Source organism: Aptenodytes patagonicus, chromosome 1 (genome assembly GCF_965638725.1).
Source record: "Aptenodytes patagonicus chromosome 1, bAptPat1.pri.cur, whole genome shotgun sequence".
Classification (NCBI taxonomy): domain Eukaryota; kingdom Metazoa; phylum Chordata; class Aves; order Sphenisciformes; family Spheniscidae; genus Aptenodytes; species Aptenodytes patagonicus.
Genome location: NC_134949.1, coordinates 221535864 through 221607952, shown reverse-complemented (window position 1 = coordinate 221607952; position 72089 = coordinate 221535864).

Sequence of the window (72089 nt, the reverse complement as noted above, 5' to 3'; positions counted from 1 at the left end):
TTGATAATGTAAATTAAAAACCTGATAGAGTGTCTGGAATCAGTTTTCCCAGAGTGGCCATCTCTTGGAGTCCTAGAGACCAAAATGTGATGGAAGGCTTATTACAAAAGGCTGTTTAAAATGTAGCTATTTCTTATTGTTTCAATATACCGCTCCACCTCCATTTTCTCAATCTAGGTTGGTTTAGCATAAAATATAGCTTTTTAAGATGGAAAATTGTTATTGCCATGATGTGCTTAAGACCAGCTTCAGTTTCTTGTCTTCTCCCCAAGCTTTGAGGAGTAGTGAGCTCACCTCAGCTTGCTTCTTCAAGTCCCCTCTATTTTTTAGACTTCTTCCTGATATAATCTCCCGTAACCTCAAGCAAATCTAACTTTTTTTTAGGTTTTGAATTTGAGTGGGGTTTTTTTAAAATGTTACATGAACATTATAAAGGACCAATATCAGAGTGAGCTTAAACCTGCCTTTATTTCCTGCTTACCTATTCCTTCGTCTTTGCTGTGTGTCCACCACTGTCCATGTACAATTAGCACCCTTATGCTGTGCTAATATACTTGCATTGAGATCCCTACTTTGATGGCTATTGCATGAGCTATTTTAGTCATCTGTCTGCCTTTTCCTGTCTCAAATTCTTGATCCTTGGTATGCCAGATCACATCTTAACCCTCTTCTAGGACTTAAGCCAACTCCCTGTTAACCTTCTGGAAGCTTGACTAGTTCCATAATGACCACGTAAGAACCAGAAACATTATTTCATGTTAGCCAAATGCCCATTTCCATTCAGTACTATTTAGAAAAGAAAAAGAAAAAAAAAAAAAAAACATTTGGCAGAGTATTTCCCCGGTCTCTGAGCTCTTTTAACCGAATACATGGTGACTGCACTCACTGGACCAACAACACTGTACTAAAAGCCATAGAATTGTTATGAAGACGTTGAAAAATAATCCTAGAAGTATCTTTTCAAGTGACATGATTAAGAGTTTTCTTTCAGTCTCTGAGAACCAGGCATGGTCTTGTTGTGGTTTAACCTCAGTCGGCAACTGAGCACCACGCAGCCACTCGCTCACTCCCCCCGACCTGGTGGGATGGGGGAGAGAATCGGAAGAGCACAAGTGAGAAAAACTCATGGGTTGAGAGAAAAACAGTTTAATAATTGAAATAAAATAATAATAATGTAATAATAATAATAATAATAATAATAATAATGATAATACACAAAGCAAGTGATGCACAGCGCAATTGCTCACCACCCGCCGACCGATGCCCAGCCAGTCCCCGAGCAGCGGTCCCCCTGGCCAGCTTTCCCCAGTTTATGTACTGAGCATGACGTCCCATGGTATGGAATGTCCCTTTGGCCAGTTGGGGTCAGCTGTCCTGGCTGTGCCCCCTCCCAGCTTCTTGTGCACCCCCAGCCTTCTCAGTCGGCAGAGCATGGGAAGATGAAAAGTCCTTGACTAGTGTAAGCACTACCTACCAACAACTAAAACATCGGTGTGTTATCAACATTGTTCTCATCCTAAATCCAAAACACAGCACTGTACCAGCTACTAGGAAGGAAATTAACTCTATCCCTGCTGAAACCAGGACAGTCTGAAAACCAATAGGGGTTGTTTCCGACACATGGATGTTAGTCTTTTGTGTTTAATTACGATCAAATTGACATTTTGCCATTTTAAGCGTACATTTGATATTTCATGTCTATAATGTGTTAGGTACATTGCACCACAAAGAAACTGAACATTTATGAGAACAATCAGGCAGTCTTTATCTAAAATTTTTCTTTCATTGTTTCAAGCCAGTAAAAACAACAATTTAACCCATCTCAGTACAGAAATAGCTTTCCAGCGATCATCGATAAGGCAGCACTCAGAACATTCACTCTTAAAACATTTTTTTGCAACCACCAGGAAAAAAGAGCAGTCATTAAAACCACCAGTGTCACTTAGGTTCAACCCACTTGTTACAGAGCAGAAACATTTTTAAAAGGCAAAGCAGAAGTATCCTGAGTGAAATCCACCTTGATACGTTGTATGGAAACCTACCCTCTGTCATCTGTAGTGGATAACTCAGCTCAGTTATCCAGAGCTGAGAAGGTCAAATAAAATCAGGGACATGGGGAAGGAAACCCACACTTGCCAGTTCTGTGTTTTGTTTTGTTTTGTTTTTTCTTTCTTTGCATAGATGAAGATGTTACAAGCATATAGCTAGGTCTCTAATGACCACATCTACTAAGAATAAGCAAATACAAAAGGGCAAATTCAAGTTGCTTCTACTGTTCTGTGTTTCTTTGCTTTAGAAAATACCAGAAAGAGCCATAGAACACCTCAAAATTATGGAGGGAAACCCAAGCCTTATTTTAACATCCACTGGTCACCCCTAAGCTCAGTGGACACTGTTCACTTGCCATCTCCTTTAGAAACTATTCATGATGTGAAAATCCAGAGACGCAAACTCATGCACAAAGGATGCTTCAAGTGTATCAACAGCAGTAATGGCTGGAACAAAAAAGGTGGCTGATGGACAACGTGGAATTGACACAAGGACATGGATCTAAGACACCTTGGGAGGTCCTTTAACACCTTTCACAGAAAGGGCAGCTATCCCACAAAATGCTGCTATGAGGCTTCTGATACCAAAGGAACTCCACAACAGTACAGCCATCTTGTTCACCTTCCACTTGCCTATATTAATGGACCCGGGTGGCCAGAAGTACTGAGAGGTTCTTCGCAGCACAAACTGGATTTTTTTCCCAGTGCTTGGGAGATTTTGTTCTGAGCATAGTTTAAAAACCCTTCCAGTGGCTCCTTTGCCTAACTATGTATCTTTATTTTTGCATTTCTCTTTATTATACACATCAGAAGTTTTAGAAGATCATGTTGCTGGTGGTTGATTTAATTAGTACTTGGGGAATTGGGTCTGGCAGGTTACATGGCTTCTTGCAGGGTGGAAATTCTCAATTAGCAGTATGTTAATGAATGCACAGAAGCCATGTTTTCTCATTTTCACCTTTACCCTTTGCCCAATTTCAGGGGATAAAACAGGCCAGTTATAATTTTTGCCAGGACAGGATTAATAGCTTGAGTTCACACATCCAACATAGGGTTGCTTTTGTCATCTCACAGAACAGCAATAAGTACAAACCACTTAGATGCTCTCATTTCTAGCAGTTCATATGTTTTAAGTATCTGAAATGTTGGGGGTTTTTTAATGGATCATTACATTTCCACATTTTAGTAGATTAATTTTTGCTGTTTCACTCTATAAGAGTTATAATTCGTTACTAAGCCAATGGGTTCTCTTTGCAATCAAAATTTGTCTTCCAAATCTGCAAAACTAGCATATATTCCTGTGCTAGTCATCTTGCAAGTCATATTAGGAAATTAGGGGGTTTTTAGTCCTTTTCTATTTGTATTTCTTTCCTTTATAATATTTTTATAATGTCGATATAATGTTGGTAGGAAACCTAAAGCAAGTCACACAGCTGGCTTCAATGCTACCATTGATAAAACTCTGCTGGATTTAATGATGGCTGCATTAGGCATCAGGAATTGGTGTGTGTATCCTGTGTAAAATAATATATTCAGCAATAAATGGTTAGAAAACTGAGTAGCAGCCAGATTCTCAAGGTTTCTCTATAAAACAAAAATTCTGTTGGCGAAGCCAGACTGGTTTTGCTGTTTTGCCTTTTTTTAATCTGGTGTCTATTATTACACAGTCTTTTCCTATGATCTTGTTGCTAGTGTCATTCACAGTACAAACATTATTTCCACCTAAATGACACAAAGCTTACGAATATATTGGAAGGGAAGAGGGAAGATTCTTTTCTTTTCTCTATAGGTGCGGAAGCTTGATCAGCAACAGAAGTGATGAGACTACAACTGATTTATTTCTCTATTGTGGAGTTACCAAGACTATTTAAAAAAACCCATAAAATTGGATTGTGGTCAAATATTATTTTTATGTAGGTGGTATTTCAAGAAACCCCATTTCTGCCCATCTCAGTAAGTAATTGTTATCCGAGACTATTACTATAAAATTAATTAGAAAAAGAAAAAAAAAATCAGAAAAAAGATCATCCTTGCCTGAGTGACTAGAAAGCGATGACTTCCTTTTTTTAATACAAAAAATGTTTTTCTTTGATGAGCAATGAGAAACGAAGCTGATGAACAATGTTTCTCTTCTCTGATTCATTTTCCAAATAAGTTTCTCAAAGAAGCTTCCTGTTGTTTTAAAATAATGCAGAACATCATACTAAATAATTACTAATAAAGAGGTATTATCTGTTTCTGCGACTACAGCATAAGCAGGTTGTTTGATTATAAAGAAATATTATAAAGAAACCTGCATAAAAAATATGGAACACTTGGATTACTGAAAAGGTTCAAAGCAAACCAAATTTTTTGTAGTTACCTTCTGCGCATTCTTCTTTAGTGACTGTTTCATATGTCCATTAAAAGAGAGATATCTAAAAGTTAGGAACAATTAGGTAAAGACAAAAATAGAAAATTACGCTGATAGCTTTCTGCATATAATAATAATTACAAACTTTTCGTTCTTTTAGAATTTGGCATGAGTTTTTGATTCACCTTAAGACTTACTCAAGCATTCCCACCTTTCCATTTAAAAGGCATACATTATGCACATTTCAATTAAATTATATTTTTTTCAGGGGAAGAAAATAAAATATCTGCTCTTCACATCTGCGATTACATGCCACAGTCAGGATTCACCTGAGAGTCATAGCCAAAGAAGAAATACTGAAGTTAGAGATTTGTCTGCATCTGTCCATATACTAAATACCTCCTCAGAATGAAATAAATACTGTCAGAGGGTATAACCAAAATAGCAAATGGACCAGCCTGCAGGAAAAACAAAGAACAGACTCAAGTGTTTTCAAAATTGGATGTTTGAGGTTAAGTACCAAAGATCCCCATTTAGGTTATGGTAAATGAGTACTTCAGATAACAAATGACTGAGTGCTCATGGACCAGTGGCACAGCTATCAAGTAAGTAAGCTTTACAGATGCAGCGCCACCTGAGGCCAGAACACTCAAAAGCCCTCAGCCCTGAAGCTGGGCAAGGTTAAACACTGAATTAGGGGCATGTTTCATTCTTTGCAACACATTCCTGGCCTGTCACCCTGGGCCGTTCGTTCCAGATAAAGACAGTAACCTCTACATATTCTTTACACTTCTCAAATTTTACTGGAATATCTCTGCTGGAGTCCCTGCTTTGCTTGTCCCAACATTCAGTCATTAGTCAACAGCATTCTTGGAGTGTTGCTTTTCTTCTGCAAGCCAAAATGCAGCTGAATTGAAAGGTACCTGCTTTACCTTTCTCAAAAGAAATACTATTTCAGTCTCAGTAGTTAGCAAGTACTTTATATTTTGTTAATATTATCTAATCAGTATTGTGCTCATATTATCTGCAGTTGCTAGCCTCATTTCATCCTTGCAATGTATCAGCAGCTCAGGAAGGGTGCAGGGCTCAGGAATCAGAAGCACAGGTATAACTGGGATTCAGCAGTTTTGGCTGAGAGCCGCCTTCAATCCACTGGAACATGCTGTCTCTCATCACAAGAAATGGGGAGGGTTTGTGCCAGGAGTACTGACACATCTGCTAATGACTGTTTGCTCTGTGCTGAGCCATGTACCACTGGTTTGAACTCCCACCCACTGAAGCCAGTGGCAAAGCTCTGCTGGTTGCAGCAGGACCCGCATGAAGAAATAATGCAAAAGCAAGGATAGCATGGCCTATCTGCACACGCTCATCCTCCCCAGCACGGTACTACATCCTAGCCCAGCCTTTCAAAATACACCAACTACAGCTTGCATGCTGAATGCAGAAGGAAGAGAAAACAGGGCTGTATTCAGTGAAGATATTTTAACTGAACAAACCTTTTAAAGCTTTACATAACAGGGCTATTTTTACAACCTCCATATCTGGTGGCATTTGATTTTAATTTACGAGTGGATGGACTTGCATCAAGTTGTCCGAAGTCTGTTCTTCATATTTGGGTTTCATTTTCTGCCACTTCCTTCTAATGATCTTGGAATCTCATAAAATTTTACAGGAGTTACCATTTTCCTGACATAGCATAAAAACCTCAACAAGACATAGCAAGGAGACATCTTTGCATTTAGACTAAAATAAGTATTCAGAATCAGTATTTGTCTTCCTAACTGCTAATTACTGTGATTAGGTCTAGTGTGTGGTTTCGCTGTTCATTATAAATTTTGTTCTGTGTTTATAACATAGATATCTTCCTGATAGTTCTCTTTCAAAACTAAACTCTGAACATTTAGCACCCAACTGACAGCCCCTTGCTGCTTTCAGTGAGTAATTTTTCATCAATAATTTCATTGATCTGTGTGAATACTCGCTCACCAGAGGGAGTAAGAGGACTCTTACACACTAATGATTTTTCAAAGTGATTCATTGCTTAAGCAGCAGGGGACACATTCAGATATCCTGACACTGGTGGTACTGTCCTCAGTACCTCCACTGAGACTTAGCTCTGTGGTGACAGAATATTTAACCCAAGTATTGGTGTCAGAACATGGCCCTCGGCATGTTAAAGGGCTCCAAAACACAGCCATCCCTGCATTAATGTAAAAGAGATGTGTGAGTGGACAAAGCTCTCCAGCATAGAGAGGAACCCTTTCCTACCAGTTACTTACAGGACAGATTGCCCTGAGGACAAGAAGAAGCAAAGATGTTTTGAGCTTTCGACAGCCTTCAGAGTTTCTACAGGTCCAGAAGGAAAAATCACAAATGAAAGAGCAGTTCTCCAGGTCCGATGGAGTAGAAAGTCTGAGTGGACTCACAGCACATGTGATGTATCATCAAGATGTTCTGACAGGTCTGACTGTCTTGTACTGCACTTACTGTCTTTCCATGCAGAGCAACTGCTTTTCCAGACAGCTGGAATACCCTCCAGAAAAGCAGCTGAGAAATGCTCTGCCTGGTATGCTCTTCAAAACAGGCTGAGAATTTGACAACAGCTAGAGAAAAGCCCATACAGAGACTTTCTGAAATCTCTGTTCTTCACTGGTGGGTCAAAGCCTTATCAGCTGGCACCCAGGGCTCAGGACCCGTGGGGTCATGCCTTGAAAGAGAACTGCTCACAGACATGTGAGCCTCCATGAATAATTAGGTGGTAAATCACGTCCCCAGTGCATAGTCCAGATGTTTTGGGGGGAGGTGACTTGGGGGTATACTTGGAGTTTATGCTGGAACTGATGTGTTACAACCATCTGCAGCAAAAAGCAACAGCTATATTTCCACTTTCATCCATTTCAGTGACCAGCCCATAACTGGACAACCCAACCCATAACTTCACAGTATCTATCTGCTGATTTAATCTTCCTGCAACTTGATCTTCCCAGTGCTTTCTCTCTGTACTGAGGTATTGGCTCAGCACTGCGACATGACATTTTCCTTAGTCTGTTTAATGAGGTACAATGCATCCATCCTCTGCTGACTCCTGTAAGGACGAACAAAGGGAAATTCACTCATCAGCTCAGAGAGGTACCAGGCTCAAGTGGGAGCAGGCACAGGAAGTCAGTCTCAAAGCTTCCACAGATATGGAGAAAGATTAACAGCATCAGGCAGGCTAATGTATTTCAAGCACCACTTAATAGCAACCCATAACCATTACTGAACATACTGAATGAGAATTTTACAGGAAGCAATTCACCCGTTTCCTAGTTTTTGGTCTTTCTGAAGAACAGAAAAGGGGTTATGAAAGTCGCTATGTAGGAGTGAGCAGCTTCAGTATAAAATACCCACAAAACCTCCCTCCTCTTTCTATCAAATAACTCATATCAATGCAATTGCATTTTGCTGAAGTATCTTGTGAGATAGGCCTTTCAGAGAGAACATTTTAGACTGATAAAAAAATATAAAACAAAAACGTCTTGATGGAATGACGTGTTTGTCCATTTTAAATTGACCTCTTAGGAGACATACTAGACTTGTGGAAAGCACACCTGAAACTACAGCCAATGCACAAGGGCTAGCTGAAATTACACCAGAGGTCCATGTATCTAGGAGGAATTAAAGACTATTGAGGGACAATCTGACTACACAGAAGCAGATCAGGAGTACCTCACAACAATGAAATAAATCTGGTTTAAGAAAGAGATAATCAACCCTAGAATTTTAAAGGAAATTTCCCAGAAGTTCTTCTTTTCTTTTGTGCAAAAGAAGAGTTGAATCTGAACGGAGGAATTAATTTAAATGTTTTAGCATAACGAGGTACTTATATATCAGAATCATATTTGCAGAGTAGAACAGAAACAATACCAGTAGACTTGGAGACTTCTTATTAAAAAAAAATTAAAAAAAAAAAACCACAAAAAAATCTACAGGTCTGTTTACACATATTTTAATTGCTCAAACATTTAAGCTTTTTAAAAATTAAGATAACAGAACTAAGCTGCATAGCTGGGATGTGCACATCTCAGCAGAGCTTGTCTGGGGGGGCCACTTTCAAAAGGTAACATACAGATTGTGGAAGACAAAAGCTAGCACAAATAGAAAAGGTTAGGCATGCTTTACATTGAATAGATGTGGATTTTTACTTGCAGTATATTATATCTCTATGCTATTTCTATGCTGGATCTGGAATCTTCTCTGTTTCATTCTCTGGAGCTCTGGAGCAGGTCCAGAGTTCCAAATATTTTCCAAAAAGAAAAAGTTTCTGCTACTCACATGAATTTATAACCCAACAAACCCAACACTCAAGCTTTGCTGCAAATTTCGTCCATGCTACAGGCAGCAATGAAGCAGAGAAAATAATTACATATATCAAATTCTTGGCTGCATAATGTAACCTGTGTATCTACGGTACAGTATAAACCGCAAAGCAGATCCACCTGTTGTCTAATATCCTCATAGTGCAGAGCCCTTACATCTCCCTGATTTAAAATTAAATGTAAATTTAAGCATGTGCTTAATTGTTCCAAAGAAAATAACAAAATCGGCAGAAGAACTTGAAATAGAAATGAGTTATATATATATACTGAGTATAGCTATTTCATCTGACTTTATGCTTCTGTTTTCCTCAGATTGCAAAATCCCCTGTGAATGGTATGCATTTTTCTACCGCTAATAAATAAATAAATAAATAATCATCCTTTCTGTCTTAGATAACCATATACAGATGATCAGGAGTTAGCTCCCTGCAGCCACATTAGGGTCTTCCAATTGTCCAAGCCCTTTGCAAGTTTAGGAAACACAGACTAACATCATTGCCGACTTCACACCGGTGCCTGGGAAAGGAAGGTGCCATTGATCGTGAGCCAGCGGGAATTCCCACACTTGAACTGAGTGTCCCAAAATAGTACCATGCTTCTCATCTGCCTCGCTTCACTCTGTGCCCTCAAAGTCATGCAAAATGCAAAAATAATGAGTAGCAGTGTCTTTTTAAAACAAAAAAAAAGTGGTTGTGCCCAGCCTGTGTGAAGCCTTTCTAAGGAAGCAGTTGTCACAGCAGATGGTGTCCTTTCCATAATCCAGGTTGCAGAAATGGCAGTGAAGCAGCATGAATGCTGTGTAAAGGTTGTAAATGTCACAGCCTGTTACTGCCTGGGCACCTGTACAGAGCAGGTGTCAGTGCTATAAAAATTGTCCATCCTATGAGGCTACTCTTCTGAAGTGGGAAGGTACGCACTGGAATGAGTGCTGCTTCTTTTGGTTACCTGGCTTGAGCTCATATTGGGCAATGGAACAGTCAGGAAGGGTTAAACCGTTCATCAGATCCAATTGAATGACAAATAAATTTATCTTTAGCAAGAGACAGGAAAGAAATAAAATAACAAAGTGTGCTGCAGGTGAGTACAAACGATGCCTCCAGCTCAGCCAACTCTAGTGCTGACCACCCTGCAAATTGCGTTGCTCTCTGATGCAGAATTGAACCAGGAGTGTTTAGCGAAGGACTTTCTTAACTGCGGACAGAATGAGATGGGATATTACCATTATTCTTTACTTCTTCAAGACATATTCAAACCCTGCAGCAATGAAAGCTCTGTAAGTATCTTGATATACCATGCTATAAAACTCAAGGTGCTGAGCATCTAATTCTAAAGATCACAAACCGCTTGTAACTCAAACTTAGGCAACTAATCCCCTGCATGAGGAAAAATACGTTTCTAAGCCTCAAATTAATTTAATGTGATTTGCACTTCCAAATGATAGTTTATGTGCTTTTCCCAAATGTTTGTGCATTTGTATTATGACATCAGATATATCAGTGAAGATAGTTGAATACTGTAAGACTTGCTCTATTTCATGTATGGAAGAGACAAGAGGGCTAAACTCAGGGCTGATTTAAAATGGCACAGGTCTGTCAAAGTCAATAAAACCACAATGATATGCATGAAGGGAAAGCTATCACCTGAGTTTTCTTCAGTGTTCCTTTTGGGTTGTTTTCAGTAACAACACTGATGTTTAGTAGTGTTATTGCAATTTTAATTTTTCTAGTTAGTCTTTGTAGGTTTTTCAAATATTCATATTTGGGACAAAATTGCCCAAGATGTAGTTTCTTTTCAGGACAGGATGCATTTTTAGGAAGCTTGAAGGAAAATAATTAGTGAATGAGCCCTGGCTGCAAATCAGCCAGCATGCTGTTGACAAGGTAGAGGGCATTTTGGGTGCTGTGTAAAATAGGGATCAAAAGTTGATTAATTAAGGGCTGCATAGGACTGTGATCATGCATTTAAAGAAAATTCATGGCTCAGAGGATATGAACTGTACTAAACCAGTTATTTTTACCATATTTGCAGCCACTAGGTGCCACTCTGTGCTGTGGGAAGATCCCAGTAGCATCCCTGGTAAACAAAAGAGACAAAGTCTGGTTTCAAGCTATGTGGAAGTCTGTTCTTCTTTCCTACAGATACAGGTCTTCTGTATGCTCTCTGTTATACTTTGCTATATCATGATGTGTTCAGACAAGCACAATTAACTCTCCAAAGTTAAATTTGACTGGGTGCTTCTTGATTTTTGAACAGCTAGTTCTGCAGCCTTTGAGCCCTATTACTGTGGAGGAATAAAGTGGGCAGAGGCATAAAATATATAAATGTAGCTTGCTTGCTATGCATAGCATTGCTAAGTCAATACAAATATTTTCAGCTAAGCAGCTGAAAGGGATGTGTAGGAACACTAAAAGTTAAATCAACACCGCATTGATATATAAAAGTGCTGATGGTGCAAGGGGAATACAAACCAATCAACAGACTAATTGTTATCAAGAAAAATACTAATAGCTTCTCATTATCACAACTACAACGTACCTATTAGAGAGGAATGTATCTCTGTCTTCACCTGCTCATTAGAATGGTGCATCTCTTATTAACACTCAATTAGAAGAAATCCTATTCTGAGTTTACTTTTGTGTATAGTCTCCCAAGAGCTGATTGCTGTTTCCAAACAGAGAACTGACTTTATAATAACATCCTGTTCTTCCACTCTTGAAAAAGCAGAAGCAAAAAAACCCCAAAAAATCAACCCCAAAACCCTGTTTACAATCCATCCTCTACTTTGCATTCAGCTCAACTGCTCCTGAGTTCATTCATTGCTACAAGATGACCACCCTTACCTCTGGTCCAAGAATACCATCAAAACAAAGCACACTCAGTTTATTCTAACAGCCCCATTGAGGCTTGACAAGGTGTTTCAATTCCCCTTTCCCTTCGCAATCTGTGCCAGCTAGAATTAGATTACGGGCATATCTACAGAAACAGGGGCAGATAGGCCTTGAATCTCTTCCTCGTGGTCCTCGTTGTCTGGATGTAAAGGAGTTCTAAAGTACCTTAGATCAAATAGCACCGTATTCCTCAGAGTTTATTTCAAGTGTGAAAAATTACTCTCTAACTGACTATACAGTGTTTTGCAACTGGCCAGGATGATCCTTCCACAGCTGCCCAGACTCCAAAGCTCTTTCTGAAAACAACACAGGCTCCAAGGTTAACACTTGCAGCTAGACACTGAAAGGGAGAATTTGGTTAAACTACGACACTCTCTTATAACCAAATTGCTCCCTTTCAGTGTCTAGCTGCAAGTGTTAATGAGGATCCATGTCTGATAAACATTCTCACAACACCCTGACAGATATCACACTCAGGTATGTCTCACTCCAGTATACTTGACTTCACTGGTGTTTCTTGTTTGTGGGCATTTTTTGGCATATTAGAAGCCCTGGCAATCACCTTATGGAGGCAGAGTATCAAATATAAATCTTAATCTATCAGGAATTAAAATGTGGTTCATCCCTGGAAAAAAAAATGCATTAAGTTTACAGGTACCCAATGGTAATTTTCCCCGTCTCCTCCTTTTTCTCTAGTAGCCTTCCCTAGAAAGTAATGTAGCCTCTAAGAACTACCCTGATTCCTTTTCTCTCTACCTCACATTCAACAATAAAGCTCTGCAAGCCAAATGACATCCTTCCTGCTGCCTTCATTGTCGCTGGGAAAAGGGTTTGTATGGCTATAGCTGAATGGAAGTGAGCAACAGCTGTGAATCACCTTCATGCAGGAACCGCTACCAGGAACAAGACAGAAAAATTACTTAGTTGTCTTCACGGAAAAGAGACCTAAATTCCAGCCACCGTCTTCCAACTTTCACATCAGCTACTGGTTAAAAAGCCCCTTTTGAGATTGCAGACAGGGCTAAATATGTTGTTTTTCTCTCCACCACCCTTGCAAAACAACAGGATACCATGACAACCAAGAGAGCACATTTCAGAGACACTAGTGTCTGTACTGACTGATACTCGTCGCAGAGCTTAGCACTACCTGTTGGAACTAGTATAATTGATTTCATTACTTTCATACCGTTATGACTGCAGTACACTCACCGGTACTCCAGAAACCCATTATTCTAGCTCTGCCTGCTCCTCAGACTCAGTAAATGTACAAACCAGCCATAACTGGCTCTCTCATGAGATCTGGGTTGGACATTAGGTCCTCAAGTCAAAAATCTTCAGCTGCCCTATTCATTCCTCACCTAACACAGTTTAGTTTGAAGTAAATGGATATAAGAAACTAGGTTACAGGCATCTAACATCTGTCCACTGCACAAGACCACAGCTTGCATCTAAACAAGACGCATGCAAAGTAAAGCTATAGGACATAGATGTAAGAAGAGCTGCTATAAAATTTAGGACCTCAACAGTGATGAAGCAGTGAGTATAGTCTTCACCACTAATACCTCACCAGAAGAAGCAAGTTCTGAATTATTTTCTTCCATCCACCTGCAGCGTGCTAGCTTGTCACACAGTAAGAAAACTCTTCAGACATACGGTGGATAAGTATCCCACGTAAGAACATTTTGTTCAATTTCAGATAGTTCAAATATTAAAACTAGCACTGATACTTTCCCTATTTACAGATTGCTTATGATTAATGACACATAAAAGAGGCCGCTGGCGTCATTTTCATCATGGTGATGACGTACTCTTATCTAGTTAGCCTGAGAAGTTTTAATGTATAGTTCAGGAAGGCTACAGACATTCAAATTACCTAAACACATTTGCTTGCATACAACTGTCATATGTTGCTTGTGGCCCAGCCTTCACAGCTGGCCAGCCTCATCTTTAGTTTAGATGCCACACATGAGGACATCATAAAATACTCACTGTCTTGAACACCAGCAAGGCACCTTCCAGTTTCTGGGAGAGAAATTATTCTGATTTAGTGGAAATGGATTCCAACAATGTGTGAAAAGATAATACTGTTCTCACTACAGGACAATAAATCGTTATCTTTGCATAACGCTGATTCTCAAACAAGCCCCTTCTTCTCATCAAATATTTTTCTGAAGTCCTTTGCTTAAGGAACAGCAACGTTAGCCACAGTACATGAAATCAGATGAAATGTAATACGTTCTTTAAAGCTGCAATGGTAAGGCTCTGTTACTGGCCTACAACCTTCCTGTCAGCCTCTGCTGAAGCTGCCAAATGAGTCTCCAAGGAGCTATCTAGGGTGTTAAACTGCTTCATCAATCCTGAGTGCCTACAATCCTCTGCAGAACGCAGTAGAGCTCCTGCAGTGAATTATGATCCTTAACGCAAAAAAGCGTGAGCATTTGGAAAGCCTTTCCGCGCAACATGACTTTGCTTATGGACGTTGCCATTAGCCCACAACACATCTCCATTCCCAGGCTTCGGTACAGCCAGGAACCTTGAACACCCAAAATGACTGGTAAAATGAACTCTACCCCAATGTTTCACAGTTAACAAGAGAGCTATGAACAATTAACGCTACCCTCAACTGAAACAGGTAAGGCAGGATTTGAAGACAAAAACACCTTAAAACTTAATAGAATCCAAGAAATTTAGGACATCCAACCTTGATATATTTATTCATAGCCATAGACAATTTACATTCACTTCCAAGCTTGATATAATTTGGATTCAGTCTAGGACCAGGAACTGAAGCCACAGATGGAAGATTTTATAATTTCTATACATAAATGCATTTCCCTTGGCACCTCTGGAACCTTCGATACTTCAGACTTGCCTGAAAAAGGTGATAGGCAGAAAACTGCTAAAAATTCTAAAAATATTCATAATCTTCCTGTCATTTCTGATCAGGGCTTTTCCTGCAAGAACTGAGTCCTCCATCAGTGGAGTTACAAAAAGTCCAGTTTTCTTTTTTATATTTTTTAACATGCACATGGAAGCACCAAATTAATCACTGAGGAAATCTGAGCTCAAGTGACAGTCGTGTATAGATGAAGCTGTGAAGTACTGGGGCTATGTATATAAACATGTTTATATACAGGTATATATTGATCCTCTGTAAGGCCTTTGACACGGTCCCCCCACAACATCCTTCTCTCTCAACTGGAGAGGTATGGATTTGATAGGTGGACTGTCCAGTGGGTGAGGAATTGGTTAGATGGTCGCATCCAGAGGGTAGTGGTCAACAGCTCAATGTCCAGATGGAGGTTGGTGATGAGTGGTGTCCCGCAGGGGTCTGTATTGGGACCGGTACTGTTTAATATCTTCATCAATGACATAGGCAGTGGGATCGAGTGCACCCCCAGCAAGTTTGCAGATGACAGCAACCTGAGTTGTGTGGTCGACACACCAGAGGGACGGGATGCCATCCAGAGGGACCTGGACAAGCTGGAGAAGTGGGCCTGTGTGAACCTCATGAGGTTTAACAAGGCCAAGGGCAAGGTCCTGCACCTGGGTCGGGGCAACCCCCAGTATCAATACAGGCTGGGGGATGAAGGGATGGAGAGCAGCCCTGCCGAGAAGGACTTGGGGGTACTGGTAGATGAAAAGCTGGACATGAGCCAGCAATGTGCGCTCGCAGCCCAGAAGGCCAAGCGTATCCTGGGCTGCATCCAAAGCAGCGTGGCCAGCAGGTTGAGGGAGGGGATTCTGCCCCTCTCCTCTGCTCAGGTGAGACCCCCCCTGGAGTACTGCGTCCAGCTCTGGAGCCCTCAACACAAGAAAGACACGGACCTGTTGGAGCGGGTCCAGAGGAGGATCACGAAGGTGATGAGAGGGCTGGAACACCTCTGCTCTGAAGAAAGGCTGAGAGAGTTGGGGTTGTTCAGCCTGGAGAAGAGAAGGCTTTGGGGAGACCTTATTGCAGCCTATCAGTACTTAAAGGGGTCTGATAAAAAAGATGGGGACAGACTTTTTAGCAGGGCCTGTTGCAACAGGACAAGGGGGAATGGCTTTAAACTAAAGGGGGGTAGATTTAGACTAGATAGAAGGAAGAAATTTTTTACGCTGAGGGTGGTGAAACCTTGGCACAGGTTGCCCAGAGAGGTGGTGGATGCCCCATCCCTGGAAACATTCCAGGTCGGGTTGGACGGGGCTCTGAGCAACCTGATCGAGTTGAAGATGTCCCTGCCCACAGCAGGGGGGTTGGACTAGATGACCTTTAGAGGTCCCTTCCAACCCAAACTGTTCTATGATTCTCTGATTCTATATGTATAGAAACATAACTCCTGTACTTCACAGCTGCAGGTGGTATGACCGTTCCTGAAAAAGGCCACCAGTTAGATGAGCTCAGCTAATGGGAATGCACATTTGGCTGAAGCCAAATGCCGGCAAGAGGTTTGATTACAAGTGAGCATCTATGGCCATAACACAGCCTGTAATACTGAAAACACATGCCTGAAAATCATCAGATTTGTTGATAGGCTCATATCACTTCCCGATTCCTGGATGATATTATTGGTTCTATAAGGCTGCATGTATATATTTGTATCAGATTTGTTTACCTAGGAGATTCGGGCTGATCCTGCAGTATCATGAGACAATCATTATTCATGCCCTAATGGTTTCTTGGTGGTACCACACTGATGTGATATAACTGAAACTTTCAGCATTTCTAGGACTCCAGATAGCATTTCAACTTCCCATTAGTAAAAGTCTGGTCAAAGTAGTTAGTGCATCATTTAGGTTAGAAACCGTCCTTTCCTTTCTTCCATAATAATCTTATCTGCATCATGGATATAGTCATTACAACTAGTCAATTCCATATCAGACCCAGTTTAATCTGGATTCATACTCAGAAAATGATCGGATAGATGATCACCACCTCTATCAATAGATCAACCTTATCTTTGCTTTTCCGTAAAATTTAGATCAAATTTAAGGTCTCAAATTTTATTTTTTAAATACCCTCCAGGATTGAGACCACAGAGACCCAAAGGAGCTAAGAGCTTTACAGTGACCACCAAGTTCACAATAGTACTTTGTTGACTCAGCTGAGTTCTCCAAAGAGGAAGATGACATTTTCTGAGGCCTGTATTGAAGCATCCAGAACTAAGACCATCACAGACATTGCAATCATCTGCTCCAGGAACAAGAAACACATCTTCAAGCTTATCTATATTTCATCTAGAAAAATACACAAATCTTAAAAAGAAAAGTATCACAGCACTTCTCATACTTCTGCCAGTGGAGAAGGACTGACAGACAAACACTGTGACAGAAGGCATAGTCACATTTTTGATGGACACTGATTGGAAGACACTCCAAAACTGCAAAAGTAGGATGACTATACAAGATGGTGTCTTACGTGACCATCTGTATAAGGCCTGCAGAGCTCAGAGGTACAGACAAGAAGTAAAACTTTAAAGTAGTCATTTCATTAACAGATGCAGCTCTGCAAACACAATGAACAAACTTACCAAGACAATGAGACTGCCACACAGCAGTCCTCATGTGTAAGGTCACTGAAGTTGGCACCACTTTTGGCAGCAAGGGTAGCGATATCCAACTTAGATATTCAAATAAGTACATCTATTAATGAAGTACATATGTTAACCGTTGTTAGTGTGTCCACTTTAGAAAGTTTCATTATTTCTCATACTAAATTCAGTTAAGTGTGTTTAAGAAGTAGAAATTAACTCCTGGACATCAAGCTAAACAGGGAACGAAAAAATAAGATACTAGTGTCAGTAAGCTTTGTAAACTCTAGTAGTAGGGTATAACTGAACTTTAATCTTTATTCCCTGTTTTGATTTCTGTAGTTCTTTCATTAACCCAGTACTCTGGATCCTCATGTAAGATCTGCCAGCTCATCAATACACGTGTAGACACATTTCTAATTAATTTACTTTATTGATTTAAAGTTTACCAAAAAAGTAAATTTCTTGGAATCTAGGTAATATATGCATGTTTTATTACCATTGTTTCAATTTTCTTCTATTCCAGGCAAATTTTACCATAAACAAAATCTCGTAAGCCTTGATTCAAAAGGTATAACCACCATATAATATTGTAAAAGCAGCAAAATATGAGGCTGTGCAGCAGCCCTCACTTTAGTTAAAAGTATTTTTAATGACTTCATCCTTCATGGTTGCCCAAAGCACCCTGTGAAATAAACCTTTAACTCTTACATCGCTTCTGTCTTAAGAGTAATGAGCCATATGTGAAGACATCTGCAATGCCTGAAAAGAATGATCATTAATTAGAGAGAAGACAGGACACTTTCTGATTGCTGATGGGGGGGGGGGGGGGAAGCCTTTCAAAAAGTCACTGGAATTAAGAAAGAAAATTTGTCCTTTAGTTTGCAAGATGTGAATACTGTAGGTATGATTTTTATTTCTTGCATGTGCTGGGGAGTAAAATTACTACACTGTGAGAGCGAGACACCAGAGAGGAGACAGAGAGCCAAGAGAAGGGAATTCTGTGAAAGAGGCTAAGACAACAGCATATGTTGTTTGTATAGAAACCTCTTTCTGACTTATCTGGAAAGTCTGAAGGAAGACCCAAAAGCAGGGCACAGATTGTAGGTTTAACCTCTTCTTTTCCCTGCTCTAATTGCCCTTAGTTTACAAATTACAAGGTCAGACACTCTAATCTTGCAGCTTTCTCTGGAACTAGGTGAAGCCTTGGCATCTCTTCCTGACTGAACATCCATTTTGAGTCACCTTCATTTACACCTTTATGTGGCACCATCTGGTGTCAGGCACACCATCCTGCAGGGACGGCCCTATCTGCCTTCTCAATGAAGCATGTGAAGCTATACCTGCAGTAGAGTGGGGTTTTTGTATAAATTTGTGATTTTTTCATTGGTAGCAATCCCTGGCTTTTTCCCGGGAGAAAAACAGCTGGAAGTGTTTTGCAATTGAAAGAACAGAAAACATGCATAGGACAGAGAAAATAATTCACATGGCGAAGTGGAAAGAATGATTCATGCCAGACAGAGATAAGAGGAATGAATCATCACCTTGCTGATCTCTCCCCATTGATCATAAAGGGAAATGAGACAGCTAGTTCAGAACAGATGCCTGACTTTTAGACTCCTGAAGTCAGACGACCGTAATCCCTGTCAAGCTTGAGAGATGAGTGGTTTAGGGCCCCAAGTTTTACGTGTTCTCGGAGGTAGCTCCAGGCCAGAATTGTGTCTTACGCCCAGGTTTAGTGCTGGTTGGACTCTGTCTTGTTTTTTATCAAAAAGACCTACTTGGCTCTTATATTCTCTGAGGAGGGGTATATTTGCCAGGAAACTTGCACTTTTTATAGACTTGCAAGTACAGTCTTCCATCCTTTATAACAGCTACATATAAATAGCACTGACTTTTACAGGATTTCTGCTCTACTGCTCTGTCTGTATAGATCCATGGTATATATTTCCTAACTGATACGAAAATAAACAAAATAATGTTATGCATATAGCATTTACATATTTGGTGTGCTAATTGATCAGTAAATACCATACTCCCTCTTAATGTGAGAAATCTCCCTATACATGGTATGGACTATCTAATGCACGCACAACAGACTTGATACCCAGGGTACAGGAGTAAAAAGGCACAAACTGAACATAAATCATCTTGGATTAGCATGGATCTGAGTCTGAATTAATAAACTCTATTGTTATATCACGTCTAAACGAGAGCTACTTCATGTCACATCACTTTGTAACATGGAGCACAAGTATTCTCGTCATTCACTTCCAGCTAGACAGACAACTGAAGCATATCTTTTCTCAGCAGTAACAAACCCTCAAGACTGTCATTTCTTCCTATTTTGTTGCCATTATACTGTTATTATGTACAGTTTCTTATGGTTTCCTTTCAGTGACCCAACAAATTATAATTCAGTGATTTCCCTGTGCTATTGAAGACTTCACAGGGAAGGAATGAATAGAAATTTAAGAAAACTTCCTTCATGTTTTATATAAAAGAAGCATCTGTTGATAGGGAGTTTCAGTGCATCAATGCTACAGATTTTCAGGAAATACAACTTGTCCTTAATTCTCAGGTTTTAGATACCTATTTAAATGGAAGCTCTGGGCTTCATAAACAAGTACTCTGATTTTTCTCAGTCTGCTCAGCTGAGGAATTTGGCCCCGTGCACTTAGCCTGTTCCCCAGGTAAGCCTACCCCTGGAAGCATGACAATCACTAAATGAGGATTTAGATGCATTCTGGGAGTTTCTGGAGTGTAAGCCTTTGGCAGATGGAGACAGCATCTGAACAATTCTGCCAGATTCGAGCCAGCATTATGATTAATGTATATACATGACCTGTGGAAGTTAGAAAGAATATTTGAAACAAAACGAAATAAGAAGCGCCAACAGAAATCTCCAAGAGGATCAGTCTCCTCCTGATGCTGCTGTTAGCTCCAACTAACTAGATGGTTTCTACTAGATTCTTCAGAAACAGAGTGGTCTGCTGAATAATCACTACATTTTTTCCAACAGAGGAGGATAATGGCAACTCCAGAGATTATCAGGTACAAGAAGTTCACTGTCTAGGACATTGGATCTACAGACTGCTTCTTTCTTGAAAGTAACAGACACAGTAGCACCATGCATAACATAGCAGCTCCTCAAAGGAGTTCCTCATGGAGTAAGGGGGCTGCAAGTCTGTACTGCTAGATCTTAAGTCAGCAGTCATTCAAAGCAGTAAATAAACTCTTTGTAGCATATTAAAAAAAATTACCGTGTGCTTAGACAATGCTAACACTTATACTCTAGGAAAGAAAATTAATATGATCATACTACTCAGTATTGACATCCTAGTGACTAACATGGAGGAAATCACAGCTTTCAGACAAAGAGATAGACCTCAGGTGACACTTGGAATTAAGAAAAACACACAGAAAATAAATGCCTCTCTTGAACCATTAGGAGAAGATTGCTTTAAATGCGGGGGTTTGCTCCAAACAACAGCTTGGCAATTTCTGATTTTTAGAAGGAAAATCTGTTTACTTTTACTTGAAACACTTATGGATCATAGCCCAGCCCTCAGTGACAGATGTTGATAACACAAAAACTACAGCTGACAGAAATTCTCATCATAAAAAAAAAATTATGACTAAGATATCCATCCTGCCAATGCTTATTTGTAGCCTTAACTTGTAACAGACAAACATTTCGATGTTTGTAGCATCAGGGCCCAAGTTTAACTGGATTTTTTTTTCTTTTTTTTATTTTCTTTCAGTAGCACAGCCTGTTTGGCATTTCTCTGCATGTGTTACTAGGGACAGCAGAAGCTGAGTTATTAGTTGCAGGGACAAGAGATAAGCAGTCAGTGATTTTCAGGCTTGAGGTTGCAAGCCTGGAAACATCAATAGAAGCTGGACTGTAATCCTGAAAACAGTCAAAAGCAGAAAAAAAATGGGAGGTTACTAAAATAAGCCTTGAATTCTGGTTCAAAAGGGATGTGATAAAACTCCCTCGGTATTTATACCTTCCAAACACCTTTGTAAAGGAAGTTAACATATTTATTATTGCATATATCTGGGGAAATAGGCTCCTGAAGGAAAACAGACCTGACTGATCCTATTCAGAATTGCACTCTTGGATTTCGAACAGAGCTATTCCTGATATACCCCGCTGGGAGAGCAGGGCTGATCTCAACGGCGAGATTGACCTCACCTATCCAAGCAGGGAGACACGTCCTCTTTCGTTCCCTTTCAGCTCAGTGAAGGGAAACAGGGAGTCATAAGACACAATACATCTGACCTCTTTTAGGTGGTGCTTCAGACCCTGGAGAGCTGGAGGGTGTCCTTTGAAATTTCAGGCCTATAAGAGGAACTGAGGGTCACCATGGCAGGCTGAACACAACGACCTGAAGTGAGATGCCTTCCACCTCAAATCACTGGGTTGAGGAAACATACATAATTTGGTGTCCTAAAAGGATTTGGAAGTCAGGACTTCTCTGACACAATCTGGTGTAGCCAGAGATAAGGTGATCCAGTTTTGGCACCTGTAACAGCTAGATTTGGACCTTGGGACTCCTGATGCTGGAGATCACACACACAGACAGCTATACATGCACGTTAAGTACCTTCCAGCCAAGCAGCAGCACTTTATCCTCATGCAAGCATCTGCTGTTCTTGCCCTCCACAGAAGCATCCGTCCTCCTCCTCCTCTTCCTCACACATAAGCTACCACTTCCCCACCTGTGTCTCACAGCCACCCTTCCTTCTCCCTTAACATGATCCACCATGCTCAGTCTTTTCTGTACAGCTAAGAGAGCATTTATTGATGGAAATTTTAAGAAGTTCATTTTAGTAGACTTGGTTTATTTAAAAAATGTTGAAAAAGTACATCTCTTCAATTTGAAACGGATACCTGCCCTCCTGACACTGGGGTATCAAAGACAGACAAACATGAGGCTAACAGCACCCTACCCTTTCTGTGCATTGCTGGTGTGTCTTCACAGTTCTTGCCCTGTGGATGCCCTAGGGTTTTCGCAGAACTTTCATAGAAGTTTTTTAAAAGACCTCTGGGAATGTGGGGGGAAAAGCTCCACTTTCCTTTTCCTAAAATATTGGGAATTTCTTATTCATCCCTTGTTGCCCTAAGGATGATAATGTATGTGCTTCCCGTGATATTTTTCTTCTCAGAGTCTCATCAGCAGGAGCAATGTGGTCCAATTTCCTCCCCATCCCCAGCAACTGAACCATAAATTGGCAAGCTCACCAAGTGAGGGAACATAAGTGTAATTGTACTTAATTGACAGGGCATCACACACAGCAAACTACAAGTTCAAGGGCGGAAACATTAATGACAGCAGTGTGTATATATAGCGACAGTCATTTTTGATCAGGAATAGGATGCGGAGATGTTTTAATTGCCATACTTAATGTTATACACGCCGTGCTACATTTAACCTATTTGAAAGCTGGTATGCAGGTTGCACAGTGTTAGAACATTAATAAATTGCTGCTGCATGTGGTTCCAATTGAAGAGAGAATATGATTCTCAGCTCAGGCTGCACTTTACAAATACTTATCATTTACTTAATCAAGGAAACAATGCTTCCCTTATTAACTTTTCTTATGCTTCAGCAAAGGTTATATAATTTTTTTTTTCATGGTGAGTCACCTCAAACCCCAGTAATGTTTTCATGTTTTCTGTTAATTGCAGAGAAACCAGAGCAGGCAGCAGTTTGCATAACCTTCAGGACACAGTAATGTCTATCTAGAACATGTCTTCCTCACGGCTCAGAGATCACACGTTCTGTTGGTTCATCTCTAATGGGTGGCTGTCACTGACTGTACCTTTAATGTTCTTATCCTAATGGAAAGCAATTAAGGGCAACATTTTTTAAGAGGACCAGCCAAAGGGCTGGATTGTAACTTAAAGGAGCACTTATTTTCAGCCAGTGCTTCCAAAATGCTTAAAATTGGCAGGGAAAAAAAATTTTATAAAACCCAGAAATGAACAACGTGATTTGAGAAATCCTGCCCACAAAAAATAACTGCAGAATTTGATGGGCTTTGATGTAACAAACATCTGTATAACCACTGTTCAGTATAGGTACATTTCAAACAAACACCTAAGCTTTATGTTCATGTTCTGATTCTAAATCTCTTATTGCCATGAGACAAAATGCACAGTCTGTGCTTATAAGTGGGTTCTGCCCATCAGAAGATCACAATATTGTTAATATTCAGGGGCAGAAGAGTGTCCACAGAGTTATGTGTTTATTCACTATGCCATTTTCTGAAGGCATAAAATCTTTGGTCCCACTCCTTATATAGCTGGTTCCACTTGCATGCACATACCACCTAATCTGAGGAGTCATTTAGTACAGGAATGTTCAAGTCACAGTTTCAAATTTTACTCTCTTACCTTTATGCTTGCTGTTATCAACCGTGCCTTTATACAAATTAACAGGGGCCAATTAGCAGAAGCTTCAGATAAGCCTTTGTGTGTTTGATTGTATAGCAAAGAAATTAAATGACTGATGTTTTTATCTTAAAGTTACAAAACCAAATTAGCTAACTGATGTAATACAAGCACAGACCTATCCTCACAGGACTGACACATTCAGAATATCATTGTAATTAATGTTTAAAACGGTGGAAGTTAAGGCAAAGAATTTACATAGCAGTAGGCTTGTTCTGCAGAAGTCTGATAGATACATTATGAATACAAAACAATAGTTGCACATAAATGAAGAAATAATATTATAGAAACCGTTACAAGATTTTTCCCTTGTTTGCTTGATTTTCCACACATTAGCTTGGAAATGGTACATTATTTAAGATCTACATTTGTTTAACTCTTTCAACAGTGGTAAAGACAAGACAGCCACAGAAGCAGACTAAAATCAGAAGACTGTGCAGAACCTTCTTCACCATGTATAAATTTACTGTTAAAGTTATACCTGCAGCTTGTTTTCTTCTGTATTCAGTTGTGCTGATTTGTCTTACTACTTTCTATTCTTGATTCAAAGACCCATACATGTAATGGAATATGCATTATGCAAGTGGCAACACTTGTAGCTGCCTTTCAGGACTGGTGCAAGAGGACAATTCAAATCATTTGATTTTTCCACTCACCCACTGTTGTGCATCTCAGAGTTTACAGGGGAGGTCTCTGGCCTCCTGAAAACCACATTAGTTTTGCCATTGATTTCCTGATCTCAGTTATACAGAAAAGGAAGAAGGCAGGGTGTTATAGAAACATCCATCTCCATAATTCATGTTACAGGGAGCTATGTCACATTTTATCTTTGTGGACATTTTCATGAAGGTGGATGACAAAGGTTCAACAAATTTTCAAGCAGACATGACTGACATTACAGTGGGCAACACAGAACAACAACAAAAGTCAATCAATCAAAAGAAACAAAAGCATATTAAATGGAGAAAGATCAAGAAGAGCGATGGGAATGACCAGAGGTCTAGAATAGCCTATGAGGAAAGACAGTAAGTATTAGGGCTGCGATGAGAAGACAGAAAGCAACAGCTTTAAACTACCAGAGAGATACAGGGCCAGACCTGCAAAAAGCTTGTTGAAGGTAAGCTTCATGGAGTCTGGGAAAGACTTGTCTGGGGAGGCTGTGAAACCCCCATCACTGATAGTCTCAAAAACACACTAGACAAATATCTGTCAAGAAGAACAGATGTATTGCCAAGACTGCCTTCAAGGTCTTATGGGCTTTTTCCAGGCTGTTTTGAAAGATTTTTATACAGTATCTCATTTCTTAATGCAAACACACACATACTCATCTAAACAGCACAGAAAATAATAATAACAAGTTAGATGTACAAGAAGAACAAGCATGGCTTAAGAACAGATAAAAATTAATTTCATAGTAATTACTAGGTAAATGGAGGTACTAAAAATGTAAGCATGAATCTTAATAAATTAAATTATCTTTAGAAATTTATAAATCTACCAAGTAATTATCTGTTCTGATGAAAATACCTCTTTTAAAAAAAAAATACAGATAATTAAAAATAATAACTTGGAGAACACTGCACTGGAAAAAAAATTATGAACGGAAAGAGCTATATCTATACTAATAAATCAAATGTGCCTGGTGCTGAAATCCACTGGCACACAATGGTCCGTGTCCATCTTCTTACCCTACAAAACTGTACATCTGTGTGCAGACTCCCTTTTGGAAATGGTCTTTGGCAAGCAGGTTTTTTCCAAACAATGCCCCTAACCGTGAGTAAGTGCAGGCCAAAAATGTGCTGAGGACTATCCTAGTGTTTTAACAGTGGGGACACTGAAGTTCCAGTGCCCAGGAATGTTTTCTGTCAAAGTTTAATTTACTGGTATAAACATAACTAATGATAGCAGTGCCATAGCAGAGTAATACCCAAGCTGCTCTGGATTTACAGTACTGCACAAGAATAAACTCCTGGTGCCAGGGCCTGGAAGGCACTACCATGGTGGCTGTTTGGGGTCATAGTGGTAAGATTACAGCCCTTGAAGAGCATGCAGCACAATGGGAAATGCAGTTTGGATCTTGCCTTTGCAACCTGAGATTAAAGAGAATTACATGAATTCTGTCTCCTGAACTACGAAAGGGAGAAAAGGGGTTATATGCAGTTTCTGAATGAATCCAAGACTTCAAGACTTAAGGATAAAAAAGACCAGGAGAACAAAAATAGCATGTAGGCTCATGTCATTGATGTTAACGGGCTTTTCCCACTTTTTTCTGTTGGCTAGCCTCAGCCCATCTAAGAAAATTAAGACTATGGAAAGTAATTAATATATGAACATGACTGAACTTTAGTTTGTATGGATTTGGGTTAGTATGTTTTGGGTCTAGACTACTACATTATGGCCAATATCGCCAAGCACTAGCCATCGGTCTAGAAACCAGAAGTACTGTTTAGTGTCTAATCCCGCATCCCAGGGATTGTCCTTAACAACAGTAGTCTTTAATTTTACTAATAGGTGAGTGAATTGGATTGAAAGCTGAGGTTTTGGTCTCCTCTCCTGATTGAAATGCATCTTCAGCACATAGCATCCATAAGAGTTTCCTTTATTCAAAATCAGGGTAGAGAAGCCAGCGGACATAAAGGCAAAGGAACAAGCCCTCTTAGCTTCCAGCTCCTTGGTCCTGCCCTTCAGGATTGAAGCTCTTGGGCTTCCCTTTTCAGCAGCATTAGTCTCACTGTCTTTCTGAAGCAGGAGAAAGTATCCCGCTTTACATTCAAGCAGTCAGAAGTTCAAATTCTGGCAAAACTGTCATGCAGTTCTTGTATATTTTCTTCCTATACCTTGCAGGAGCATTAAACTCAGAAAGAAAATTACAAGGGAAAAACTTCATAGTAAGTGAAGCCATGCTGTAATATCTAACGAGAACACAGCCTTTATTCTGATAAAAGTTCTTTGTGTTACTCTTTTATTGAGAGGGACCATGCCAATTTCTCTGTACACATGGCAGATCAGAAGGGGCTTTTATAATGCAAAGCCTTAGAGTACCTTCTGAATGTACCTGGCATTGCTCTGAATTTGCACTACCTACTGTTCCTCTTCATCTCAATCAAAGAGAATAGCTCTGAACAAAGATTAATGAAAATCATTATTAAGGTGATTATTCGCAAAGATTATTTTTGCTGTTAGTGTCTGAGGCATTCATAATACTGTGTTTACGGGTGAGAGCCATTTTCATTAAAGCTCACAGACACACACACTTTTTCTGTTTTAAGATTAGGAACCAGCGTTAAATTAAAGGGACAAATGCTGGCATCCTGGGTACAACTGTTGTTCCATTCCCTCTGCTCAAAGGAAAAAGATAAAATCAACTAAAATTATTTCCTAATTCCAGGCAGAAATGAGGCACAGATCATTACAGATCTCTCTGCAGTGTTTATTTAATCATATTTATTGAACTCAAAAGTATTCACATCTCACTTTATGGTGAAGGGCCTCAGAGGCCCTTAAACCAATCTCCTTCAATCTCAAATTTGAGAGGGTTACACACCAGATGATATAATTTACACCCAGAGAAAGCTTTGCCATTTATGGCCCATTTAATTGCACACTTGCCAGTTATCTGGTGCAAAAAAGATTTGAAAGACCTTTCTTTTTGCTGTGATCAGCAATTTTTGTTCCCAAATAATACAACAAGCACATAACTACCACTCATCGCTAATTTAATGTCCACAACCATCACTGGTGTAATTATGGATGAGACACATCTTGCTTGATTTTAGGTATTATCCTGTATATCTGCGCTAGTCACCCTAGGTTCCATTTCAAAAAGACCAAGAGAGTGTCAATCGTCTAGTATACTTCAGATATCTATTTTAGGATAAAACATGCCCAGAAGTTCCTCTTTAATTCCTCTGAGCCACTGCAGACATCTAAAATTTGGAAAGATGAATCATGCCCTGTGTGTGTTAGTATTGCCTTTGAGACACATGGCCAGAGCCTTTCTGGCTTTCTGGATGATCACTGAGCAAGAGGTCAAAGGCTGGAAGACCTTGGTGCAGAAGATGCATCACAAAACTTCCTAAGACACAACATACACCATTTCCAATAAGAATACTTATGTGAGCTAATTTAAGTGGCCTTGCTGCCTTCTCTTAAGCCCTCATTCCTCCCCTTGCTGGAATTCGGATGACTAACTCTTCTAAATTGTCCAAATATTTCCAACAAAAACATGACCTGTAACAAAACCCACTCCAATTAGTGGAAAGTAGGTGCTACCTTCTAACAGGTGTATTATTAACCTTTCATAAAACCTGACAAGCCTCATTTGAATGGAGTCAGAAAATAAAGATCAGGATTATGGCAGCGTGCAGGCTATCATAATAATAAAATGTGGCTGCAACAGAAGTGAAGTCCTAATCCTGTTCCAGTAGAAAACGTGTGTAGTGCAAGAAAATACTATAGACACAGGTCACATCCTTAAATGTTACCGTTACTGGTCTTCTAAGCATACATTGACTTAGAGACATTGCAAGGCTTCTTAGCAGCTTAATTTATTTCTTTATCAAGAATGAGTGGCTAGACAGGGCAAAAGCCCATGACAAGAATCAAGTTTGCTACTGCTGCTGCTGAGGGGTGAGCTTTTCAGGACAGCTATTGCTGCTGCAGGGGTGACCACACACCCATGTGCTCTGTAGCCACCCAATGCACCCTGACCTCTCTCTCAGCCTCTGTCACTGGCCTTTGACACAGCACAAAGCAGGCAGCAGGCAATTTGGCTGCCTTCAGCAGTTTGTTGCCCAAGGCAAGTGCTTTCTCCAGTGTAGAGCTAGCCCTGCGCCGAGTCTGCTCACAGAAGTTTTGCACAAAGGATTACACCAATGGTAATGGAAAATCCTATGTGGGATATAAACAAGGAAATACCAAGTACTTCAGTTTGGTGCTGTTAAGCAACAGAGGTTGGAAGGCAACTGATTTTTGCAACCAAAATATACTTTGAACTTAATGATTAAGAAATTGAAACAATGGCCTTTCACGTAGCTTGAGAGTAAGGTTTCCATTGACTGTAATGTGCTGCTGGTATCTGCTAATGAAGCTAACCTTGAACCTGTAAGCCCCTGTGCTGTGCCTGGGGATGGGCTCCAGAATCTGGCTCCACTTCCTGCTTACTTCTTGTACATGATATAGCAGTGGATCAATTGTAATAAGTAATGGGAGCATTTTGGAAATCGTGAGCATTCAGTGGAATTCATTGCAAATTGAATGTGTCATTGGATATACGCAGGACACTTCAAGTGCTAACAAAATCTCTCCAGGTCTGATCTCTGAAATGTTAGTCTTATGTAATTTTACAATGTTACTGTAAATTTCTTTAAGACAGCCAGATGATTGATATATTGTAAATTGCAATACCTATAAAAGATGGGGTGACTGAACAAGATTTGGGTTTATCTCTCCAGTGAAGCCATGAATTATCTGAGGGAATATGACAAGCAATTCATCAAAATATAAACCACACAGTCAAGCAAGAGTATATATTCCTTTAAAGCTTAAGCCAAAACCCATCAGAATTCAACAGCAGGCTTTCTATTGACTTCAGGAGGCTCTCAATGCAGACCTAAAGGAAAATTCATGGCTAAACTGGAAGGCTGGATATAAAGTCGTATAAAGTTGTAAGTTGGAATAATACACATGTTCATCCCTTATGAATAAAACACTTTCCTGTGTGCAACTTATATGTGTTACTATGTTATGTTGCAGATCAGTGCCTTAATCTTTTCTAGCCTGAACAGGAAAAGAAAGATTTTTCTTTTAAAATAGTGAAATATTGGCCACATTAAATACTGGTCACATAAATTTTGGAGTAGGAGATCCCTGTTCCTCATTGCAGCACATTTGCCTCATCATCCATGGATTTCTTTTTTGTATTACTGTGCCATTCTCATACGTAAAAATATAATTCTTTCTCCAAAGTGGGCATACATGGCTTTATTGTGGAAGAAGGACCTAAACATTCAAGAATCATGGCATTTCCAGTCGGGGTGGGGGAACCCAGTTATGTTTCTATACCAACACTGTCATCTGTTCTTTTATGTCACTCTATCATGCCTCCATACACATTTGCGAAAACCTTGATGACCGTCCCTGCTTCCTCAGCAAGAAGTGATCATCTGGAGATGCAGAAGTGGCCAAGAAATTTTTCCTACATCAGTAGCCAAGGTGGGGGGAAAAAAAATCTCCAGCCTGTCCCAGAGAAGAAAAATCAGAAGTGCCATCTGGTTGTCAGCCATGTTAAGTCTTTCAAGAAAATGAGTACTGCATTTTTTATAAGCAAAACCAGACTCCTGTACTCTGGAGCTTAGACATAACTTGACTTTAAATCCTGACTGATGCGTTGTGTTCTGCACTGCCTATTTATTTGGAACTCGCACAGTTTCAGACCACGTCTGCTGGTAAAACAAAAGATATTAATTCTCACTGCACTATGTGTTGCAGAGTTTTCTGAAGTGCTTTTAACCGAAAGCCTGGCAAACTGAAATCTCTGTTATACACAGAACAAACACAGCAGAGACACCTGTAGCATCAACTCGCCTGCCCTGCCTTAGCCCAAGAGATCCCAGCACTGTTTGCTTGGTCAGTCTTCCTTCCCTCTGCTGATCCCACATCCTGCATTAACGGTTGTCGGTAATAGCATGCTCTGAGATGGGGCTGCTTGTTCGGCACAGAGGATATTACTTGAATCATTTCATATCCCCCACTAAAAATGACTCATAAGAGCAGAGAACAAAACTAACGATGATTTCAAATTGATATCCTGTATGAGAGAGCACAGCCTTCCCCCAGGGTCCAGAGCCACCCAGTCTTCAAAGCTTTTCAGGAAAAGCCTTTTTATTTAAGTTTTGCCAGACTGCATAAACAAAGACAATCTCAGACAAACAATAGCAAACATCAGAAGAGGATTGTTCTGAGATATGCCAGAAAACCAATTGAAAGCATTGCGAATGTGTATGCACACGTATAAAGAAACTGTCTGAGTACTTGAAGGAAGAGTTTGCTGTACAAACATTTCTCTTGTTATTCATTCTAAAGAAACTTGACAAAAAGTATTCAGAAAGGGGTTTTGTCTAGTAAGAATCACAAAGAGGGTGATATATAGTAAGATAACATAAATTTATCCATCAAGCTGAGAGCACCAAAGCGTGGAGCCTTGCAGCGGCAGCAGCATGGAAGCCAAAACACTATACACACTACATCAACATGGTACCATGGTCAAGCTTAGCTGACGTGAGAAACTAATCCCAGCTTTGGGGCAAGCTCATTCAGCAATAGGACAACCATCTACATTTCACTGTGCTCCTAAATCCTTAGGCCCTAAATCCCACTTTTTAAGTGATTTGGATTTAGGTTATTTAAGTTTTCAGGAACTATTTAACCTTCACTACTAGAGATTTCCTTCATAGGGACAAATGGTTTTTTATACACTCAGTATTTATAGAAATGATTTCTAAGCTCTTGATATTTAAATAAATGCCATGGATGGTGGGGGAAATACAAACTCTCCTGCAGGGATATACAGAATTTGTTTTATAGGCTTCTTCTTGCACCCGTGGGGACAAAAGTCTCATCTTCTGAATGCTGCTGAGATGTTTGCCTGGAGGGCCTGATGAGGAGTCTTTCCACCTGGTTCAAGATGGCAAGAGGGTGCTTCTTACCTCGTCTCCCTGAAGCAAACTCCTCAGTATCTCCCTGACCCTCCAGGAGAATCCAGATTTGCCATTGGCAGTAGCAGAGGCAGGACTTTCTGGGCCAGGAAACCAATGCATTGCATTTAAGACAGACCGATGACGCACTGGCTCTTCCACTCTCACCTCCCGCAAAGGCAGAGTTGGCAGTCTGGGGCTCCCCAGCCACAGCAAGACGGTGAAGCAGCAGATGCTCCGTGGCCTGTGGCACCACGGTTGGGCAGAACACAGCTCCTCATTGGATTTGCAAAGTGGTATAAATTTGATATTACACTTCTATTACATACAGTAGTCTCTGTTGCTGTCAGTAAGGCAGGTTTATCCCTTTCTTTCAGTGGACCATTTGTAACTTGGTAGACATCTTCAATGACATTTTCAGTGTTGTGGCTTGGTATGACCTACCGTACCACACCTTCTTCCCTCTGCTGGGATCAGTTCCTCACTCACAGTCTGTGAAGCTCCCCAGTAAACAAGAGAAGCTATGGCCAGGACTGGAAGAAGCAGATGCCTTAGATGAGCTGTCTTAATCCTTTTTTGTCTTGTTAAAATGCTTGAGAAGCCAGTTGCCCTCACTGAGGGTTGTCAGAAACTTGGCATTTTTGACTAGCAGATTGTTTAGTTGTATGCCAAAATAGATATCTTTGAATGTCTTAAATTATTTAATTTTTGTTTGCACATTGTTATTTTGAATATGCAGGTGGATATATGTGTGATTTAAGTTTATTCTCAATTCTCAGTTTGAATACACATTTGGAGAATAAAAAGAGCAAAGGAAACAGATGTGAAGAAATTGATTAACATCAGCAGCAGCATACGGAGGAATTCTTGTATTTTGGGGCAGGGTTGAGTAAATATTTTTCTTTCCTATGATAATATTTTACAAAACTGTGAGGAGTATTTGAGTGAGCTCTGAAGGCTTTGACAGTTTTTGGAAATTAAAGTAATTGAGGAAAATATTTCATATGAAACAGAGCATACCTTCACTGCTTTCATTCTTTGCTAGTGCTGAAGGACATGTTAAACGATCATACAGAAACAGGTTCATAATATCAGAAATAAAATCAAATTGTAATTAAAGGACAAGAAATTGATCCCCATATGTGTGGCTTTAGATACATAATTCAATCTACATTCTGCACAAAATAAATAGCAAATTTAGCCTAGACATAAAGGCTTGTCATCACGCTCATAGAAAGACACCATCCTTCGGGTTTATTGCATGCTAATGTATTTCCACGTATCAACAGGTTACTACTGAATTATAGCATTCATTCTTGTTATTATCAAGCTGTTGCCTGATCAGTCAAGATCAGGATCCAACCATGTCAGGTACTGGGCAAAGACAAGACAGTGCACAGCCACCATCCTAAATGATCTCAACAGTCAGATGATGAATAGAGAATAAGATAGTTACCTAATCAGAGAGAGTAATGCGAAACCCAGCAAATAACACGCCAGTTCCAGGAAGGGTTTTGTTTCTTTTCAGGTAAGTACAAGAGACATAAATATAAGGAATAGACTAAATGGAAGGACTAGGGAGTGCAATGGATAAAATGGTTGAGAATAAACCATTAAGGAGGCATGGTAATAGAAACCTGGAGCATACAAAACCAGAAAGAGAATGGACAGCCAAAATTAAAGGAAATACCCTGGTAATGTTGGCCTCTGCTTTTACAACTGCCCTTGCTAGCTGCAGGTAGTAATAATAGCAAAAATAATGATAAAATTCTGATGGCATAAGAATTTTTATTTAGTTTTGACAGCTTCCCTTACAAAGACTAAATAGGTATAATAGGTTGGATTTTCTCTAGGTGTGGTACTTCCTTACAGAAGGCTTGTATTCATGATGCTAAACAAAGCCCTCATCTCAATTTTGGGGAGCAGTACATAACGAGGCATCCCAGGAAAGGCAGTGGTACTCTTTTCAGTTCTGCCAGTGGTCCCATCAAGCTCTGCATGGGAGACTGTTGCAGCTCACATCAGAGAGTAATTTATTTACCTATGACCCAGACAGGCAAGGTGAAAATTCAACCCATTTCTCATGCTGTCCCTTCCAAGATCCTTAAATGTTAGAAAGACAGTGCTTGCAATGCTGACTTGTCTCAGAGGTTTAAGAAATTATTCCTCTTGTTCTGCTGAATGTCAACAATAATCTGGTTAAGACTTGACACCAGAAGACACGTTTCCTAAATAGACAGCTACAACATCAATCCTCAGACAAGCTTTTGCAACTTACTGGAGAAGCATCCACAAAATTGATGTAAACCCACTGGTGCTGTGTTGGGACTCTAGGCTCTGTGAGGATGGACCAGTCTGTTCCCTTTGATGTGTCTATTCTCAGAAGAATGGGACACCTTCAATCTCTTCCATCTGTCAGAATTACTCTGTAAACTAGACCACCCATTAAAAGGAAAGCAAAATTTATTTTATTAAGGTGAAAAACTTTAGAAATTAATAACTGTATTTGAAAATGGATACATAGATACGAATGAAATCATGATAGGTAGCTTGCTACTCCTGGTTACACTCCACAGGCTTTTCATTCAGCTAGAAAACTCTCTAAATATTTCATAGTTCTGCAAGATGGGTTGTTATCTCTACTCAAAATGCTGACTGCTGCTTCCTCCAAATGTATTCATCTGGAAACTAGATTACTGGAGATTCATTTGGATCGTATGTCTCAGCATCTCCTGCAACATGTAAATGTGGTACTTACTTGAAATGCACAACTTCTACAAGCTCGAGAATTGGGCCCATATGAATCTCATGAGGTTCAACAAGGCCAAGTGAAAGGTCCTACACATGGCTTGGGGCAACCCCCGGTATCAATACAGGCTGGGGGATGAAGGGATGGAGAGCAGCCCTGCCAAGAAGGACTTGGGGGTACTGGTGGATGAAAAGCTGGACATGAGCCAGCAATGTGCGCTCGCAGCCCAGAAGGCCAAGCGTATCCTGGGCTGCATCCAAAGCAGCGTGGCCAGCAGGTTGAGGGAGGGGATTCTGCCCCTCTCCTCTGCTCTGGGGAGACCCCCTCTGGAGTACCGCGTCCAGCTCTGGAGCCCTCAGCATAAGGAAGACACGGAGCTGCTGGAGCAGGTCCAGAAGAGGGCCATGAAAATGATCAGGGGGATGGAATACCTCTCCTATGAGGACAGGCGGAGAGAGTTGGGGTTGTTCAGCCTGGAAAAGAGAAGGCACCAGGGAGACCTTATTGTGGCCTTGCAATACTTAAAGGGGGCTTATAAGAAAGATGGGAACAGACTTTTTAGTAGGGTCTGTAGCGGTAGGGCAAGGGGTAATGCTTTTAAATTAAAAGAGGGTAGATTCAGATTAAATATAAAGAAGAAATGTTTTACACTGAGGGTGGTGAGACACTGGCACAGGTTGCCCTGAGAGGTGGTGGATGCCCCATCCCTGGAAACCCTGGTCATGTTGGACAGAGGTCTGAGCAACCTGATCTAGTTGAAGATGTCCCTGCCCACAGCAGGGGGGTTGGACTGGATGACCTTTAGAGGTCCCTTTCAACCCAAACCACTCTATGATTCTATTCTAAATTTAACTCTTCACCCAGAAACCTGTTGACTATTTTTTTCTTAGCATGTAAAGATGTTTAAGGAATGCCGATGTCCCTTAGGAATCCTTCTGTACTTGAATCACAGGACGTTCACTGAAACTGGTAGGAGGTGATTTTAACATAAATAAAAGGATGTTCTTTACATAATTCTGGAATCTGTTGTTGCAGGAGGTGGGGGAGGCAGATAGTATCAGCAGGTTCAAAAAAGGTTTAGGCAAATTCATGGCCAGCAGGTCCATAAACAGAAGTAGGAAATAGGAAGGGATTTACTAAGAGCCCTATCCAATGATTCCAGTTGCTGCAGGGACTATGAGGGAAAAGGACTGCAGAAGGTGGCCAGGCTCACATGCTATCCCTGAATGGCATCTCCTGTTGCCACTGCTGGGGACAGAGTACCAGGCTAGACAGACTCATTGGCTGGGTATTTCCCCTGTCATTACGAGCAGCTGGACATTTTCTAATGATGAAAGCAAGGCCTACAAATATACTTGATGTCTAACGTGACTGTAAAGAGTTTATTTACTCATTGAAGATGAAGTTATCACTGAAACCAGGAATTCTGGGTTTAAACTTTAGTGTATAACTCTGCAGCATGCATATTGGAGACTGTATTTTATACAAACATAGCAAGAGCAACAGAAGTATCTCCTTACTCTCCTTACTCTTGAAAGAGACTGCCCCAAGTTCCAGGTGAGCCTACCGAGTAAGTGGGAAGACATCTCATTACTTCTTACTGCACTGCTAGACTGAATAAAATGACACACAATTTAGCCTTCAGTCATCTTTAAGGTGGCAAGTGTGAATTCAAATAAATTCTGGAGGAAGAGAAGAACTTTAGTTGATAAACAGAGAGAAACTTTCAGACAGTATACTTCTGGAGAAACAGAAATTTAAACTCAATGCAAAACTCTGCTGCTGGGAGTCTCATTCTAATCAGTCATTTTCTTTTCGTTGTTTTTATTTGCACTGCAGTTCTGAACAAATTGAAAGTGTTTTCTTCTCCTTTGGTGCAGGCTGGTTTCCTACCACTTCCATTGTAAAGGAGAATTCAATTTTGCAGTGATAAGTTCAAGAATACACAGATAAGGCACTTGTAGGAAGTGGGAGGGGGTGCAGAAAGACTACCAGGTATGAATGGAAAGTACTGAGAAAATACAGAAAAAGGAGTAATTGCCAGCTGCGTTTTACATACCAGACATTTTTCTCCAATCTACAATCTTCAGCCAGACAGAAAGTAGATTTGCTGATGCTAATTTCATCTCTTCATTGTTTTGGAAAGATGCATTTACATTTTCTGTGTGGATAAGCAGGACTAGATGGCTTATGGAGAGAGATAACGTAAGTGCTGAGCTCTGTTGAACCTTGGCATCTTTCTGGTTTTAATCTCAATTTATTGTCCAAACTCTATCTCTCTAATGGCCAGACTAAATCCAGATTAAGATAAAAAGTGTATAGGCTCAATTCAAACTCCATTTGAGGCTAGATGTTGTGTTCTGAGATGGAAACAGCACCGGCCTTAGCAGGGAGATGGGGAAGTTTTAAGCTTTGCAGCCATCACTGTCGCAACTGTGCAACATGAGAGAGCGGTGACCGAGTATGGATGGCTTATGACACAGAATAAGCATAGACAAAAGGACAGCCATGCTGGGTCAGCTAGCTCAGTGCCCTGTCATCAGAGGTGGCCAGCAGCAGGTGCCTGGGGAGGAGGATACAGACACAGAGACTGTACAGCAATGCAATGCCAGAATATTCCTCTGCTCCTCAAAAATTTGCAGCTTAGGGACACCCTAAGCCAGACCCGCTGTCTGAGTTCATTAGCCCTCGATGTATTGTTATTCCAGGAATTCATCCGGTCATCTTCTCTATGCACAGTTTCAACACCGGCAGCCTCTTGTGGCAGGGACTTTCAGAGGTTAATTCTCTGTTGTGTAATGAAACATTTTCTTTTTTTGTTTGCTGTGAACCTGCTACCAGCTACCTTGACTTGAAGACGCTAGTTTCTGTATGGGTAAAGAGAGTGGAAAATTATTTCCTACCAGCCCTTTGTGCATCCCACAGAACTTTATACACCCTTGTTATAACACTCTCTCAGTTGCCACTATTTTTCACTGAAAAGCTGCACCCTGTTTAGTCTGTCCTCATGTGAAACCTGCATCCCACCATTGATTACCTTTGCTGCTGTTCACTTGGCCTTTTCCAGTAGCATTATGCCCTTGAAATAGGGACCAGAACTGTGCACAGAATTTAAGATGCAGGCACACTAGCACTTTACATAGTGATATAATGGTATTTTCTATTTTATTGTCTTTCCTAACAATTCTTAATATTCAGTTTGCATTTTTTTACCAGAGCTGGGCACTGAGTTCAATAAAACTATATATTATAACCCCAAGACCTCATTTCTGAGTAATAGCAGTTAGCTCAGACCCCATCATTTCATATGTGAAGTTTGGATTGTTTTTCTCCATGTGTGTCATTTTACATTTATCTGTCCTGAATTTCATCTGCCACTTAATCACGAAGTCTTTTAGTCTCTTACAATCCTTCTGCAATTCTCCACAGCTGGATCTCACTTTTAACTCAGCAACTTAACTCAGACTTCCCACTCCCATAGCACACCCATGCTTGTTCTTACATCCTGGGAATAAAACACCCACAAAATTTGATCAAGTTGAGATTAATAATGGAGCTTTGTGTTACAGGTTTACCTCTAGATTTTAAATATCTACATGCTTGCCTATACCTGCAAACCTTTGAACCACTGGAAAGTTACACAAGCAGTGTTGCTCACAAGGAAAAGAAGAAAGAAAGACAGAGTAAGTGAGACAGAGCAAATTCGATTATCAGGAATATAAACATCATTCTGTATAGAGCTGTAGAAGATAACCTAGACAGTGGATTTCACGATAGCCTCCCAAATTAGCTATATTCATGCCATGAAACTTGATGTCATTGTATAGGCTTTCCATATTAATGCCCTAAATTAATTATTACCATTTCTGTTGTGGCAGAGCTATGGATTTGCTAAGATGCAAGCTCCAGCCCAGAGGGATCACAGCTCAATGCACTGATTTAAGAAAGCAGTTAAGGACATGTGTAGTTCTAGTTACCCGATTAAGTTCTTCCTTAAATATGTCTGTTTTCCAGAGTCATGGCTGAGGCTGGAGGGTCTGGACTTGGAACTAAATCACAGCCCCCAGTTAGTGTTCCCCAGCTACGTTCTTCTTGCTCTTAAAATTCTGCCTAGGAGGGGGAAAAAAGAAAAAAAAAGTACATGACTGTTGTAAGGTGGGATCTTGAATCCATAAGTTGCATTTAAACAGATGGGAACAAGAAAATGTTTTAATAGCCTCTTGCTGTCACATTCTCCAGGCCTGCTACACTTGCTGAGTGCTTAATGACATTAGAGTAACTCCAAACTATATCTTGAGATGCTCTTTAATTAGGCCACAAGAAAGCAAACAAACAAGCAGACAAAAAGAGGCTTGACAACACGTCATTCATGGTTTGAGAAATGCAGTCAAATTGTATGTAATGCTTTACTGCTTTGAATGCAAACATTTGGCTTCAAAAGTTGGAAATGTGTTATTCTGTAAATCTTCTTATTAATTATATTCCATTTTGAATTCAAAGCCAGACTAGCATCAATTTATTTCACTCAACTGCATCAGCTCTGCAATGTTATTCTTCAGTTTTACTTTCAATCTGGCTCTGACTGATAACATTTTCTGATCAATGAAAAGGCAGAGGTTGTTACCAAAAGTAATGGTATGTTATAAAGCTGCTCTAGTCCAACAATTAAGGGCATTTTATTATGTAATAAAGCCAGTGTTATTTTTTTCACTGCAGCCACATAACACTAATTCAGACACTAATTTGCACATGATGTATTATTGATGGGGCAGAAATGCATTTGTTTCTATCGAGCTCAAAAACCGTATATCTTTTAATATATTAATAACCAGAGTCCTCAGGAGGTTGTAATGTGAACTTTCTTAATTGAGACAAAATGTATGCATAGCTATTGATTAGATTCAACTGTTGGAGCGGTCCTTCCTGAGCTGGGTGGTGTGGAAAGGCATTAGCATGAACAGAACGTAGAAACAACCTTCTGCTCTATACAGTATTAGAATAGCTGAGTACTCACCATCACTGCATTAAACAACATGACTAAGAAGAGTTTACTCTCACTGCTACTATCTAGTCTGAGAAATGTATGCAGGGGAGAGGTTATCGCTGGCAGGAGTTTGTTACTATTTTCAGGTGCACGTTTCTCCTGCTTCACATTAAAGACTGGCAAGTGAACAAACACACCTGGCATTGGGAGCAGCAAAAAAATCTTTTTGTCCTATAAGAGCTCCCTGCACAGTTTTAGCCTTGCCCTAAGAAAAATGCTTCTTGCACAGGGGAACTTTATCCGGAAGTTCTAAAGTTGCGCTGCGTCTGAGATTGGAGCTTTTCTGGACCCTCCGGTGACATTTTAGTTAAACTGTAGACAAACCATAGCTGTGCAGATTTCCTTCGAATTTGATTCAGCTTCCAGTGGGAAGCCTGGAGAGGTACAGAGGATTTCAGATAGTAGTACGCCCTTACTGAAGTCTTCTGAGTGCTGAAAGCTATGAATAAGTGCATACATCAAGGATTCATTGTAAAATTTAGGAATTCAAATTTATAGTTAGGTCTTTAAGACATCTGAGCATCTGTTCATAGTTGCCACTAATGATATTTACTGAGCTGCTTTGGTTGGATATGAGCTGGTAGCATGAAAATCCAGCTTTGTAACAGTACGTGTTAAAAGCCAACAAGAATTCTGGAAAGAAATATTCATGCTTCAGATCTTTATTAACCACAAAACTTTGGAGAATTAAGTAGATTTTTTTTTTCTAGTGAGGGGATAAGTAAAAGTCCTACTGCAGAGTGTCTGCTTCTGAATTAGCTCCTCAAAGGTAATTTTTAGAGACAAGCTGCTGAATGAGATGGAGGACTAGCCTGATTCACTGGGACACTTTCTCAGTTTCAAAAGCTAGAATGATCCTCAGCTCATTAGGGAGTTATCTGCATTTGTCAAAGATCCATCCTGTGGTAAAGACAAAGAACTTATAGCCTGGGAGACATTTTTTCCATTCTAAATTATTCTATAGACCTCCACCGTGATCTTTGTCAGGTCACAAATTAGGCCTCATTTCCTCATCCCTTATCCTTTCCAAACGTTGATAATAATACTTACCTCACAGGACTGCAGTAGGTCTTCATAACCCAGAATCTGCAAAGCACCAATAGTCTGTAAGTGAAAATCCCTAAAGAAATACAGGCTGTCATTGAGCACCTTTGAAATTAAACCAGATGGGACAAAAGAAAAGATTAATGACCAAAACAACACTGTCCTGGCTCACAAGGGTATGGCCAAAGTGATCAATAAGGAATGTCTTTTCCGTTTCCAGTAGAGTGGGCAGGGTATGAGTGTGTAAGAGAAGCCAAGACACAGATTTATGAAATCCCCAAAAGGTATGAGTCTTATCTAAATCTGAGACTCAGAAGGAAAGAAAATCTACCCTGTCTACTCTGGTAACAAATCATTCTGATTTCTCTTTAAACTGTTGTTAAAAATCAGAAATAAAAAAATAAAAATAAAAAATATTGCTTTCATCTCTGAAAACAATTAGATCATGGTGGTATGCAGTGATAATGTTGCTGAGTTTTGCATCATTTATACTACCGGATGGCAAGCTATTTGTTAATAACTGCCTGCTGTTGTGGAATCCCCTGACAGAGGGCCATATGTGCCTCAAAATCTCAGGCACTCAAGTGAATGATTGGAGATGTGCAGTTCAAAATTCCCTTATCGGTCATGCATTTGTTCATGGGATTGGATTTTTTTTGCTTTTCCTCATTCCCCCATTTCACGTAAGTCTGCTGTGAATTCAGTTAAGTTCTTAAAATGTCCTCAGGTAAAAAGAGAGAGAGACTGTCTATGCCGTCATGGGCAGGGTACCAACCTTCTCCATTAAATGGAAAAAAGCTGAAAAAACAATAATCAAGTTTTATAAAGCAAGTGTCCAAGGTATCAGAGGGACAGGAGTAAAATCAGGTTGTTTTGAATTAGAAGTTAATCCAAGAATAGCTGAGAAGAGACTTCTCCAAGGAGGGTTTGACCTTGCAGCTCTTACTCTTGTGCAGGGCATGCATATTACAAAAAGACACAAACTTGAAGAACTGCTTGGAAGAAGCCATTCACACAGAAAGAGAGAGCTGGGAGGCATTAAATGAAGTTGCTTCCACAGCCCATGTTTGAAAAGGTTCTGTAAATGTACAGTGAATGTGACACTTCACACCTAGTGTTGACATGTGGATTGACTGTACAGTGATTCTCCTAGGCCTGTGCACTGAGACCAAGCTCTATGCCATGAGCACAGTGAGATCATCTTCTGCTTTCAGTGTGGAATGAGACAGGGTCCTTGTTCTCCTCCGAGTGAGAAAGCCGTAGCTCCTCATTACATGCACAGAGTTGCATACTGTAGTCACATAGGCCAACTGTCACAGAGATTGTCTCACTTTGAAACATCACATACTGAAAAGAGACTTCCATCTTGTATCTTAGAAGCACTGACCTTTCAAAGCGTCCCAGCTCTCAGCTATCTGCAACTAAAAAGATGAACTGAGAGAGAAGCTGGTCTCTGTGCAACTATGATAATCTTGACACACTATGGAGAATACCGTGTTTCAGTATCTGTTGGCAAGACCGGTTGCTGTCACTGCCTGTTAGGTCCTCCTTCTTCCAGAAATTGTAAGTCCAGGTCTGGGCATCCCAAAGTTTCACTACTCCATGCAATGAGACATCTGCCTTGCAGAGTGGGAATAGCAGAGGACACTAATCAGGGAGGAAGAGCACAGCAGAGGAAGGATCCAGAGCTGTACATGAATAATGTGATGAAGGCACAAGCAGCAGTGAGGCCTACAGCAGACAATATATCATGCTGGTGTTTTTTAATCTTTCCCATGTTCAATTGTCATTAGAGAGCTCCAGTGTATGGTGGTGCAGGCCACCCTCTCAGCACTGTGGCAACTAACATATCCTATGGCAAGTCTGATGACTTCTGACTATTAGATGTGAAAGTGCCATTGGGAGAGTCTGACTACTGCTGTGGACTGAATTTGTTCATTCGTGTCTGTGCTGTCCATGATCCCCAACATTTTTTTTACCTTTAACCTCTGTCTTATCCTTACTCCTGCTTTTATGTTAACCTTACCATTTTTCCTAAAAATGGCTTATTCTTTCTAAATCTCATTTAGGCCATGATTTATTTTCTTTCCTAGAGTCATAGATAAAGGGGAATATTAATTTATCCATCTGAACATTAGATTGCTCTAGTCCACATTGAGACTCAGTTTGACTGAACTGCCAACAAACTAAAGGCTGTGACCTTCATCTGCCTCAGGCATAACCCAAGAATGATTGATTTTACAGTGGGCCCCTTGCCAATGTGAAATTAAACAGCACGACCTCTTTTTTGAGGTAAGCTTTCTCTTTGAAGGATGATCATGTCTTCCTTTGATCATCTCTTTAATCCTTGTCTGAAATTTTTCATGAGGATTGTATCATAATGTAAGAAACATGGTGGACTCAGCAACGAAAATGGTACCCACGCATTCAAAACGGGGCATAAGAAAGAAAGTATACCTGCCTACTTCACCTGCCATAATTGGCAACAGTTGGAGAGTTAGTTCTGAAAATAATTATTACTTCCCTCATGCAGGGCTTTGAAGGCAACATCTGGAATTCAATTCTGTGGCTAATAAGGAGCCACAGGGGATCTATAGCACTCTGATGCCTTCTTTGAGGAAATGTGAAAAGGATTTTAGATAATAAATCCATCTGAGAGTTCACAATCATTTGGAGACCTTTTATAAATAGCAAAATATGATAAATTATTCCATTACCTGCTTAACTAGCACTTTGGTGAAAATAAGGTTTGGCATGGTATCCTTTTTGGCTACAATGTGAGAATATAACCTGACAAAACAGCAGAAGAAAATTTTAAAAATAGGTATGTTGTGGAAATGGAAAAGAAGTTTTTCTGATGATAAGGCTTTAACCTCTAAATTTCTCACTGACTCTTTGTCAATAACTCTACTTTCCAAAATGCCAGTGTTCAGCTTTTGCTTGATGCCAACAACCTAATAAGACACATCAATAAGAATTATATTACACAAAATATAGCAAAGAACAGCAATTTCAAAGGGAGACATAATGTTTTCCTGCCCTTCTCACATATTTTCTTATTATACCAGCATACAATACAGGGCAAGTTTGGTTTTAGTAGCACACCTTTACAGCTAGATGCTCATTTGAGGTAAATTTGAGTAGCATTCATGGATGTATACAAATGAGATAAAATTTTGCAGATCACAGTGAGGCTGTCATATTTATGCTTTATACATAGATATGGAAAATTATTGTTTGAAGATTAACTCATGATACAAACAGATCATGCCAGGTTGTTTAATGGTTGGGAGATCAACAGAGCTCATACGGCAAGCACAATGTAACTGAGATAATCTTAAACTTGAATGAAGATTATATTGCCCAGCTATTTACACAGTTTCGCTTAGGACTTCTAAGCATTTAAGGTGCAACAGGGACTCTTGCTAAAGATTTAACATAGTTGTAATAAAGATAAGTCAGCATAACTGTGAATCCTGGTGATTCATAAATTTGAAAAGAAAATGTTATGATATAAAATAAAAAATATTATATTCCTTCTCCAAACACTTTGAATTCTTGTAGGAACTGTGTTTTCCTCCCTCTTTATCACGTGGGATATGTTTATGAACGCAATTTCTTTATTTCTTGCCTTTTACTTGTTGCTTGTTTGAAACCAGGATGAACCATGGCAAATATTTTTGCCAAAACCCATTAAGTTATTCACTGACTAGGTGCCCAGTAGCATGGTAAAGTCAAAAGTTAAAAGCCACACTGAATAAGGGTATTTAAAGCTGTGTTCCACATAGTTCATCTTGAAAATTCACTGCTGAAGAATCCCAGAGTGCTAGTATCCAATCTATATTGCAGAGTTAGTCAGCAATTCAGAGGAATTCATTTTGCAGTTGATTCAATCAGAAATGTTACTAGGGAGTAAGAAAGCTGAAGGAAATTGCATCTACCTTCACTAAGTAATTGACTGAACAACAAACATTTCAGCATAATCCACTTAAATCATAATTAAACTTCGCAGACACCAGCCCTTCTATTTTCAATGCTGTTTTTATGGGCAACAAAACGATTCACTCTTCTTTAATAAACTACCTACTTGAAAATGCATTTGCTTGTAACATACCCAGAAACAGTATCAACTTATTATGTGCATCTTCTTGAACTTGGGAGTATCCTTGAACTCTTTTATCATCTTTATTTTGATCTGTTAGTGTGCACGAAAATCTTGCCTTTGCTGGGATGTTAGCTCCTTTTAGCTGAGGGTTTCCAAATACTAGGAAATTCAGTTGTTGATTAAGAGACTAGCATTATCTATGTGTAGGTATCCTCCAGTGAGCTGAGTTTCTCAGCTCTCCTCATACTCTAGTCTATCCTCTAGTTAATGTAATGAAGAGTCTTGGGAGAAATTTAGCCCACTCTACAGTATACATGTATTGGCTGGCCAGCTGAATTACTTTCCAGGATTCACTGACAGCAATGACAGGTTTGTCACCTAAGACACAAGAAAATACCTATAGGAAGATGTAAATGTAGGTGCTTTTATCTAGAGTTGAACCTTTCCTTGCAATTTAACATGATTTCAAGTAGACTGTGAGTTAAAAATAGAATAGTGCTTCCTGATTAACTCCTTGTGGCAATGCTTTTATTTTGTAATCAGGGCTTTAGTTTAAAATTAGTTTGATTCCTGTACAAAGGGCAAAACTCTCAAAAGGTTCATTGTCACTTTTCTTGAGCTGTCTAGCCAGCAGAAACATTCATGAACATTTATCCTAGCTCTTTTGTCTGGAAGCTGCAGACAAAGAGTAAGACAGACAGGAACAAAGTGCTACAAAGATAACAGTGTAGATAGTTTCAAACACCTTTAGAGTGGCATTTTGCCACTGAGAACTCCATAATAGGCTGGCACACAGCCTGGATTTAATTTCACCTAATTTCAGACATTAAAAATATCCACACTTGTGGTACTCATGCCAGGTTCCCTGCATTACAACTGGAGAGACACAGTCATTTTGGGGGTGCAATTCATCTGAACTATATTAGGCATCTGTATTAGGAGGAAAAGAATTGTTGCTTAAAGTGTCTATTCCTCTCCACTGAATATGGTGGAGATTTGATCCAGGTGACTAGTTCCTATGTAAATAACTGCATCTGGTCGGAGGTCTCCCTGACTCAGTACTGAAGGCGAAGGAAACATGGTGAGTCTGTGCTAAAGCAAGGAAAAGACCTGGAAGACTCTGACAGATTCAGTCACTTTCAGTTGAGTTAATAAGCAGGCACAAATATTCCAGCTTTAAAAAGAAACACACACCCCCTAAAAAAAAAACAAACCAACCTCCCTTCCCCCAAAGAAAGCCCAAACACCAAAAAAACCCAAAACACACACAAAAAAAACACCAGAAAACTCTTCCAGGACAATGTTTTCCATGTAAGCACAGCCTCGATCAGATTTTATCCTATGAAAGACAAGGCACTAAAATCCTGCACTACTATAGTGCAAAGGTGTTCCTCACAGATTTTCAAATGCAGAGAGGCTTCATACTGATCCTATTGCAGGACAGATTCCAGTACTGCTACTTCTAGTATTTTTCTTCCAATTCTTCTGAACCTTCTATCTAGCCTAGTACGTCTGTATAACAGGTCCCCTACAGCCATATCACAGAGTGAAAACAAAGTAAAAAGATCATGAAAGGGCTAGCAGTTACCTCCTTCACATATATTGCCTCTGCATATTTAGAAAAAAAATGCCCGAGAGAAGGAAATGGCAGATATTTCTTTTTTCGGCTTGTAGCTCGTTACAAAGAAATTGATTAATTTTGTTCCCTTTTTAAATAATAAGTTGTCTCATGAGCTCCATTCTTGCAGCCACATTGATTGTGGTACCCTTTCTTCACACCCCTGCAAAGATTAGTCTGCATTAGGAGACAGTGGACAAGGTACCTTACAATGCAGTGGACCTACAGTATGTTTGCTGCCGGAGTAAGTATACTTCTTTAAAATGAAAAGCTGGTTTTATGCACTACATGCAATCATTTTTAACAAATAACATGCTTTGCCAGTCAATATTATTTACACATGGCACTATCACAGAAGGACTATCACGGGAGTCACAAAGCTGAACTATGAAGGCTGCTGGTATCCCATAGGCTGCTAACAACCAGGATATTCAAAGGTTGTAGCTCACAACTCTCTTAAGACTCAAAATACATGTTCTGTGTGATAACATCAGATAGAATTACTCACAGATGAACCACAGAATAAGAGATACTTCCATACATGTACCAGGAATGTTCTGTGAGATATTCAGGCAGGAGGGTAAAGCGGTGGATGCTAGACCAACTCCTATGTCTCATGGCCAGGACAGCAGATTGTAGGCGACTGTCCTGGTTTCGGTTGGGATAGAGTTAATTTTCCTCCTAGTAGCTGGCACAGTGCTGTGTTTTGGATTTAGGATGAGAACAATGTTGATAACACACCGATGTTTTAGTTGTTGCTACGTAGTGCTTACACTAGTCAAGGACTTTTCATCTTCCCATGCTCTGCCGACTGAGAAGGCTGGAGGGGCACAAGAAGGTGGGAGAGGGCACAGCCAGGACAGCTGACCCCGACTGGCCAAAGGACCATTCCATACCGTGTGACGTTGTGCTGGTTTTGGCTGGGATAGAGTTAATTTTCTTCACAGTAGCTAGTATGGGGCTGTGTTTTGGATTTGTGCTGGAAACAGTGTTGATAATACAGGGATGTTTTCGTTATTGCTGAGCAGTGCTTACACACAGTCAAGGCCTTTTCTGCTTCTCACACCACTCCACCAGTGAGTATGTGGGGGATGTACAAGAAGCTGGGAGGAGACACAGCCGGGACAGCTGACCCCAACGGACCAAAGGGATATCCCACACCATATGGCGTCATGCTCAGCATATAAAGCTGGGGGAAGAAGGAAGGAAGGGGGGGACGTTCAGAGTGATGGCGTTTGTCTTCCCAAGTATCTGTTACACGTGATGGAGCCCTGCTTTCCTGGAGATGGCTGAACACCTGCCTGCCGATGGGAAGCAGTGAATGAATTCCTTGTTTTGCTTTGCTCTGCTTGCACATGGGGCTTTTGCTTTACCTATTAAACTGTCTTGATCTCAACCCACGAGTTTTCTCACTTTTACCCTTCTGATTCTCTCCCCCATCCCACCAGGGAGAAGTGAGCGAGCGGCTGCGTGGTGCTTAGTTGCCGGCCAGGGTTAAATCACGACAGATGTCATGCTCAGTATGTAAACTGGGGGGAGTTGGCCAGGGGGCAGCAATAGCTGCTCGGGGACTGGCTGGGCGTCGGTCAGCGGGTGGTGAGCGACTGCATCACTTGGGTTTTTTTTTCCCTTTCTTTGTGCTTTTGTTTCTCTCTCTCTCTCACACACACATTGTTTTACTTTCCATTACAATTTTTAATTATTATTTTGTCGTTGTTGTTGTTGTTGTTGTTGTTGTGGTTGTTATTTCAAGTATTAAACTGTTCTTATCTCAACCCATGAGTTTTTTCACGTTTACTCTTCTGATTCTCTCCCCCATCCCACCAGGGGGTGGGGAGAGTGAGCAAGCGACTGCATGGTGCTTAGTTGCCAACTGGGATTAAACCACGACAGCAAGAAGCTAAAGTTTGCAAGTCAGATCGATCAACTGGGTGCTGAGGTTCAGCCCCAGCTCCAGAAGCTGCATGATTTCACAGAGCATGTTCATATCTCTCTGTAGAGTAAAGCAGAGTGATCTATATGAGCAAGCTTTAATCACGTTACCACCGTGCTCTGCAAATGTTAACCTGTCCTCCCTCTCCTACCAGGGTAGTCACAGAGGGACGCATGTTACCTACATACTCTCAGTCTTTGGATCATTAAGTCTAAGACAGTACACAGCACATTGCTGATCCTTTATATAGTTTTTCAACCAACGAAAAGCAAGGGAGTCCAATACACTCAGTAAATCTTCTCAAACGACTTTGAAAATCCCAAGGATAAAAAGACCTTCAGCTTTGTTTGGCTCATTCTGTGTTTTCAACTTTTAGATTCCTTTGGGCTTTCCACTTCTTTCTCTCCCTTGTGCCTTCTTCACCATAAACCAAGTACTGTACTCAAATGTTAGAAGCTAGAAGAGGCTTTTTAATGACCTATTGAGAATGAAATGAATAATTTAAGATTTACAATAGCTTTAAATTAGTTTTGCTTGTTGCAGGGTGTAAACTACATTACAGAGGGGGGATTTGTTCTCTTTCTCTTTGTTTGCAATGAAATGATACAAAATCCTGTCTCATATTTTCTTTGTGTTAATTGGGGATTTAACTGTTGCTTCCTTTGCTTACAGTGATGTACGTCAAAGCCCTTAAAATCCATTTTAATTGTGCTGAGTGGATTTGGTCAATTACACTAGTACTCCTTGTATTAATAAGCATGTGAAAGGAAGACTATTCTGTATGTAAATTAATAGAGCTAATCAGTTGTTCTCCCATTGTAATACCCATGACAGAATTTGGCAGTACTTCAATAGGAAGGAAAAGTTTCGTGGCTTATGTCCAGGATCACATTTTTGCAGCCTACACACAGAGAGGAAATTGAGGTTATCTCCACATCCTGTTAAAATGTCCAGAATTTATCTGGTCACCACCTAAATATCAGCTCATTAGGGCTTTTGTTTGGAAGAAATCTCTAAGTGGGAATTGCAATAACTATACAGTTCTGAAGTTGATCAAGTAAGAGAATTATTTTTTCTAACATGGCACATACAAGCCCTATTCACGATGAGACCCGATAGCTTGCTACTGACAGACACAGAGGAAGACAAGGAAAAGGGGGAAAAAAAATAGATCCAAACAAGGCAACATAAGAAAACAGAAATTATATTGCTCAGTGTAACTAGGTCTCATGATATCAGTCTACTACTACTACTATTCAAGGAGGTATTTTGCTTATACCACAACAAAGGGCAGTTTTAGAAGACACATGATGTAGTTTATTAAATAACAAGGAAGTAGTCTGTCACAAAGAAGTATTTTGTTAAATGTTTCTGAGATGCTCCGTCCATAAGTTTGAAAATCACCATGGGACAAAATACATTGCTGTTTGTTCATAAAATGAGCAGGTCAGTGGTGGAAGTAAGGAAGACAGGCAGACTGAGGACTGATGTCACTATTCAGATACTGAATGAAATACGATAGGTAGCAAGGGAAAAACTTTCAGCATTTTAAGACATTTGCCGTTTAATTCAATGAGAACATAATCAAGCCAGCATGGAGTGCTTTCAGAAATCCTCCTTTTAACGTCTGTCTTAATTATAAGGAGAATGATGGTTTCCCAGAGTCTGACAGTGTAACAGGTGTGTCACTGGTTTTGGGCCCTCCTTTCCCTACACAACTCAAGCTCCCTGCCTGTGTCTTCCCAGGATGGGATTTCATTGTCTAAACATAAGCATTTATAGGCCAATTGTGGTGTCCTGAGGTTTTCAAGACACCAACGTGACAATGAATAAAAAACCTATAAGGGACTTGCACTGCTCTGGAGAGGCAGTTGGAGGCTGGGCAGGACACCTAATACAACATTAGCCACCTACAGAACAACAGAATTCCCCCCTTCCTTACAGTCATACAAACGGTGTGCCAGTAATGTCCACTTTTCTCCATTAACTGCAGAGGGAAGCGTGGGGTTGAGTTCAGATGGAGACAACAACTTTGTAGATTCTAGACCAAGTTTAATGAATTTCACCTGCAGTGGCTGCATGCACAGACACATGCATTCAACACGTGTTGGACATAAGGTGCACAGAATGTGCTGCTGATCCGTCTGGGTTTTCTATGTGTCTCACTGCCCAGGGAAGTGGTTGAGTCCCCATCCCTGGAAGTGTTTAAAAGACATGTAGATGAGGCGCTTAGGGACATGGTTTAGTGGGCATGGTGGTGTTGGGTTAACGGTTGGACTTGATGATCTTAGAGGTCTTTTCCAGCCTTAATGATTCTATGATTCTATGATTCACAGATCAGATTAGAGCTACTAAATTATAACTCTATCAGAGCAGCTGCACATACAAAAAGTCAAGCCATATGTAAAAAAAGTCTTCAGATTCTGGTCAGGTCAATTCTATGGACAAAAAAGTAGGACATAGCTGTGAAAACTTGGTTGTGTGACAACTTAGGGCATGATATTTGTGGCTGCAGTACTATGACCTTAACAGGAGTTTAAGTCTAAATTTCTGAAACAGAGGGAGATCAGGACTCACATAACTGAGAACTAAAATGAGGGAGATGCACAGGAGCAAAGTTATAATTTAATTTATGAGTTAAATGCCACGTTGGATTTTTGGTCACCCTCCAGTACTGACCCTGCTTTCTGCTAAGGTTAATCATTTCTGCAAGAAAAGGAGCAGATTGTAAAGGCTATGTCTCTGGCAGTTTCAGGGTAACTCAAAGCATTAGCATACTGTTGAGAATCTATATCTTATCTTCTATTGACATGCAACTAATGTGAAAGAATGTCATTTGCATTCAGCCAGCAAACATTAAGCAAACAGTGAATTGGGGACGACAGGTTCTGCTCCCTTTATAAGCTTGTAGAGTACCTTCTCCTATGTAAATAGACACAGAAGACCTTCAGTGACTCATAATTCCTCCATTTTAATTCTGAGCAGACCTGATTTCTAGTCAGATTCGCTGAGGTGCTGAGTATGCACAACTTACGTTAAAGTCCACCGAGACACACGTGCTCAGCCAATCTACCTCAGCTGTGGGTTTTGTTGGCTTGCTGAAATATCTTGTTATTCTGTAACTCCAATTTCAGAGGCAGCTAAACTTCATCAGATTTAATCAAATCAGCAATTTGCACAAATATATGCAAAACCTATCAGGTACAGCTAATTGTTTTCTTAGTCAATAAAAATTGCTGTCCATACCATTCTTTATTTTTATTGGCTTCAAAATAGTTGTATTAAAAGATTCGACGCTCATGATCAGTGCTTGACAGATAGCTCTCTTCTTTCATGTCTCCTTAGCAAGGTATCACTTTAAATAAACCAGAAGTGCATAACAATGTGATGGATAAACTTATGCTATGAAACAGAGAGAAACTCCTATGTGCAGTTGAAGCTACTGGAGTAGGTTTTCTGTAGGGCACGTAGTTCTAATTAGAATTTTGTCATAAGATAAAAGTTAAAAAAAACCCAACAAACCAAAACTTGAAAAAGCAGCAGATTCCTGAAGCAGAGAAACAAAATAAAAATAAAATGTTTGCAGAGCACAGCTCCCCAGGACCTTCATTTATTTGATGATATGCAGCAGGAGCAACAGCCCCCTGAAAAAAAGCAGTCAGTAACAGCAACATATACAGGGATTCTGATTACTGACAGCAGCAACTGAGTTAACATGTAATTATAAAGATAATATTATTGAACCCTGTCAAGCCTGATAAGCAGTTGGGATTCCGTTCAGGTCATCAGGATGGATTTTAGGATCCTCTTCACTCAATTTCCCTTTCCTGTTACTGTGGTTGATTTTATTGAAGCTAAATTACTGTAAAACTAGGCTCATGCAGAGCAACTTAGGCCTCAGTATCATTGTTTCTCCCTGTGATAATTGTTTCCATAATTGTTCTTGTCATTGTAGTAGATGATCTGCAAAGAAGAAGAAGGAAAAGAAAAAGGTTGTGTCCTTTCCTGCTACTTTATAAGGCATGATGATAGCTTCATAAAATTTTATTGTATTACTATACCAAGACCATAATACCATTCCCATACTTTATTACCGTGCCAAGAGTTGGAAGTTGAACTCAGACAAATTCAACATTGAAATAAGATGTAATTTGCTACCACTGAAGGCAGGGAAACATAGGAATGATTTGTTGGGAGGGCTAAAGAAATAGAAGGGAAATGACCCTGCTCCTGCATTCTTCAGAATCTCTTGGCTCCAGTCCCCTCAGATCTCAGAGACGAAATTATAAAGCTTTCTAAAATGTAACCCTTGAGCCATAATCTGGGAGACATTCTTTGGTCCGTACCTGTCATGGAGGTCTGCATGTCTACAGTGATTATTCTGGCCTGGTATCTACAGCTTACAGCCCACAAGTTTGTTGTCTGTACTGCCCTCGCTGTCTTAATGCTTGTAAGACCATAATAAGACAGTTAAAATATGACCTCAGGGGTAAGCATTTCCTGCAGATGTAAGAATAAATGTACATAATTTCATTCTTGGAGGGGGAAAGGGGTAGGAGTATGTGCCTTGTTATCATAGGCACATACAAAACAACCATACCATGTCAGTGGAGAGGTCCATCTAGCCCAAGGTCGTTGTCAACCCTTGCCAAAATTAGTTATGTACGGAAGAATGCAAAAACAAGGCAAAGAAATAGTGGTGCTTCAGTGTTATGCTCTCTTGCAGTTGGCGATTCCTCACCCTGGGACTTCTGAAGCACCAGTTTCACCATATCTCTATGCACAATAATCCCTCTTTCTGGAGCACTCAAGTAGAAGCTATCTCAGTTATCTGGGTGATGTTACGTGTTCATCTCTTCAAACTGCTCACCTGATAGAGTCAGGAACAATTCTCCATTGCCTCAATACAGTGAAGAACTTGGTAGACATTTTTGCTTTTGTCTGCTTCGTGAGATATGTTTTGTCTACTGAAATGGGACATTTTTAACCTAACGGATTTTGTGTCTTTAAGGTCCTTTGGCATTACCCACAGCTGGTGTCTCCTGTTCTGTACATGTGATTTATATTTGACCAAACTAAAATGTTTGGTTTAACTGTAGCCTTGAACTAGGGAAGCTGGATGAAAATAATGGCTTGTGACAAATGGCAGTACAAATCATAGAATCATAGAATCATAGAATCATTAAGGTTGGAAAAGACCTCTAAGATCATCGAGCCCAACCGTCGACCCAACACCACCATGCCCACTAAACCATGTCCCTAAGCGCCTCATCTACACGTCTTTTAAATACTTCCAGGGATGGTGATTCAACCACTTCCCTGGGCAGCCTGTTCCAATGGTTAACCACTCAAATGGTCCCTTCAAGACTTAAATTTTGTGATAATGGGTTAATATTGTTCTACTTGTGCATTGGGTTTATGTGGCAAGGTTTTGGTAGTCAGGGGGCTGCAGGGGTGGCCTCTGTGAGAAGACTTCAGGTGCTGCCCCCATGTCGGACAGAGACAGTTCCAGCCAGCTCCAAAACAGACCCGCCCCTGGCCAAAGCTGAGCCCATCAGCCACACTGGTGGTTCCTCTTTGATAACATTTTGAAGAAAGGGTAAAAAATGATGCACAGCAGTTGTGAAAGAGAGGAGTGAGGAAAAAATGTGAGAGAAAAAACACTGCAGACACCAAGGTCAGTCAAGAAGGAGCGGGAAGAGGTGCTCCACATGCTGGAGCAGATATTCCCCTTCAGCCTGTGGTGAAGACCATGGTGAAGCACGTTGTCTCCCTGCAGCCACTGGAGGGCCATGTTGGAGCAGATATCCACACTGCAGCCGATGGAGGACCCCAGCCCTCCCGTGGAGGACCCCAGAAGCTGCAGCCGGTGGAGAGCCCACACAGGAGCAGGCTCCTGGCAGAAACTGCGGCCCTGTGGAGAGGAACCCATGCTGGAACAGGTTTTCTGGCAGGACCTGTGGCCCCGTGGGGAACCCACACTGGAGCAGTCTGTTCCTGAAGGACTGTACTCCACGGAAAAGACGCATGCTGGAGCATTTCATGAAGAACTGCAGCCTGTGGGAAGGACCCATGCTGGACAAGTTCATGAAAGACTGTATCCTGTGAGAAGGACCCTACGCTGGAGCAGGGGAATAGACTGAGGAGGAAGGAGATGAAGTGTTACGAACTGACCACAACCCTCATTCCCTGTCCCCCTGCACATCTCAAGGAATAGAAAGAGGAAGTAGAAGAGTCAGGAACAAAGGAGTGAAGTTGAGACTGGGAAGAAGGGGAGGGGGTGGGGAAGTTGTTATTCATTTTGTCTTTGTTTCTCACTATCCTACTCTATTTTTAATTGACAATAAATTAAATTAATCTTCCCCAAGTTGAGTCTGTTTTGCCTGTGATGGTGACTGGTAAGTGATCTCCCTGTCTTGACCCATGAGCTTTTCCATCTTATTTTCTTCCCGCCGTCATCTTGAGGAGGGAGGAGTGAGAAAGCAGCTGGGTGGGGTTCTGGCTACCAGCCAATGTCAACCCATCACATTTCATTCAGTAGTTTGTCTTAGGAGCTTTAGGTCCTGGGATTTGCCTCTTTTTTTTCTGTAAGGCGTAGAGCTTTCATAGTTGTGTAGAATAAATGGCTTTATCTTTTTGCAAGCACATTATATCTTGCTCATAGTAAATTCACCATGATTTGCATGTCCTTCATGCAAATGGATTGAAAAGTTATACAGCTGAATTGATGTTAGGAAGTTCTCTACTTTTGATTCTCAAAAAGTGTCCCCACTAGGGCAAAAACTTGAAAAACTATCCAAGAATGGTAAAACCTGGACTGCTACTCTTCCATTCTACAACACCTGATGGTAAGATACTATCCTGTTTCCACATGTTACAGTGCCTCTGATCTCAACCCACAGCTTCAGCTTTCCCAGATGTAGCTCATGTTCCAGCTTCCTCTTCAGACTCTTCTTCTCCCAAGAACTCCATGCAGCTAGGATGATTAAAAATAGATTATTTGGAAAAAGAAAAAAATATAATTGGAAAATAAAACCCCTAAATAAACACCTACAGAGTCACCTTTATATATCTAAAGGGAGCTGCAGAGGGCAGAACAAAAGTATGGTAGGTCCTTGTTTTGCAGTTCCCCAATAGAGTCAGTTCCAAAAGAAGAAAACAAGTCTGAAAGCTTATGAGTGATGTAGCCCTGTGCAAAATATTCTGCCTTGTGTGGGAGCCACATTGCTGCTTCACCTCTCACAAGGATACAGGTCCCTGATGTTCTCTGCTTGTCCCCGTTCCACCTGTCAATATTATTCTGAAAGCTGAGCAAATGTAAAAGCAATCAGTCCTTAAAGTCTATATCGTACCTTCTTTTGCACAATAAACAGCATTTTTGATGTAGGCAAAAAGAGAGAGAATAAAACAAACCTTTCATCTTCTTCCATAAAAGCCACATTAAAACTTCTTTTTCATGTCCTTTTTCTTTTTTCCTCTCTGCAGTCCCTGGAGAATCAGCACAGTGTTTTCTTCATAAACAGTTCTCAACACAGACTGGAAAATGTCACTGTTAACAATGAATTATCCCAGATGTACAGAGAGCACTGTGGTCATCAATAGTTCTTTCTGTAAGCCCTCAAGGCTCTGAACCACTGATAAAAAGGAAAGCAAGGGGAGAAAAGGATTATACAGTAAATAAATTTGACTAGTATTAAGAATTTAACATGCTGGCTGGCACAATCAACTGACTAACGCAATGCATCAGACATGGAATGGTCTGCCATACAGTTCACTCGCACGCTACTGTATACCTCTGTCAGCAGCTAACATTTGCAAAAAACACTAAATTATAGGTGACAGTATCTAATAGATTTGTCAGCCTGAACAGTTTTGCTTTCAAGCTAAAGGTAGAAAATTCAGTTCATTTTAGAACGGCAAACACTTCAGTTTTGAAGTTTCTAGCATTTCCACTTAATTATTAACAAGCATTTTTACCAGCTTAAGAAACTGGAAAATTGAGAAAATATTATTAATATAAATGTGTGTGTTTGAGATATATTATTGCAAACCTCAGCTGAAACTGCTAGAGGAGTCAAATAGCATTTTTAAGTTTAAAGGCTATACTTCATAACTATCTTTTCCCCTAAACCATTTACTTGCTTAAACACAGACCATCAAAACACTTAAAATAGCCAAAATGGCAGCTCTGAACTAATACAAACCAAGCAACACTTTGCTTGTTATAGTATTTTGTTCCAGAAGGCATTAGGGAATTTCATAATTCTGTTAATTAATAATGTGTCACAGTGTCTCACCAGTGAGTGTGAAAGGGCTCTGTAAAGGAATAAATATTACAATTCCCTTTCTACAGATGGGGAAACTGAGTCAAAGTGACTTGCCAGGGAGTTACTTGGTCAATAAGCAGATCCAGAAAAAGGAAACAAACCCCTGAATTGCAGTCCAGGAAATGACTATAAATATCACAAAGATGACTGGCTGAGGCTTTGTAATATTGGCAGTTCTTTTAAAAGAAAACATTCAATTCAGACATGAAAATGATTGCATCACAGAGGAATAAGAACGTGAAGTGCAGTATGAGGTCCGTTTAGCTCCATCAGGGACTCTTTCCCCACAACAAATATGAAGTGAAAACAAAGTTGGACTTAATGGGTAAATAAAAATAGAATGGCTGCAGAATTTTAGGAATAAAGAAAAAATACAGAAAAATATACAAAATAAACAAGTAAAAACTGTCTGTAAGTACAGTTTCAATAAGAGATTAAACCAGGAAACAGTTGATTCAATGAATACCGTGCAATGAATCTATCACTACAAGGGAGAAATATCTGATGCCTTTCTTGCATCAGTCTTCTGTTAAAAAGTTAAATGTGGTCAGACATATAACACGAGCAGGAAGGAAGAATAAATTTAATATCTTAGAAACATAGGTATTCTCAGATGTGCTGGACCCAATGATCTCCTCTCTTTAGTATTCAGAGAACCACTCCGAGATCTCATAGAAAATGAGCAAAATTCTGGAAGACTGAAAAAAGAAAAATTAAGTGACCATCTTCAAAGTGGGAGAAAAGGAGGAGTAGGGGAACTTTAAGTCCCAGGAAAGTACCATCATAAATAAACTATTTGTAAAAACTTAAACGAGAACAGGGAGACAAATTACAACCAACATGACTTTCTCAAGAATTAATCATGTCAAATAAATTGAATTTCCTTCCCTGGCAGGGCAACAGGCTTTACAGACAGGGAAAAAGCAACAGATAACCTATATCTCAACTCTAGCCTGGCTTTCATGCTGTTTGATAGATACGCTGTTCTCAGAAGGAAGCTTAGGAAAGGCCTGTAGCTTGGGTATAAAGGTGGCTGGAAAATTATATTCAAAGAGTAGCTATCAAGGGTTTGCCTTTAAAGTGGAACAATGCATAAGTTGGAGTTCCCAAGGAGTTTGTCTTTAGCCTAATACTCTTACACATTTGCTTGAAGGAATGCAGACTGTGTTTATTAAATACACAAATGATACTAAGCTGCAAACACATTGCAAGGCAGGATTACAATTCCAAGGGGAGAAATTGTTTGGAGAAGAAAGAAAAAAAAAAAAGCCCTGATGCAATTTAATAAGAACAATCAGAGGGCATAATTATAACCAATCAAATAAAAAACATATTAGAGAAAAGATGGCGTAGGTAACAAGTAACCCAGGAAAAGATTTGGGGTTCTGGTGGATCACCACCAGCTGTATACATGTGAATGATGTACTGAAATATCTACACGCTCATGTGTGCTATACAACATACATGAGTCAACCCTTCCACTGCACTCACTGCTGGTAATTTCACTCTAATGAAACACTGTGTTCAGTTCTGAATATTGACCATCAGGAGAAGTATGGGTGAATTAGGGACTGCTAAGAGGAAAGCACGGAGTTATCAGTGGTCTGGAAGTCATGATCTACAAGGAAATATTGAAGGAATAGTGATTTTTAGTCTAGAATAGAGAAGACTGACAGATGACATCATAGCTGTCCTCAAAGCCTCAAAGTCCTGCATAGGGACAGGGAGTCACCTATCCATTTCAGATAGGACAGAAATTACGGTGTTAAACTGAAACCAGGAAAAAATAAGGGTAGACACTACAATAGGTCAGTGAGTATAGTGGAGTACTGGAGCAGATTTCTTGGCAGCTTTTGGAATCCCAACCATCAGCCCATTTTAAGAATAAATTACACAAACAGCCCTCAGAATGACATAGGAATAGCTGATCACACCTTGCGGCAGAGGGATGGACTGGTGATTTCATGAGATTCTTTTAAAGGGCAATTTTTCTGTGACTCTGACAAGGGGAAGGACTTTTTGAGGAAGAAGCTTCCAAAGGCACCTGACTTTAATAGGAATTTTTTAAGAATCCAGTTCAGGATGTAAAAAATGTGGTTCTGAATTTCTTTTCTTCATCTAGTAAAACAAAGAGTTTGCTACATGTATCACCACCAATAACTACAAAGGAAAAGCTTTGCAGAATATTCTTCAAATATTCAGAACACGAGAGTAATTGTTTCCAGCATAGTTCTGCAACTACTGGGATGGATACTGAATATCTGACTGTTCATTTTTCTTCCCGAAGAGTGCTGGTGTACCCTTGAAAGTGCATCCTTGTTGAGCCTAGACATGTTGCACTTGTATTTGCAACATTGAAAGTTCCCTTGGAATTACGCTGCTGCATTTCACTATGATAATCCTGCTTGTGATAACAAAAGATATTTTGGCTCCTGGGGCAAGATCTCCACATGAAGTCTCCCCCAGATATTAGCCTTCATGAATTTTGCTGTGACAAAAGGTTAATGGCTCCTGAGACCTGTGGAATTCAAATCCATTGGAAAATATAAAGTCTGGAAGTCTGGAGCTAATGTTGCTCATGTATTTCTCCCCTTCTTTGCTCCCACTTGAGACTTTACATCTCAAACAAGGATCTTGCTGTTCTGCTGTCATTGTGCCTTAATTTAGTCAGTCACAATAATATCCTTTCATTTCATGCCTCTCTATTTTCAGCTGCCTACATAATTTCTGAGTTTATTTGCAATAGGAGAAGACTGTAAATTTAAAAGCTCTCCATTCCTGGGGTGTCTTGGACTGCTCTGACTACACAAAGAGGCTGAGTGCCCTCAGTTCCCAGGGAGAGCCAACAGCAATCAACCACATGGAGATATTTTTATTATCATTCTCTCCAAATATCTGTGTATGAGTATCATACAGCACAGATGTAGGTCTATAAATAAATATTCCTGGCTGAAAACCTCTCCCATTGATAACATGTATGGTTTATGTTTGAGGATTTTTTCTCCCCTTCTTTTTCCCTTAAAGTAGAACTGAAGAGTGAGATACAGTGCCAGGAATGGAGATTGTGCCAAATCATTTCCCATGCTAGAGCATATGCTTAAACTGAGAAGAAATACCACAGTATGCTGCACCTTCATTAACACTTTCAACCTGATTTGACAATATTCTGCTGCCATACACATAAGGACTATACAACCAAGATGGCTGGAGAAAAGTCTGACTAATTTAGGACGGCTGGTGGTGTAAGCAATGTTGGAGGTCAACTTCCTGCACACTTTGAACCAGCATCCTACATGTCAAAGCTTGAGTCATATGTTTACCTAGGTAACCCTGCAGGCAAGAGGAAGAAATGCAGAGATAGAAACCATAGGAAAGATGAAAACATAATATTAGTAACTGTTGTGACAGAGCTGTCTGCTGCAGGAATGCTATGTGACATATGAATGAATGAATGAATGAACGAATGAACGAATGAATGAATGAACGAATGAATGAACAGGAGATACAGTGAAAGACTTCCATGTTTTGTCTTCTCCTGTTGTCTCTTTGTGCTGTCTGTCTGAGACCAGACCTTTTTTTACTGCATTTGGTGATGTAATTTCTTCAAAAAAAAATCAAATGGGGCTGCACTTAAGTGTCCAGCCATCCCTGAAAGACTAGCTGGGGGAATCTGGAGCCAATGGCCAACCACACAGGAGACAGAAAGCCTTCAGGTGTCTGTGAAGGTGAGTTCAGTGAAAGACTTCTGTGGGATTCATTCTATCATTGTAGACAGATAAAATCGATCAGATGGTTTGGACTCAGAAAATGCCTATTTCTCTTTGTTGACTGTAAGGCAGACAGAGGACATAAGGTCCATAGCTCAGGTGAAAGTACCTTACAGACCTCTTCCTTTGAATACCAGCTGGAGGGCATAGAAATGCTTGTGTAGCTGGGTTTGTTGTAGGGTGGAGGTGGAGGATTATAAACTGCTTTAAGTTATGCAGGAAAAAAAAAGAGTATGATTTGGTGGTGAGTTCAAAACTCTATTATAGGAAAGAAGAAACACAATCTATATGTAAAGCCAAGAATTTATTGTTGCTATAATTGAAATTTTAACAGGCTAATCAACGAGTTATTATTAGTCTATATCTATTATTTTTTTAAAAAGAAACTAAAGAATACCACCATACAGAAAAGGTCTCTTTAGTTTATTACTAACTAAAGGTTAGTAATAAAACACTTAAGACTGTTATACACCTAGTCCCTATCTTCTACCCTTTTTCCCAGTATTATGTTCACCTTTCCACTGCCATCCAGGCCCTGGAGTTCATGGCTTCCATCTGGTTGGGGGAGGGGGAAAGGGTGTACCACAAGTTGACAGCATCCCAAGTCCTTCACTGGGAAGAGTATGATGCTAATGGTGGTGGCTTCTTCTTCTTGCTTGGGATCTGCTTGGGGTGGTTTTACACTTGCTAACACACTTTTACACCTTGCTTTTTTCTTCATTGGTTTGCATATTCATGTTACGTGCAAATTTAATACATAAATGCTGTTTTACGGATGTTGCATACTTGTTCTTTGTTCTCTTTGTTATGCCTAAATCCAGTTTTGTCCAGCTCCTGATCTGAATTTCTTCAGCTGATCATGGCTGAGCTGTTTACAGCCTTGGGGTTTCCACTGCCTGCCTATACCTCACATAGCTAAACCAAGTTAAAACAAAGCTGCAGTCAGGTCAGGACAAGTTCAGACAGACCAAGCCTGACAAGCTTCAGTCCTGCGGCCTTGTAAACTGAGTGCAAAGCCTGTGATCTATTACTAGCAAGGGCAAAACCATATTACTTGGCTGCAGGGCTACCTTCTCTAAACATACTTTTTTTTTCAAAGAAGTCCTACATACTGTTTAAGCCAACTTGATGACAATCTGTATGATCTGTATTAACTATGCTCATATTAAAAGGCTCCCACTTTTCATATTGTACATGTTCTAAATGCATCATCTGCTCTCACATTTAAGCAGTTCGTGTTCCTTCCAAATGAGCTATAGCATGAATTACCCATTATTGAGAATATACATCTAGAGATCCAGTTTTATAGTCAACCAGTCTAGTAGGAGCTGACAGTAACGACCTTGGTATTCTCTGCACAACCTGCAGAATCAGTCTTAGCATGCAAATAAATACTGTAAATTAACAAGGTCAACTTCTACTTTTCTGGCAAGGCGAAGGAAGGAGGGATCTTAGGAAATGAGTGGCAGCATGAACACACTGACACACAAACCAGTGAGCAGGAAGCTGTCTGTGTGGTAGTTACTGATGGATAGTTTCCCTCATCGCAATAATAGACATGCTTAAAAGCATAGACATGCATTCAGGGAAGGCTGAGTCCCTAATCTTGAGACTTTCTCACTAATCTGATACTATTTCTAGTATCAGATCCCTAGAGAAAGTAAAACCACCACCAAACCAAGATCAGTTTGGGTCAACTAGTTATCTACTGGCTTAATTTAGACTATAGGACTCCTCCATTTGGCCTGCCACATTTCCCCAGAGGTAGGTAGTTGAGCACTCAAGTGCTCCAGTCAGTGTCTGCTGACAAGTTGACCAATAAGATGGACTGTGAAGACCCCAGAATCCAGCCCCAGAAAACTTTTGCACTTCTTACTATGTTGAGGTTACAGGGTTTGTTTTAAAAAGCATACATATAAAAAAAATTTTACCAACTCTTCCTTGATCACGTACATCAATATGATCACTACAAATTTAAATTTGCAGCATCTGTTTTGGACCAGGCACTGCCAGATAACAAACAGCACACTGGTGAGTCTAATAGTCTGCATACTTGTCAGAAGATGCTATGTCTTCCTCATAGCTTCCTCCATAATTGCAGAACCACAAGCTTTTAAAAGCTATATGGGAAGGACAATTAGATTATCTAAAGTCCTCCTGCTACTCTTGGAATTGTTCCCTGGCATATGATTTCTTTTCCTTTTTTTGGTCCCATTTGTAATGGGTTGAAACATTCATTATGTCTGTTCCTTGTCTTGAGGGATGTCTAGTCTAACAGATAAATAACCTTTCAGGTTAACTCTTCTGCTACCTGTTGCCTACATACTTTCTCTTATTTTTCTCAGGCTCCTTGTTATATACGTCAGTCTCCCATGCCACGTTATTAAACTGCTAAATGGTAAATTTTTATTCATGTAAATATACATAAATGTGATGCCCTTCTTCTTTTATTCATTGCTCACAGCAGAATGACTTTTTTGGTTGTTACTGTAATCTGCACAACTTCACTGCTCACTTAATTCACTTGCTTAAAAACTACTCATGTTTTGGTAATGTTAACTTTTTTGCTCACGGTAACAGTGAGGAGCTTAATAACAAGCTTTAATCCTTTGAAGTCATACCTTCTAGAGTCTTTATCATTGCTACTGTTCTTTGGGTACCCTCTACTTTATCTATATCTGTTTTATAATGGGAAGCTCAGAAATAACTAGCATTCCAGCCATAACCTAAAGAAGACCAACCCAATAGAAAGACTCTCCCCAAATTCTGGAAATACTGAATTAGCTCATCCACCTGAATGAATTACATTCCCTCATTCCATGAAGAGTTATGAAAGCCATATTCATACTGTTCACTCCAGCTGCCTAACTTAGGTGTTGTGCCCTGTATGATGTCTGCTGTCAAGGCAGCAGTCTCCCTAGAGTCCAGTACCACCAGATTCTGGGTCCCCGCACAAAGCGTAGAGAGAAATTTCCACAAAAACTGAGCAAAGTGCAAGTTGGGTGCTCTTAATCTAGAAGCTTAGAATAGCAGCTTATAGAAGGCACCTCTGGAGGTCATCTAGTTCACCCCCCTTGCTCAAGAAAGGTCAGCTAAAGCAGGTTGCTCATGGCCATGTCCAGTCAGGTTTTATATACCTCCAAGGACAGAGACTCTACAACCTTTCTGGGCAGCCTGTTCCAGTATTCAAACACCCTCACAATATTTTTTTCTTTTTCTTATGTTTAAATATGTCCACCTGAGCTTTTCCAAATCTATTTCAAATAGCCAACTCATGTATAATGTACTGCACTATATCACCATTTCAGCATTTAGCATTGCTGCCTTCTGATATTCATTCTATCCCAAAAAAACAACTGCTTTCACTCATGCAATGGAATGTCTTCTTAGAAATTCATGTTCTCATTTCAAAGCCTTCCTAATGTGCCTTCTGATTAAACTGTCAACTAGCTGGAATTTGCTTCTTGGTTTGGTATACGAACCTTCGAGAAATACGACCATTGCTGTTCAGTGAGACATATTGGTATGAACTTTTGAACATCACTTGGAACAAAAAAAAAAAAAAAAAGAGAGATACTGAGTCAAAGTCTCAAAGCAGAAACAAATTCTGTCTAGGATATCACACCAGGACTGCCATAATGCTGGGGATTTATCAAACTTGTGTCCAGCTGCTGAATTTTGGATATTTTGCAAGAGGAACTACAGCTGTCACTAGGTTTTTCAGGATCCATCCTGTGAGAACAGTTGCTACAGCAGTATTTTGGAATCAGATGAAGAATGCCTTAATTTATTCATCTTTTTTCAGGGAACAGAGAATTGTAGGTTCCTATGCTTGAGATCAAGAACTGTGGTCAGACTATGTACGGAGAAAACATTCCAGTTCAAGAGCACAGAAGAAGAAATGTAGGAAAACAAAAATTTTGAGCTGAAACACATGAGAAGAAGCTGTCTCCCTGGCTGGAAAATGAGATGAGTCAAATCCATGAGGCAGTTAAACTACTGGATAGCAAAAGAAAAAAAAAAAAAAAAAAGTAGTTTGACAGATTTTTAAAGGCTTGGAGGTTTATACAACTTCTTGTCATCATTGGCAGTCTCCTGCCATCAGTACAAATGTACTTGGCCTTATTTCTTTAAGTCAACAAAGCACCAGAACTCACAAAGGTTAATGCAATTTCTATTCCTGAGCAAAATTTATAATGCAGTATTGTGGAGGTAGACTGACAAAATGAAGAAGTGGTTGTGATTTTGCAGTGACTGACAAGCTGGAGAATTAAATAATTTGACAATTTTATGTGTTATATAAATATACAGAAAAGCATTTATGCTAGCTTTAGGCTATAATTGGCATACTGAATGAGCATCTCCCTTGTATCGTTTTGAACCTATAAACTCAAAACCTGACTATTCTGATTAGGAACTATTTTAGCTGTACTTTGATCAGGAATGTATGGGTGTAGCAGACCACAGACACAAATTCACCAGTTCATGGGCTTAAACTGATTTTCAGAGCAATAAATCTAAACCATAGGCTGTTTGTCACCACAGTGTTGGTGTGGGGTTTTTTGTAAAGGGGGAGAAACTCAGAAATCAGCAGAATGCATCACAAGTGACATGAATTGTTCTAGCAGCCTATTTCTTGATTTCTCCTTTCCCAAACCCTGTCATTTCCCCAATTTCTGCAGCTTATCATCCTTCCTTCAGCAGGTGACCAGAAAGAATCTGTCCTATGATCAGTATGCAGGCATCCCTATCTTTCAATATGTATTTCTTACCTTATATGAGGGAAATGTGTGTGTAAGGGAATCAAATTATGGGGAATCCTAGCACAGCCTGTCATAAGACTATCCATCCGTCCATCATGTAGAGGGGGATGCCTGTCTTGCGGTCATGGGACCGATACAACTCCAGTAGCATACCAAGGCTGATGGATCTTGTCACCAAATTGTATGTGTTCTCCTCATGTAAGTGAATGTAATCCCAGCACATAGTAGTAGCTGCTCACAGCTTCCTAAACTGAAAGATACCTTCCCAGTCATGCGATGGAGAAAGAATTTAAGTATGTGGTCTTCAAGAGCCTCTGAAAAGCTTTTGTTACCTAGCCAGGTTGCCTAGCACAGAATTAATAATATCTTTAATAACAACATTTGAAATACCTTCCTCAAGCCACATTAAAATAATTCTTATACAGTATTTCTGTTGCTGTGACACATATAACTGAAGTTCTTCAGAATGCTATATGCTACAATCACAATCTTTACAGGTTCTTTATGTCTTTACTAGAATTGTGGGAATTTAAAGAATCCTTTCTTATGGCTTTGGATTGGTGATGTTACATCTGTTTATTAGCATAACAATACTTTTCCTTACAAAGCCACTAGCTCTACTAAAGAGGCACCTTTCATAATTATTAAAATAATCAGTGGCAATAGTACTCTCAAGAAAAACAGGAAATTATAGTATTATTTATAGTAGTGCTCTAAACACTCTTGTTAAACCTCCTTTTTGCAGCAGTTCCGTGCAAAGATCTTTATTTTGAAGGGCTTTTGTTTCTCCCAACTTTCAGATTGTCAGACTACGCTGAGATTCTTTTTCTTTGTGCTTGCCTGAATCGGCTTACCTTCAGCTGAGGAAAGCACTATCTTTCTTTTTATCTCTGGATTGTTTTTCTGGATTTTTCTCTTCTGGCTTTGAGAACACCTTATTATTATTCACATTCCTTGGCAACGTCCCTACAAGCCACAAGCCCATATTTTTGTAGGCACCTTACAAATCACACAGAGGGGTGGTGCTTTCCAAAATTAACATACACTCTAGGTGGCTTTAACAGAAAGAGCCTGTTTTTCTCCCCACTTTATACATAGGGAACTGGGACAAAGAGGCAGTAAAACCTGAGTATAATCTTAAAAGACATTTAGACATCTCTATCCCATTTAAAATAAGTTTTGTGCCTAAGGAAGCATGCACAAACTCCTTGATCAAGTAACAGAAGCTTAGTATTAAACCAGATTTTATCAATCATTCCACAACTTATTCTTTACCTATAGATCCTGAGCTATTGACATTACCAGGGTCCACACAGGCCAGCAGACTGGTTATAGGATCAAATTAAAACTTATTTCAATAACTACTGGCTTGGAAACACCCTCACATAAAACTACCTCCCACAGCTCTTTAGAGATTCTTAGTGTCATCCAGCAGTCTAGAGAGTCATCCAGTGGTCTAGAGATCACCTGTAGGTTGTCTGTACCATCCCAATAAAATGAAGCAGTTAGAAATCCACTTTAAAAATATAACTAACCTTTGTCTGTAGCTGTTGCACATCCCTGGAACAGCACAAGTAACCAGACCATGCTAGCAGTCCTGGTCCTTAACGCTTAGAACACCAAAAGCCAAATTTTCTTACAGGCTTTTCACATCAGCTGTTTCTTATGTTATCTGCAAAGGACTAACTCCTCAAGATCTATCTCAGTTGTTACAGACTTGGAAACCTACCTAGGATCTGATGATTTCAGCAGTAAGCAGAACCTTAACTTCTGTTGAGGATCTGAGTGTACAGCTGAGGATGTGTGTTCTTCCATCCAGGACTGAAAGCAAGTGCCTTTCAAGAATGGCATCCATGGAGACAGTAAGCCAGAGCACCCTGAAAGCCTGGATACAGAAACTGTCCCATTCATTCTAAATCTGCTCACGTGGAATTTGACTGGGTGATGAACTGAGCAACAGGACCAGCAAAAAGCTAAAGAAATTAGTTTAGCCAGTGCCATCCTAAGGCATGAGCTCCTAACTGCCCTGATTCTGGATGCCTATGTTGGAAAGGGGTCACCACGTAGTAAGGCTGATAGTGGACTCTTTTGATTTACTTGCTATTTTGCAGCAGATTAGACTAATTGTGCAGCTAGTGTTGTCTGATGGCGAATAAGGCCTTAAAATGGCTCAGCCAAACAAAGTAGTAAGTGCTCACCTAGGCTCCCTTGCCCACAAAAGGTCAGTTCATAGTTTATAGTCTTGAACGACAAAATTTTTCAAGAGTGCAATAGTTTTGAGAGAAGTCTTGAAAATTCTCACCTGTAATTATTTTGCATGGTCTAGTACTTCTTCGTAAGGGAATATTTATAAATATTTAGGCAAGTTTTCAGTCATCATCTTGCAGCCCTGTGGAAACCTTTCTCCCTGCATTCTTGGCCAGGCTGTAGTCAGGGTGTTTCAGAAAGGTTGACTGCATTTTCATTGGCCCAAAAACCAAACAGGGATATTTCTGAAATTATTTGGACCCAAACAAAAGAAAAGTTGAGGAGTCAGAGGTCTGATGTGGACAGTGCTGATGGAAACACAGAACGAATGTTATGGCTGTATCTTTTCCTGGAAATAGAGAGAAGCCCAAACTAAGTAATAAAATCATTGTTCTGCAACCAAAAAAAAAAAAAAAGAGTGAACAATTTTTTGTCAAATGCTGGATGAAACTCTCAAAGGAATGCCAGGGATTTAGAAGATTAAAAAAATTTGAAATTCTCTAAACACTGGCAAATACTCCAAAGTTTCCAGATTGTTCAGTGCATAAGCAATACATTGATTGCCTGGATGGGTGCAAATACTTTATCACTCCTTTGTAATAGATCCTGCTCAACTGAGCTGATAAAATCAGTCAATTAATCTGATTAATTAGCCCTTCTTTTTTGTTGGTCAATGATTCCTGAACATATTTTTATTTCTTATTTCGTTAGTTTAAACTCTTCTTCACAAATAGCTCCCTGGCTCTACACTTCATTTACTCTGGGTAAAATCGACAGTTCTCCAGCCCAAGATCTGACCACCAGTCAAACTCCAGCAAAGCCAGGATTCTTGTGCTGTACAGCCAGTTATTCAACTCACACAGGGGTTTTTCTGGCTTTTCTCTGCTCCACACCATTTGGTTATAATTTTCAGCAAAGGATAACAAGTGTAAGATATTCCATTTTCATCAATGCCCAAATTCATATACAAACATGAGTATACACAGCAACAGCAGCTATTCACCAAATGGATAAACAAGAACACATTTGCAATCATTTTTGTGAGCAGTGGGAGGAAAAATGCTCAGTAAACATAACCAAAACAAGAATAAGTTCAGAATTCAAATTAACAATATATATCACTATCAAGTATTCACACATCCTTTATTAAATTTATCTGGAAGAATACTAATTGCTAATGAGTTATTTGAGACCACATGCATGCACCCTGTAAAACCCCCAATAAAGAATTGTCATTATATTTTGCCCACAACTAATAGTCATTCCTTTTTTAATATATCTCATAATTTTGAAAGTCTGGAGTAGTACTATTAATAATATTATTAATAAAATATCTTGACTATTTTAATACCATTAATAAAACATATAAAGGATTTATTAATAAGGTTTTTGAAAGTCCACACACATCCATTAAGAGTCACCAATGACAATGTACGATTCTATTACAGCCTGTTCAGCTCTAACAGATAATCTCTTTTTCAAGTAACTTGTAATTCAGAAATTTCGATTGAAATTTCAATAGAATGAATTATTTACCTGATATTTGAAATTACATGGCAGTTAGCAATATATTAGCAATTACTGGGTCTGTGAAATATCATGGCTGATACTTAATGGCAACCAAGTGTTTCTAATTCTCTTTATGTGTTATTTCCTTCTATTATTTTCTAATAAAGCTAACCTGCCATCACATCTGTAACAGAGCTAGGCCCTTTTCTATTATCCAGACGGAGCTAGGAGGACCTCAAAACTTTATCCTCAACTCTCTATTAACTAAAATATTTTACCAAGGCGGTAAGGAACAAGTTCAGAGCCATGAGGCATTAGGTCACTGACAGCTATTTTGAATATATTTTGAAGAATAGTGAGTAAATATATGTTCTTCCCAGTACTGAAAGGGGTCATTAACTAACATTTAGATGCATTGTTTTTCTAACATCATTTGCCAGAAGCACTTTGCAGCACTTTATAGCGAGATAAGGTAAAAATATAAACCAAAAATATCTCTCCTGAATATTACTCACAGCTAAATTTGGGACACAGTCTGTCATGTGCATTGTAAAGATACTAAGGCATTTCAAAAGCCTCATTAACCACAAAGGCCTTTATATTCACATTGGCCACAGAAAAAAACCCTGTTAAGATTTCCTTCAGCTCAGAGCTTCATCTGCCACAGAGGGCCTAAAATTGGTATTTCCTTCCAGGAAGTGATCTCAAGACAAAGGCAGTTCATGGGTAGTAGTCCTTCACGGAGACTTCTACAACTGCATTATTAACCTAAGATCTTGACTTACAGTCTGTTCTCCTCTACAATCTCTACAGAAAAACCTGGCTTCTTGCTTGAAGCCACAAGTTTGATCATATAATCCAACCCAGACCTGAACTCTGCTGTAATCATAGAATCATAGAATAGTTTGGGTTGGAAGGGACCTCTAAAGGCCATCTAGTCCAACCCCACGGCCGTGGGCAGGGACATCTTCAACTAGATCGGGTTGCTCAGAGCCCCCTCCAACCTGACCTGGAACGTTTCCATGGATGGGGCATCCACCACCTCTCTGGGCAACCTGGGCCAGTGTTTCACCACCCTCAGCGTAAAAACTTCCTTCCTTATACCTAGTCTAAATCTACCCCCCTTTAGTTTAAAGGCATTCCCCCTTGTCCTGTGTCAACAGTTTATAAATTGTCCACTTTGGAATGAGGAGGTAAGCAAAAATCGCTGAATACAGATAGATCTCTAGTTCCTTCTCACAGTTCCTCTTTAGAAGTGAGAAATGTTGAGATACCTGAGGAAGAAAGGATCCTAACATCGCCTATCACAACAAACTGCTGGACATGCATCTATGTTCACACACACAGATACGCACGAACACTCTGGAGAAGGCGGATACAATGCAGATATTGTAAGGTAGCAGCAGATTTCTTGTGAGAATGTTTGCCCAAGGACAAGGCAAGCCTAAATGTTAAGACCTTACAATGGATCCCATTGTTAATTATGCAATATAGACACGACCTTGGCAAAGTAAGGTCTAATGGCCTCTGTCATCCCTGACTGCAATGGACATTCTTCTCTGGGGATATTATTCTGAGTCTACTTTGCTTTTTTCCCCATACACATTCTATTGAGATTGAAGGCATTTAGCTAATTCATTGTTCCAACGATTATTGATACTCCCCTCCTCCCATATACTTCACAAAATTAAAAACTCATCATACAGGTCCCCCAAACCCAACACTTAATTAAAAGAGATAATCAATTCAATACAGCTATTCTTACTGCTTAACACATCCTAACACATGTAATGGAGAAATTAAACTACAAATAAACAATTATCCACCACAAACAAGTAAGGAAAATGGTATATACATTCATTTTGTTTCTTGTAGCAGGATGACTGAACTGTTACATTATGGGAGATTTGTTTTACTTTCTACAGATTATAGGATGTGTCACTATAATACAGATGACACATTTAGCTGGCCAGCTTTACGAATTGGGATAATTGAGTTGGTTGAACAGGCCTGAAGTATACAAATAGATGACAATATTTTATCTGGATGGATTTCTGTCAGCTAATGAATTGACCTGAGAGTAGATAAAGTATAAAACCAGAGAAGTTTGGATACTCAGAATTCTTCACAATAAAGATAAGGGGTCGATGATTCCAACTCAAGGAAGTTTAATTGCAAAATTAAGTTTAATATGTTAACAGAAAAATGTTCAACAACTCCTACAGGAAAAAGGTGATCAATACCTCATTCTGGCAATTAATTAAAGGTGTTATTGACTTTTGCCAAAAATCATTCACTTGTAATGAGAAAAAAAATATGCAAAATGTATGTTTACAGAGCCAGAATCTAGATAGTATGAATAAATAGGTATGAATGAACAACTGTAAACAAAACAGATTGCAACATATTTAACTGAAGTAACCTGAGACACTTCTTGAGGGAGGTTCTTGAGGAAAGTTCTCTTGATCTGCCTCATCTCCTGAATCTGCTCATAGAAAGTCAGGATTTTTCCTTCCAGTGAATTCAGGCAGCTCTTTTTGCAGCAATTTGAACAGTCCCTTCATTCCTAGACTGCCTGCACATCTGCTATCCCAACAGGAATTAAAAACCTCAACTTCATATACTACCTTTAGAAATTATGTTTCACAGGGCCTATGCTGGGACTGGGCCTGGCAATAAACTACACGGTAGGACCATCTTCTCCAGTGAGCAATTTGTTCCCTCTTATCTCACCATCTGGCATATCCGTAGGAGTTGCCTCTGCTATAAGGTTACCATAACCTCTGCCAATGACAGATTAGAGAGCTTAGTATATGAGCTCCTTTCTTTCTTCAACAGCTGCTTAGAGGGCACGTAACCCTCCTTTTCAGGTTGAACTAAGCTGAAGCTAACTGAAGATCCTACAAACTCTTGCGTAACGTTTGGAGTGAAGAACTGGCTTCATTTTACAAAATGTCCCTGCCAAACAGATGAAGATAACGCTAACACAGAAATACCAGCACAGCACAACACATGCAGGACCTTCCATAACTGCCATACCTCAGAACTGTATGGACCAGCTAGAAAGTGGAATGAATTTAAATCACAGACATAGGAAAGGGGTCTCTGATTTGCTCCTATTCTGAAGACACTGCAATTTCAACTTTGGTTTCTGTGCTCTTCTTTCTCTTTGTCCAAGGAGGACTTCACCCAAAGCCCACAAAAGCCAACATAAAATTTTCTGTTGCTGTAAATTGGCTTTGCTTAAGAATCTAAGCAAAAACCACATCCCCGATCAAACCTCTCTGAGCACTACAAAGAGCAATTAGAATGCAGATAACACATTGCTGTTTCTAATTGTTCATTATCATAGCATTATAGATATTATGGGTGTTTTTTTCTTCTTCTCTGCTGATGTTGCTACATCAGTCAAATGTCCCTATAGCTAATTATGCAGACATATTTCAATCTGATTAAAACTCACATCAGTGTAATTGAAAAACATCAGTGGCAATGTTCTGGAGGGAGACAGTGTTCCATGTATTTTTAATAGCTGTAGTTCAGCCTTTCTTTTACCGCAGTTACCTCATATTTCCCATGATAAGGTCCTGCTTTCAGGTGATTCTGACCTTGCTGAACTTTAACTGCTAGGGCTGAGTTGTTATATGCCAGGTGACTGACTACCTG